Source organism: Strigops habroptila, chromosome 9, assembly GCF_004027225.2.
Source record: "Strigops habroptila isolate Jane chromosome 9, bStrHab1.2.pri, whole genome shotgun sequence".
In the NCBI taxonomy this organism is placed as follows: Eukaryota; Metazoa; Chordata; class Aves; order Psittaciformes; family Psittacidae; genus Strigops; species Strigops habroptila.
Genome location: NC_044285.2, coordinates 40638353 through 40710441, shown reverse-complemented (window position 1 = coordinate 40710441; position 72089 = coordinate 40638353). Strand labels below are relative to the sequence as shown.

The following is a 72089-nucleotide window of genomic DNA, read 5'->3' as shown; positions in this document are numbered from 1 at the left end:
TTCTGGCATGCAGCAGCAGTATAGAAGATGCTGTAGCTCCTGTTGGTGGCCTGGAAGATCTCTCTAGACCCTTGTGGAAGCAGGAATCAGGAAAAAAGAGAGCATCTATTCTGTTTAGGCACAGTCCCTGGAACCCCGTGGGATTGAGGCATCTGAACAAACCCATTGCTTTGAGGGGAGAAGCTGGATCCACTGTGCGTGGGGAAAATGAGGGCAGTGTACAATGGAAGGAATAAGTTATCTGTCTGTGTATAAGAAACACTCTTTCAGCACAGGAAAGACTCACCCTGGGGCAAGAGAAGAAATAACTCTAATCACCACCCACCTGCTCCTCTCAGGCATCCTTATTCATGCCTTGCTTCGGCATGGTGCTTCACCAGCTGCAGCAGGCTGAGATGAAGGACTGCAGCACACAGCTCCTCCATTTACGCACCTTTCATCCTCCCAGAAACCTCCCAAACAACCGAGCAGAGCGATATGGCAGGGTTACTGCTTCTCCATGGATGCAGAGTGCAGGTGTGCAATGCAGACTCACAGCTGCTGAGGCAACCTGTGCTTATCCCCAGCTGGGCAAACATCTGCTTAGATGCTTGAACATGATGATTCTGTTGGTCATTCATCCTGCATATCCTAGGATATTGTAGGGGAAAGGGAGGGAATACAAAGCCCTGAACTGTGAGCATCAAACCCGCAGCATTGGATTTTTATTCAGCATCTACATCCTCAGTTTGGCAGCCAAAAGTCCCTACTTTAAGGATAAAGCCTGCTTGCTGGTGGCTGCTTGTAATTCACAATGACTTTAAAGAAAGCTGTTCAGCATTGTGTGTTTTAAGGCTGGGAAATGGTTAATTTCTCATGTATTTCTCTGCATACTTCCCATGCTGCTCTACTTTATGTAGTGTCATTCATCACAGTGTGAGGGGATCACCTATGCCGGGCCAGGGATCACATTAACGCCATGGTTCGGCTCTGTCGGTGCTTTGCTATCCTCCTCACGCGCATCCTCTGGGATGCTCTGGGATGAGGCATCTCAGCCTGCCTCAAGAGCACCATTAAGGGAGAAAACAAGCTGACAGGTATCAGTTTTGAGCTGTTCTTATCTGATTTATTGTGAAAGTCACCCCTTTTGATTTAGGTGGCGCTGATAGCGAATAAGAAAACATGTGTTTCTAAAACAATGGCAATGAAAACATTTCTTGTCAGGGACTGTAGTTTATTGTCTGACTGCTTGAAAGGTAAAATATCCAGCAGGGAAGACACTGTATCATCATAAAGAAAATGTGGATTATACAGTACGACACTAACTTCCTAGGGCTCAGGGAACTTGTGCTCAGGGCTGCTTCTGAGCACAAGTTATATGGAGTTGTTTGTGCTCAGCGATGGTGCTGAACTCCCTTCATCACCCAGAGGTTTTCCAGACCTGGGTTCCTATATGTGAATATGTGGAGTCTCTGGCTGTGGTTCTTGCTCTTCGTTTCATATTAGCTCTTGGCCTGGGGCTTTTCTCCAGGGAAGAATCCCTGAGGTTTTATTCACCACTTCCTTACTTTCCTTCATTAGGTGGCCTTCATAAATGACATCTCCAATGAGACATCTCTTGAGGTACCCAAGCAGAATCAGCATTTTAGTTCATATTTACTGCTTGAGGCAGAGGTCAACTTTGGTTTCACTTCTCAGAAGGAGCTGCTGCTTGCAGCACATCCTGCATCTCTCTGCCCCTCTCATTTCACTGCCCGGGCTCCTTTCCTGATCCTGTTTGATAATGTTTTCTTTCTCCATTTGGCAAATCAGCTCACCTCGAAACCTTATCATATTTAAATGTTTAACTGCTCTCAGATCTTAATTAAGAGTAGTAGCAGCAGCAATAGCCGTAGCTGCAGGAATAGCAGCGATTTCTCCTATCTTAAATTTTAATGGCTTTTGTACAAGGCTTTGCAGGAAGGGTGATTAATGGCACCCAGAGAGGCTGAGGTAAATGTTTCTCCACGCTGGTTTTTGCCCTTTCTATTCATGACCCCCTTTCTTGACTTATGGAAAACTAAAAACTCCATTTAGAAATAATTCTGTGATTATATTTTTTTTTCCTGGGGTTCAGTAGGTGCTTAATACAGCACTTAATATGTGTTGAATAGGAGCTGATCTCTTAAAGACCCAGCTCTTGGTGGTCTCCATGCCAACTCGGCTTAGCTTTGAGCAGTAATTACTAATATTGTTGGTAGTCTCCAAGGATTCTGTGGTTTTTGGAGACTAAGCTCCCCTAGGCTAACCTTTAGGTTTTTTTCATCTCTTGTACTAGGCTGAAAGGAGTAGATGGACTTTTCATTTGATAGAAACATCAGTGCCTGAAGTTTTATTGGTTTAGGTTTGTGGAATGGCTCATTGAGGCACAAGATGTGAAACATCTCTTTACATTTGCAGTTGAGACAGTTGACAGTCTTTTGACCAAAAAAATAATAATAACAATAAAGAAAAACAGAACATTAAAACATGTAAAACCCCTCAGTTCAAGTGACAGCATCACGGTTATTCTCTGGTACAGAATATACTTGTTGTGGCTTGTAAATGTGTCCACCAGATAGGTAGTCAGCAAAGTGTAGACATTGTCACAGTGCAAGTAAGTGAATGTGATTCATAGAAAATCCTTCAAGATAAGCAGCAGATATCAAGGTGATTAAACTGTCAATAAAGCAAAACACAGAGCTGCGAAAGCAGGTGGATTTCAGTACATGCTCAGAAACTAACCCTATGCCACAAACCAGAGCAACTGTGTACATCGATAATATTTGTACTCCTGCAATACCTCTGAGTATTAGCATGAACCAGGATCCCACGCTGCACTGATCCCGAGCAAGAAATGCCTCTGCATTAAAGAGCTTATGATTTAAACATTAGTCAGGAGACAGGAGATGGACAGGAGCAGACAGGCAAAGGTATGTGTGCTACCAGTGAGGATGCTCAGCATGGGCTGGTCCAGCACAGCCACAACCTACCCTCTGTCATTTTCTTACCTTGTAAGCAACATGGCAAAGGCATTGGCATTTTGACAATGTGTATACCATGCGGAGATATTCCCAAATGTTAATTAAGCATCACAGAACCACAGCATCATCACTACGACCCTGGCTTTACAATGAGGAGCTCTGCGATGCTGGGCTGGGTAGCCCAAGGCTACTCGGCTGTGCAGCAGCAGAGTTTGGCGGTGAACCTCACCATCCTCATCATCACTCTGCTGCTCGTGTCTCCCCGCTGACTGCACAGAGAGATGATTGTGAGAGGTATTTACTTGTATTTCAAAGAATGTGAACAAAAGCAGCAGCAAAAGCAAAACTTTAGATGACAGTGAAGAAAAATGAGAATGCATTTCTGATTTTTTTTTTTTTTAGAATCACACTATTGTCATCCTGTGTTGGAAAGAGTTCAGATCTTTGCTCCTAGGGTTTGGGGTTGGGTTTTTTTTGAGCTATACAGAAGCATCTCTGCTTCCTCTTAGCTTGGCACAGTCTAAGATTAGCATGTGAGTGCCTCTGGCTTACAGAGCCTAGCTGTACACATGCCTTCTTTCTAGCTCATGAGAGCACTGGGTCCAGGTTTTGACAAGTTGTTTCACTTTATTCAGCTATTCATGCAGTGGTGGACCTCTGCAGAACCAGTACCCTGCCTCGGGGTATTTTCCTCCCTAATAACAGGAATGTGGTGTTAAAACTAAAATACTTTAAACAGATGTTTTTAGGCTGTATCTAGGACAGAGAGCAACCTTTGATGATTTTTATTTTGTCTTTCTGGAAACCTAAAGTGTTTCCTATGCCTTACGACCACAATTCATTTCTAAGTGATTTTCCCTTGACCAATTTCCATTTATCATTTAAATAATCTAGCAACAAAGAGGATGAGGTATTCTGCAAGAAAGTATATGACTCTGTAATAATTTTACCTTCATATCCCCTTTGGGGGGAATTGTTAGAAATGAAATGACCTTGCTGGCTATCAAGCATTACCATTGTAACACGGATGGATAATACGGCACCCCTGACACAGAGCCGAAGGCAGGTCGAGTTGAGTGTGCTGTACCCGAACCTGAAAATGACAGGAACTTGATTAAAATGAATGTGAGAAAGAAGACCAAGAGTGATGGGATCCCTCCACTAGCTTGTGGAAGAGTGGGAAATCTAGCTGTGATGTATCACCTTTACTGTAGTTCTCATTTGGACCATGATGAGGGAAATTTACCACCTTCACTGTCCTCCCAAGGGACATTGTTCTGTTCTCTGTGTGGTCATTAGGAGGAAACTGTGCCTAGTGGATTGAAGGTGCCTGCTGCTGGCATCCTGTACAGCAGTGCTTCCACACCTACAAAACTCAGGTTTCCTATTTGTCTGATGGTGAATATTGTACACCTCTTCTATAAGCTGCTGAGAGCTTTGGTTGGTGAACTTGAAGCACGCTCCATCATACAAAGCTACATGGAATAGTCAATATTATACATTAGCGTGACTATTTATTTTCCCTCCAGAGAGTCCTAGAGCAGTCGAGAGGATACTTCAGCACTTATTTGCTCAACTTTTGGGCTGAGAAACTTACATAACATCTTTGCTTTTTATATTCCCAAGAGCTCTCTTCACATTTCCTGGGTAGGCAGCCATCTGTGGCGTGTAGCACTGTAGAACAGTGTCTAACAGAGCTGTAAGTATAAAGTCAGGAAAAGACCACGTAGAACCTCAGACTTGAATTTGGCCAAAGCAAATCCACCTCGAAGGTTTTTGCTCTTCAGCAACATATGATATCAAAAGCGATATGGGAGCTTTAATGCCCCCCAAGAGGATGTGTTGCCCCATGGTAATCTTCCTTTACAGACTAACTTAGAGTGCCAAGGGTTCTTACCTGACCTCCAGTGATGAGGACTTTGGCTGTAGTCGTGGCTGGTGTGATTGAACAGTTATTCATATTCTTTAAAAGCAGTGTTCTATTTAAGATGAGAGTTTGCAGGGGGAATAGCTAGATACCATCTTCCTTTAAATAAGCAGCACTGAGCCTGGGCTTTCAGGAAGAAAAATAAACAGACATGATGACCAAGAATTAACTTCCTCAGATGCAGGAAAGCAGGGCCAGGGGCACAGCTCTTGGCAGGAGACATGCCAGCCCATGAATCCTGAGAGGAGATGAGTGGTTCCACTCATCACATTGTGCTCGTGCCATCAGGATGCGCTTGCTGCTGAGTATCCTGCTGACGGAGCAGAGAGGTTCTAAAGTCCTCTAACTTCATTTTCTGGTTCATCCTCGGGAATAGTTGTGCAAAGAGCATGATTTATCATGACTGTTATGGTGATCTACCTTGATTTAGTGGTGAAATTACAATGATGGATCATACTTAATTATGATCATTAAAAGACATCAAAAATGTAATCGGCTGTTCATCATACACCTTCATAAAGGGGAAAAAAAATACCTCAGGATTTTAAAGACTGGGACTCTAGGTGTTGATAAAATTAGAATATGTTTTATTCATGCTGTGACACAGCGTTCTTTCTTCACTGATCTCTTTGTCCAGGCGTTTCACTTCAGAGGCTTTGGGGAAGGATTTGAATGAGACTTTAATGATGTATAAACAACCATGGGTCCTGTTTTTCCCACCAGCCCCGTGGGGCGCAGGTCTTGCCCCACATTAAGGAAATCCACGGGGCTCCATCCGTGGGGAGAGCTCGTGCAACAACACAAGCTGCAGATCAGCACCTTGGCACAAGCTGTTTGGCTTCCGGAAGACGCAAATTTGCCCCCATTTGACCTTGATTAAAGTCTAGCACAGCTTAATGAGGCAACATAAAATGCAAGTCAAATGCTCAATAGGGAAAATCTTGTCAGACATAAGGAACAATTGGGATCAAGTCAGTCAGGGCTTCCTTGGGCTTTTAATGACCTGTTAGATTCAGCTTTACTGTAGGGTTTTATCAGGAAAGAAAAAAAGTGATAATGACTGAAGGGAGCATCATTAGTATCGGAGTGAAATGGCTAATGGCTCCAGATTGCTCACAGGTGTCAGAGAAGAAAAGTTTCTCCCTAGGCAGCCAGCTCTGTGATCACCATGAGCATTATTATTTGCACTGCAGGAGCGCTTATCAAGGTTAATGGAGACACAGCCCCCTTTTTGCCAGGGAGCCATTGGGATGTGCGTGGAGGAAAGAAAGTGGGAAGCTCAGCACTGGCACTGGCATCCCTGCCTTGGTGCACAATGCACTGCATGGAGCTTGGCCAGAGCGGGGCAGCAGACATATGGATGAAGGTAGGGACTGGGATGTTTGATAACTATTACTATTATAAAGTGTTACTATTATAATTCAGTGCCATAATAGGGAAGGTAAGGTCTTATTATGGTCTGCATCTATCTGAGGAGCAGACCCGCTTGTTGGACTCTTCTGCTCAGCACAGGGAGCCAAGCGCAGACATATCTGTCTGTGATGGTAATTAACGTTGGCACCATTTACCACGTTTCCTTTGGATCCTCAGAGTCCAGCTATGAACAAATCAAAGCAGGATACATTTTCTGAGAGGTTTGCTTTGATTCAGAAGAGAACTCAGGGAAATCCAGTGGCCTCTATTATACAGCACTCCAACTCAGATGATTGCTTATCCTATTTGGCTTTAAAACCTGTAACACATTATTATGCCCCAGTTAACAGATGGCAAACTGAGGACCAGGGAAGATGTGCCCAAGGTCATACAAGGTTGGGAGACTCACAGGGCATGGAAAACATCTGGTAATTGCATGTTGTAGTGAAGCAGTGACACAGGCTCTCTGACAATGGTCAGTAGGCGAAGCGGAGAAGGTCCTTGTGAGATCTGGGTAGCTTGTACAGGCATTGCTGCATTCATTGAACAGCAAATACAAGTGAAACACAGTGGGACATCACTGGCTTGCTTTTTATCCTCCTTCGGGATGAAGCTTTGTGGCTCCCCTTGTAGTTAGGGTGTGAGGAGGCTTGGTCCTGAGCTGGGCTAATTCCTGGGCTGCTCGTGAATGAGGGAGAAGCCAACTACTCTTCCTCTTCTAACCCAGCTGAGACAGGTCTAAGTCATGGCTTGGTGGCTGAGGTGGGGCATTCACAGGGAAGCTGGTGTAAAGCAAGGACCATTGTGGTGTGGTGGGGCTGATTCAGATGTATTCTTTGTGGAGTTGAGAGCGGTTGGACCCTGCTCTGCTCACAGCCATGCCATGCCCTGTGCAACAATCCAGCTCCCAAGCAGCTGCTATGGAGCAGGATTTCAACCTTTTTGTTTAGAAAAGCTCCTGTTCTTGCCAAAAGGGCAAACACTTACAAATGCGTTTCCTTCCCTCTTGTGGGCCCGGTATGCACGTAACACACTTTTCATCTTAAGAGCAAAAGTGTTTTTGCAAAGACAATTGAAAGAAATTAAGAATGGCACATCATGATAATTTATATCATGTGCATCTCAGAAAGTTCATCAATTCATATTACATTAGGGAATATGTAAACTAAATGTGCACTCATTTGGCATAGTCCTCAGAGCAATTATTCTTCAGTTGATTTAGTACACTTGATAAAAATAAAGGTTAAGGAGGATGTTAATTTGGGAATTATTTTTTTTTTTCCTGGTTTTTATAAAGTATCAGAATGCAGATTAATTCCAGACTTTATAATACCGCATCCAATTCGCTATCATATAAAAATAACTTGCATAAATCAGAAGAGCGGTCCTCGTGCTCCAGCACTCGCAGGGAATTCTGACATTGACTTCTATAGGAGCAGGCCCAATGTCAAAACCTAGATATAACATGAAGCCGTGCCAGACACGTTAGAGCTCTGCTAGGAACATCCTCATTGGAGCATGATAATTTGTGAGAGAGAGACACACATTGTGAGCACTCCTGGGGTTGGGGGCCCTGGGCAAAATGTTGGTGGCAGAACTAATTCTAGTCTGAGGAAATGAGAAAAGCCAGTGTTGTGAAATGTGTTGCTTCCAACTCTCAGCCCTTCAGACTACTGGAAAACCCTACATTTTTCAGTCCGATTTTGGAGGTGGGGGATGTTGGCAGGACATCCTCAGGAGACAGTGGAGAAAGATAAAACTACCGCAGCTCTTTTTCTTTCCCCCGAGTTCAAGAGAAAGGAGTGAAAAACCTGCCAGTGCTGCGCTAAAATTGCTAATGAAAGAGAGTGAGAGAGGCATTTGCTTCAATATGCTCAGCCAAAATGGGATTTTCAAAGGCGTCTGGATAAAGACATCAGACACAAAGAAATCAGTACCTAATAAAAGAACTTACCTGAGTCAATCCTGCTGATTGGCTTCAATAGCAGACATGTGGGTGTTGAAGCAGAATTCACTGCAGAAGTTAAAAAGAGAATGGAGAGGAAAAAGAAAAATGACATGCAAGTAGTAGGAAACGCTAATAACACAACTAGGAAAGGGTCCTTCCTCCGCAGGGTTAAGGGACTGCTGCACAGCAGCTGGGAGGAGTGGTAGCAGTCTTTTTCCCTTAGGAATAAATCAGGGCTATATCCCAATGTGGAGCTGGGGGAAGATGGAGTGAAGGACATGTCCCCAGAAGAGCTGTATTATACAAGTACTGAATAAGGAATTACATGGGAGTTATATACGGGAGATTTCACTGTGGCTTAGTTCAGAAAACTCTTATCCATGGCTTTCTGACCGAGGAATTGCATGTCTTTTTACTGTCCCTGTCACCAGTGCTGCTGGACAACCCTTGTGCCCCTAGAGCTGCCTCAATGCATTGCAGCCATGGGAAATGGCTTTCTCCTCAGCTTCATCCCTACGCACTGACCCCACACTCCTGGTGCATATGGGGTTTGCAGAGAGCCCATCCTCCCTGGCAATTCCCAATAGCCACCACTCAGCACTGGGAGCAGCCAGGAACCCATATGCAGGGAGCAAGAGCTGCTCGTGGCCCTTTCCCCATCCTCAGCATCACGGTTCCCAGGAAATCTACTCCCAAGGGTGTTCTTAGCGACTGTGTCTGCAGAGGGATGGGAAGATAGCTCTTCATGTTATCCTTTCTACAGCACCCTTCTGTTGTGTGCCCAAGTGGGTCCAGAGTCTTGCAGACAACACGTGCATAAGCAGGGAAGATTTTTTTCTCCTTTCACATAGAGTTTATTTGGATTTGTATGTGTAGGAGCCTGCTGGATTCACGAGACATGCCAAGTTTCAGACTTCCTTGGTCCAAATCCTGTTGAACCATGAGCGTCCAATTCTTCTCCCTCCCTCGCATCTGTAGGAGTGGGGGAAGCGCTGGAACACCCTGAGCATGCATTGCTGCAAGAAGATGCTTGGCTTGGCTCAGGAAACGGGCACTATAATTAGGCACAGATCCTCTGTCCTATACACAATGATTCTGAAGGTTTATCTCTATCATTTGCTCATCCTTGGGTGGTTTTCGGTACCACTCTCCAAGTGTAGGCCTAAGGGCTTCCAGTGCGGATGGCTGGTAGCTCCAGTCTGCAAAGGGGCTTTTCTCCATATTATCAGAAAGCACAGGCAGACCCATGGTGCCTTACTGTCACTGAGCTCATTTTTTTGGCCCAACAAATCAAACTACACATTTATACATTTTGTAATAAGAGGAGCATGCTGAGCTGGAGTTTCTGAGGTGCCAAATGTGATTTCACAGCCACTATTCAGATAGGATTGCCCTTTAACATCAGCCAAGAAGTTTTTCTACACCCAAATTATTCTGTCATACATGAAATGGCCCAAGTAATTTGGAGTGAGTTATATAATAAACTTTGCCTTGCTGTAATCCATTAACAATTTATGATCTTGAATTCCCTCATAATTCAGTTATTTCTTGCTAGATAAGTTGGATGAATAAGTTGTGGTCTGTCGACTGCATGCAAGTGATTAATTAGTTGCACATTTCTGGATGCTGGATTTTAAGTGTATTGGTCAGTTTAATTGCATCAGTAGGCCGCACGTTGTACTGCTGTGCTCAGGTTGGATGGATGCTTCTCCTTGAAAGAATCCTCCAAGACTAAGAATTCCTGAGCAAGCATTTAAAGCAGGCACCCTGGCTGTAACGCCAGGACACAGGCAACCACAAACTCAATCAATTCCATAAGTGCTATTGGTATCCCGGGAAGTGAAGTGCTTCGCTGCGCTAGTCCTTTTCCAAAAGATAATTTCAGCTCAAGAAAATATTCATGCAAGTATTACCTAATATTCACTTTGCCAAGCTCGCTCCTGCCAGTAAGTTCAGTTGTTGAAACACATGTAAAGTACAAGCTCAACTGAAGCAAATTTCTATGGAAATTATGTACAGCACATGCTTTCCTCCACTCCTCCCAGCTCTTGCAGCACTGGTATTAAAGGGATAGGCAACATCTCTCTTTGCACCATGTTTATTTCAGTTTTAGCTAACCTGACTGCTGTGTGTGTTCGGGCTCTGTCATTAATTTTAAGCTAGGTCAAATTCGTACGTATTAGATAATAAGCATTTTTAGTCGCCAAATGTGCGTGTTAATTAATTTTATTTCACTTGGTGTAATTGTCCTTATAGCTCTGTGCTCATTGAAAGGTGAGGTTGAGAATCCTCCTTTGTGCTAGGCTTCAGCTGGGTAGAAAACACAGAAGCTGCCTTACAACTTCTCTGTCACTGTAGATGAGTTGTGACTCGCAAGCAGCCCCCTTCCTCCCTGCCACTATTACTGAGTCAGGAGTCATTTCCAATCCTCAGTGTGAGCACACATCACTCTAAGGAGACAGAAATTACATCCAAAGGAGTAGAAATAGCCAGGAAGACCTAGTTTCATACATTTTCCTCTTGAAAGACATGAGCACATTGTACTGAATGGGAATGCTTACACTGAAGCAGGTGCTGGAGGTCTACCTGCTTATCTCCCCATCACCCAACTAGTTTGTCCAGGGTCTAAATGTTGGCCAAAGAGCCTGTCCTCACCGATGGGCACTGCTGCCGAGTGTTTCTTCCAGTGCACGGTCTAACCTACTAACTACTTCTAACCCACTGTTAGTAGGTTTCTAATGTGTGGCTGACAGCACATATAGGTGATAAATCCTAGTTTAGAAGCAGGTCATGGGTGATCAAGTAGACCTTGCTGTAGTTGGTAAGGATTCTGCAGCTATTTATGCATATCTTTTTGGTTATCTAGTTTTTATTAGCAGGGCTTGTGTGCCCCAGACTTGTCTTTCTCCTTCTGCAGTGTCAATCACTCAAGCCTTGAGACCACTGCTACAGCTGTTCTTCCTTAAAACACCTATTTGTTATTTATTAGGAATCTGTAAATGAATCCTGGATAGGCTGGGCCCTCAGCGCATCCTTCAGCGCTGTTAGCGCTGGACATCTTTGTGTCCTCATGTGTGTGTATTAGCCATTTTTGCTATAAGAGAAGGGCCCTTTAGGGTTTTTGGCCTGGAGCCGGTGTTTGAGATGCTGCGTTTATGCGGGAGGTGCAGCTCAGTTCTCATGGATGACAGCAGAAGATGACAATGCTCAGCACCTGCTCAGTTTGTGAATCTCCTCTGGTAGAAGGCTAACCACAGCTTCTGCCTCCTGTCCCCCCAGTTCTCACTCGCAGTTGACATCTTCCCTAAGTTGACTAGACATGTAGTACTGAATAACGCATTTTAGCTTTGAGTTAGCTACTTTGAGGCATGCCTAAAAAATGCATGAAGCATCAGCCCGGGTCTTGGCTTCTTTGGTGAACTTCTGCAGATGTGACTAGTGAGGAAGCGCTGGAGGAGGATGAAGTCCCAAAGGGAGCGTGTCCCTCCCAGGAGGTGATCCTTAGGGAATATAACAACTCAACCTGTCCTATAAATATGCTATTTCTCCCCATCTGCAGAGGGCAACTGGCTCTGCAGTGTGCCCTGGTGAGGCGCAGTTCCCTGACCAAAGGGAAAAGATAGCCTCAAAGCATCTCTGATGGCACTGCGCAGGGGAGCCTGCCTTTCTCCAGCCCTCTGGAGGGTTGGCTTGGGGTTTTCTTGCACCATTTTTGCAATGCTGATCTTCTGAGCTAATGTCTTGAATTGCTCTGCCTGGTAATGCAGTGCGGTCCTTTGAGACCCCTGGGCCTATTTAATTTCATGCATGTGTAAGATACCTTTTCCCTTTTGGCACCATGATACCAGCTGCAGTCACTTTAAACACTGCCAGTCAATCCTAGTTATCAGAATCGGTACAGGGGACAGGAGGAGGGAGAAGATAATGGATTTGCCTTGAGAGCTCATCTAGAAATCCAGCCCTACGCAGCAGACTGCCTATGTAATGTATTACTTTTTAATAATGTAAATATATTAACATTAGAGCAGTCTTCTCAATCTTCAGTACCTAAACATTACATCACTATCAGGCGCAAACGTAATTAGATATCATAAATATGAAAAATATGGGGACATTAACATAAAGAGCACCAATAAGTTGCTTTGCTTGTCATGTAATTGAAAGGCATTAAGGGTGCACTCTGCTGTGAGTGCACATGGTGAGCAGGGATCAAGCCTAATGTGAAGGGACAGCTCCGGTATGTGGAGCCTCACCCGAAATAACTTCACAGGGACACTGTCAAGGGGGTTTTAGGGCTGAAAGTTACTGTTTCTGTAAAGTTGATTAGTGCAAATGTTCTGTGCTATTTCCTAATCAGTGACATTCGCTCTCTTGGTTATTTAATGGTATTAGCAGCAGCAAAAGTGGAACCATTTGTTTCAGGCCAAGCAATCATAATCCTGCTCACTCTGGATTCTGGTATTTAAATACGCGTGGGATGCTGCTTCCATCCTACATTCCTGTTCTGTAAGATTTTTTGCTTTGCAAAGTTTTCCATTCTCTTGGTCTTCTGCTTAGCACCCTCCAGGTGAGCCTAGAATTGAAGAAATGTCAACCATTTTAAATGAGGTACAACGCCAAAATGACATATGAAGATTTTAAACTTCCCGAGCAAAAAGGAATTATTTAGCATGGCTCTGCTGGGAGTAGACTCACGCTGAGAAAAATGGGATGCTTTGAATGACTTTCTGGCAATGAAATCCGTGGAATAGCCCAAGAGGGAAATGTCAGATCCTTGTTGCTGGGGTAGATTAGATCCTCACTAGAAGATATCTAATCTTGCCTGGAAGACATGTCACTGATGCATTCCCAACCAGTCATACAAAGGGCCACTTAGGCTGGTCATGGGCTCTAAGTAAGCACCCAAGTTCGTATTATTGAGGTGCAGGGGGAAGGCTTGGCTCAGCAACAGGACTGTGAGCCCATCCTCACTATATGGAGAGGTGCTATGCTGTTTCTCTATGCAAGGTTTCTGAAGCATCCACCATCTCCCTACTTGCTACAACACACCAACACACAGTGGGGACGTGTCTGGTGTGAGGGCTCAGCGTGGGTTTGCACAGAACACCCACTGTGCTGGGCTGAGCAGGGCTTTCCCAATGGGGTTTTCCCTATAAAGAACACCCCTGAGCTCAAGCCTTGTCCTGGGCTGCTCATTGCCCACAAGCCCCCTCCAAAAGGGTGTCCGATGGGCTTGTAGGTGGTTTGACACGAGGGCTCCATTGGGTGCAGGGTGGCAGTGGAGCCCTACCGGGTTGAGTTGGCTGCTGGAAGCAGTCTGTCACTGTCATTTCTGTATGTTTTGTCTTCAAAACCTGCTGCTTCCTGGAATTCTTCTCATTCTACATTTTGATGTCAAATCCCCTTTCACCTTCTTCTGTTTCTCTTTCTGTACACCCCTTGTTCTCTAATTAGTTGAATTTCTGCCTCTGCTTTGCTTCTCCCTTAGTCCTTTCCCCAGCTCTGCTCTTAGATCTCTCTTTTTGTCTGCCCTCTCATGGCAGGATATTTATTTGCTTATTTTAATTTCTCCGGTGGGAAAGCCTTCCCTGCACCACGTTTTGCAGACATCAGAGGATCTTTGTGGCCCCTTCCCGTCCTCCCCATCCCTGTGCTGGCGTTCTTCCCTCACTCCCTCCTCCTCTGAGAGTTGTGCTGTTGCTCTGCTCTCACTGCCATGGTAACTTCAAAAAGACATGGCCATTTGATATAGCAGGCGAAGGAGAAGTCCGCAGGAGTGTTTGTGTGCGTGTGTATGTGTCAGGGGAGGGAACAGAACATCCTTTTCCTTTCTTTTTTCATTTTGAGCTTGAAAGTATTTGATGACGGCTGCTGGAGGGAGGCAGCCCAGCTCCCAGGTGCAGTGCGAGGCTATGGGACAGGAGCTATATGCCCCATCATGCTGCTCATCTCAGGGCAGGGGATGCTCGGTGTCTCCCCAAGCCCAGCTCCTGGTTCTGCAGCAATTGGGAGAGAGAAAAAACACCAGAGGCAGCAACATCTTAAAAGTCTAAAGCATAGGAAGGAATAGCTCAGCTCCTGAGGGGAAACATATGGGGCATTAGGAACACTTTCCCCAGCTTGCACATTTATACTTGAAAGTTAACAGTGAAAGAAAACAAACACAACAGCTTCAAACCAAACAAGCCGTAGGGGATCACGGGCTGCAGCAGCTGCTGGGGTGAATCCAGCCGCTATCGCAGCGGGGACCCAACGCAGAGCCTCGGCAGCACGTGAGCCACCCTGCATCCACCGGGATGAGCGATCCTGGAGCACCAGGGCTGGAAGTGGAAGCAGGGAGACCAGCCCAGCCCAGCCCAGGCTGGGCTTCCTCAGGGTCGTGGTCCTGTGTAAGCCCCATAATCCTGGTTTACAGACCCCACAGCCAAGCTCTGGGGCTGCAGAAGGGGTTGCAGAGGCTATTGCTGCAGCTTTCATCCCCTTCTCCACAGAAATGGGAGCACCATTAGCACACCTCTGCCCTGCCCTATGCAGTAGTGCCCTATGTACTGATGTACTCTTTGCCCAGGTGGATGAGGAGAGGAAGCTGGACTCTTTGCAGGTTTGGCAGCAACGGGTCCCTCCAGCCCTGGCAAATACAATTACTGCTTTGGACTCATTGTATATTTTCTCCACAGTCTCATTTTGAAAGCAATAATGATCCTTCCTCTCCCCTGGGTGCTGGGGAAGCAGCTCAGGCAATTAGTTGCAGAGAGGGGCTGTGGGAACCGCTCCTGCCTGGGAGCACAAGGGTGCCAGCAGCGAGGAGGAGGAGACCTCTGCTTCTGCCTCCCAGCATTTGTAACCAGAAAGGTAAGAAGAAATGATACCTGCAGAAATAACCCTGTATCGGGATGTTTGTCTGTCTTACCAAGCTGCTGGGCAGGGATCGGTTCCATGCACTGGGCATGCCCTGAGCTGCCTTCCCCCAAGTGGGATGTGGGACCATGGGAATTCTGTGGGCCACCAAAATCAGGGATATGCCCAGGGATGGGGCAATGCAGGCATGTTCTCATCCCAGCTCGGACAGCAGTGGCCTCATCATTGCTGGCATGCATGAGGTAGGTTTGAAAACAGATTTTCTGCTGCACGGAGCTGGGGAAGAACAAACCTGATGCTCCGCAGGGACCGAGCAGGGGATTCTCTGCAAAGATTTCCTCACATAAATACCCTCCTGTGGCTTTTAATATGGCTGGGGAGGAGGGAGGAACAATCTGGGCCAGCAAAGCTAAAACCTGAGTTTCTAATCTGTGAAAACCAAGCAGGAAAAGAATAGAGGAAGGAAAGAGCACACAGCGGTGACCCTGCCATGCATCTTGAAGGAGCAGAAATAGGTCCCTGAAATGATGCTCTGCCCTGCTCACCCCGTCCCTGTCCCACTCACTCAGCTGAGGCTTTATAGTGCACCTTGAAAGATTGCATGAGGGACGGAGTGGCTTCTGATAAAGCAAGATGCAGTTGAAGCCTGCTCCCTAATGCAGTGCTAACTCATTCAGGTCCGTAACAGCATCGTGGCAAAGCTATACTGATGCAGAATACTTGTCATTTGCATGGCATTATTAAGTTATTCATGGAAGGATTTGACCAGATGCACATGTTCCTGCTGCTTGGCTTGGTGGTGGTGGTTGCTTTACACCAAGAAGATGCAGTTTGAGACATGCTGGTTAAAAATGCACTCAATCTTCTTCAGCATGGGAGGGAAACAGGCTCACTAGGATGGGTAGGGGCAGGGTGGCCCCAATAATGGCCATGCCATGATGGTTTATCACTGCCTGAGTTCAGGTGATGTGGTGCAGGCAGGAAGGGGACCATGGAAGCTCCTCAGGCTTGGCTCTGTGTCCTTGAGCAGAGCTGCAGAGCATCCGTGTCCTCAGCTCCATGTTGAGACAGAAAGGGCAGCCTCAGGGGGGATTTGCAATGAAAAGAGAAATGAAAGGAGGAAAATGCCATTTGGGTTAATTCTGGTTTGGTTTTCACCTGAAAGCATTTAAAAAAACAGGAGGAAGCTTGTAAAGGAAGTTGTGTTCTGAGTTGAAAAGACCCGAAAGTGCTATTGACGGCTTTGACTTTTGTTTTTAGTTTTCATAAGCAAATAGCAGAAATGCACAGATATGTTTTGATGCTTCAGCTCCATTTATTTTTGTTGGAAAGGGTGTTTGGCTGTTTGGTTTTGTTTTCACCGGCTTTATATTGGAGAGAAAACATCCTGGATGCAAATGTGTGATCCAGGAGGGAATCTGTGAGCCTGCCACCAAACGCATCTTTTCAGTACAAAACATCTCCAGCACCAGAATCCTGGGTTAATTTGCCATTCTTCCAGGGCTACATACAAACTGTTCAGCTGATCAGAGATGTGCAAACACACCCACCATAGCATATACTAGTAAATAACAACATGCCAGAGGATGTTTTTTCTCCCCAGCTCCAGTGCCTGGTGTAAAAGCCAGCCTGTCTTCCCCAGAACCACCTTTAACTTTTATAACCTCTTGCTCTCACGCTGTTTTCTTGCTGCCCTCATCTTTCCTCTCTGGTCTGAAGCCTCCCCACAGCACTGAGCAAAGCTCATCATGCACACAGAAGCCTTTGGCTTCTCTCCAGCTGTGGAACAGTGAGGGGCTGGACCAGGTTTGGGCATGCAGATGCTATCAGCCCACCTAGGAGTGCAAGAGACTTGAAAGGATGGATGTGGTGTGCCCATTGGCATGGTTTGAGTGGTGGCACGGGGGAGTTAGTGCCTGTACTCCACCATGAGCAGCCCGGGAGGATCTGCTCCCACTGGGAAAGGACAGGCTGGATGCATTTCATTATGCCTCTCTTGTGGGTATGCATATGGATGAAAGGCACATGCTGGTGCCTATGTGTATGCATGTGCATGGCAGGAGATGGAGAGAGACTTATGCATTAAGCTGCCTGGAGGACTGACTCATGCCCTGGTCCTGGGCAAGCAGGAGGGCTGGTCCTTCTTGTTGTAAGGAGATGCATGTCCCTGAGTGCCGGGGACTGCTCCAAACCCTTGAGTGCAAGAGGAGTGAGGTGCCGGCCCTCTCTGCTCCCCATTTTCACCCATGACAGTGAGACGCTGGCGGTGCTGTTCTCACAGGGAAATCTCGCTGGCCGCTCGGATGAGCTGCTTGTTGCTGGAGCAACGCAGAGCAGCCTGAGCAGCCCTGAGTACCTGGTTCCTAAAGCACTGCTCCGTCATTACAGCCTCTCCCATTTACAAGACAGTGTGCAGGGAGACATACACGTAGCTCTTCCCTGCCTGCTCCCTATCCTGCCCATCACTCACTGCACCCGCCGTACCCAAACCATGCAGAACCCCAACTCTCCTCCTCAGGAAAACAAACCCCTGCGTCTCTTCTCATATACCTCAAAAAAAAAAAAACAACACAAAAACAAACCCAAACCAAAAAGGATGTTTTAAATTGAGCTCATCTTTTTCTAAACTTCCTTTCTCTTTGTCCTTGAAGCAAGTCTCTTGGTTTCTTCTGTCTGGTCCTTGCGAATGAATCTCCTAGCAGGGACACCTTGTCAGCTTTTTTCCTTGGGCTTGAATACAGTGTTTCAAATGAAACGCCTTTTTCAGTCTCTTCTACTTCATCTATAAGAAGATGGGTGGGGAAAAAAAATCTATTTTCTTTCTTCTTTTTAAAAGATTTTTCTTCCTTTTTTTTTTTCCCCCTCCAAGTGGCCTTATGGCTCCTTTTAAGAAATTATATAACAAATTGTGGAAATCTGGAATGGAGTTGGTAGTTTGATTTCTTTAAGACTCTCCCTTCTGCCACTAAGACAAAGAAAGGCAGAGTAACATTCAGTAGAGGGGGAAAAAAAAAATCAAACTTACCATTTGGCTTTTGAACAAGGTGCAAATTAGTGAGTATTTGTTAAAATTTGAGACAGCAATTGTCTAAGAAAAAATATTTTCAAAGAGGAAAAGGGCTTTTTTTTCTTCTTAAATAAAAAAGCCCCCGAACCTTCCTTTCTTTTAACTTCAAAAGGGAGCCAGATTGCAGAGGAAGAGAGAAAAACCTTAAATCTCCTCTGAAGGAAAGCGAGTGACTTAGTCAAAGTGATCTTATGTGTGAGGGAATCGTTTTCTGTTCACCTTTTTTTAAGATCATGATCAAGTGGCTTGTAAATTATTAACTGAGCTGGCGGGACCTCTGCTCTATCTTATGGAGATGTCAGATGGTCATGTACTTGGGAATGACTGGATTATGCTGACCTGACTGTTTCATAGAATCCCAGGCTGGTTTGGGTCGGAAGGGACCTTAAAGCTGATCCAGTTCCAACCCCTGCCACGGGCAGGGACACCTTCCACTAGAGCAGGTTGCTCCAAGCCCCTGTGTCCAACCTGGCCTTGAACACTGCCAGGGATGGGGCAGCCACAGCTTCTCTGGGCACCCTGTGCCAGCGCCTCAGCACCCTCACAGGGAAGAGCTTCTGCCTCAGAGCTCATCTCAGTCTCCTCTCTGGCAGGTTAAAGCCATTCCCCTTGGCCTGTCCCTACAGGCCCTTGTCCAAAGCCCCTCTCCAGGTTTCCTGGAGCCCCTTTAGGCACTGAAAGACCAGCAGGCACGAAGCAGGAGTTTTCTCTCTGCTTTGGGTAGGTGTTTTCGGCAGTACAAGAGTGCATGAAAATCCTTCCAGCTCCCTGTGATGGCATTTTGCACTGGCTTTTGCATTGATGCAAGAAGGGGCAATAAAACACATTTAAAGTTAGGCATGGATCTTGGTGGAATATAAGTGGTACCTGTCCTGCCTGGGGTCTCTTGCATTTGCAAGTACATAGCTATGATAAAGAGGGATTTTCAGATGTGAACCACATGTATTTCATGTTTATGCAAGTGATAATCCCTGGAAAAAAAAATCCTGCTAAGGGATGTTCCTGCGCTGCATCTATGAAAGCTAATGTCAGCCTTGTCCAGAGCAATATTAACCCTTGTATGAGTTTATATATGCAGCATCTGCTGAGTCTTTGGCTGGGCTTGTAGATTTGACATTGAACTCCTCATTTCAATCTAAACTTTAATAATGTGAGCATTGCCACAGCGCAACAGAGCACCGATTCCTCCCGTAGCCCGATCTGCCAGTGGCCCGCGCCAGATGCTTCAGAGGAGATTGCAGAGCATCATCATACAGCTAATTGGTGGGAACACGTCCTCCCGCTGCCAGCTGGTGTTCATCAGCTATGTGTCCTGCAGCACCAGGGGCTGATGAGAATAGCCATGTGTAGTGCTGCTTGCCTGCTTTCAATCAGAGGAGCACAAACACCAGTGAATGAAACCCCTCATATGTCGGGTATTGTGTTGTTGCTATCTGTTGATTGCCTGATACCAGGGGACAGAGAGCCAGAATCCTTGATGGAGGTTCAGCGCTTACAGTCACCGGAGAGCATCAGCACAGGACCCGACATATGAAGGGTTTTGTTCGCTGATGTTTGTGCTCTCCTAATTTCCCTTATGGTCCAGGGAAAGTCAGGCAACTCCTGCTGCAAGTGGGCAGCGAGATGCTCCTGCACATGTAAGTAGAAGAAAACAATAGTAAAATTAAACCCAAGAAAAGAACACAAAACTAGGCAGAATGTGATGACAGCTGGAGCCTGTGTAGGGGCAGAATCACAAACACTATGGCTCTGGCTGGACCTGCCTGTCTCTAGAAGATGAGCGCTTCCCCCTCTTTTGTAGAACAGCAAAAGCTATTCTTATAGCTGTCGAGTCCTTTTCTGAAAGTTAGTAAGGTTTTTTCTTTGCCTCAATAACCTACAGCAGAGAGTCCTACAGGCTAATTATATGTTTCATTTTAAATCCTTTAATTTTTTTTGTAGTTCAAATAGATAACTGTGTTTTTCTCCCACATCTTTGATTCAGACAGATGATTTGCTTCATTAATTGATATGTGGAGGAGGGGGTCTAGAAATGAGCTACATTTATGCTTCAAAAATAATCTTTTCCCAACTGCTTTTTTACTTCTGTGAATCCTCATATTTATTGCAAAATTATCCTGAAGTGAATGTCATCAACCTTTGTCCAGGAGTCTGTTGCTGGATTAATTAGTCTATAATGAATCTACTTCTCATCCTCTTTGATTTCCGTCTTTCAGGCTGGCCTGGTGACAGACTGCATCCAGGAATGTGCTTTCTACCCTGAGCTGTCGGTGTGAGGCGCAGGGCAGGGGCTGCTTGCTGAAACCAACAGCTTTGCAGAGCTGGGATTTCAGTCATCGAGGTAAAAAAACATTTGGAAGGTGCTTCTTTCCTGGAGGAGCTGTTGGAAACCGGTGAGCCCAGAATGGAGCCATCCCAGAGCCCAGCCTGGTCCTGGTCCAGCCGCTCTGTTGGGTGGCACAAACATCCCTGCACGAAACAGTGATGCATTCACCTCACAGAGGGGAAGATTTAGTGTAGCCTTGCAACTTGGTGATGATTATTTCAGCTCTTCCTGGCCAGATGGAGAAACTCGGGAAGGTCCCAGCTCTACAAAGCAGGTACCAAAGCAAATCACACTATCACACTGTCGCGCACCAGCCAGGGCCTCGTCTCTCTGGGGAGCTTTCCAGCACTGCTTGCTTGCCGCTTCCTCCTTGGCTCTTTTTTTTTCTGCTTTCAGCACACTTTGGTGAAAAACGGGTGTGAATCATTTTTTCGTGAGAAGCTTCCATTGCAAAAAGAGCTTTTTTTAGGAACGCAGCATCTTTTCAAGTGAAATGCCAGAAATCTCACAAGCTGAAGCTGAAATGTGCTGGTTGCAACATTAGGTGCAAACAGTTGGCAAAGCTTGAGTCCCAGTGGCTAAAATACCAGAGAAAATGGCAGACAGTTCCTTGGCTTTTAAATTCGGGCTGTCTTGCTTGTGTGACAGGAGGCAAGAGGGGAGGACTCGGCTCAGGCTTGGCTGGCTGAGTGATGGACACATTGCACGGGCAGCTTTTTATGGCACTTATCATGTGGATGTCCTGATTGCCTCCCAGTGCTAATGAAGATCTCCTGTAAAGGGAATGCAAGGTAGGAAAATATTATTCTCTCTAATTTCCAGATGAACCTGATCCGTGTGGATCCATTTGCCTGACATGGCTCAATCAATGCAGGTAGTGATGCCAGTGCACCAGGTTTGGCCCCACAATTGGTCTCGAAGATACCCCCAAAGCCACTAAGAACCACCCCCAGTAGCAACAATATTGTTGGCTGAGAAATGTAATAAAAACGCCATTCCCACAGTTGGCTTTTCCTTCAAATCTTCAAATCAAACCAATTGGTGGGTTTGGGAGAGAATTGTTTTCTTGGATCTTTGTCCCTGAGATTCTTTCTTATAGAAATGCCTCCAAAAAGGGTGCATAAGGTGTTAGCAGCAGCCTCAAGAAAACTGGGAAAGGAGATTTAAGAAAAACAGAACAGAAGTGAATAGAATATTTTGTGAGAGTAGAAATGTTTGATGCTGGCACTAACTTGGGGTAAGGTGGGGAGAAAGGAGGGTAGGCTGAGATGAGCTCTTAGGCAGAAGTTCTTCCCTGTGAGGGTGCTGAGGCGCTGGCACAGGGTGCCCAGAAAAGCTGTGGCTGCCCCATCCCTGGCAGTGTTCAAGGCCAGGTTGGACAAAGGGGCTTGGAGCAACCTGCTCTAGAGGAATTTCAGACCCTGCCACCATTTCTGCAGCATGTTGGGGACATACTTGTGCACCAGCCTCAAGTATGGGATGTCTCGCCAGTGCCAGACACTGCTTCCTCCCACTTTATCTCCTGTAAGTAGCTACAAGCTGATGATCAACACAAATGGTTTATAGGCAGATCTGTAGAGAGATGTGTTTTGTAGGTCAGTGCCACAATGAGGATGGCTGGGTTGCCAGCTACTGAGATGAAGGATGAAGCCTCTGCTCTGATCCCCTTTGACCAGAGCTGAGCAGCAAACTCAGCTTGCCCTCTGGGTGGAGAGGTGGCACATATGGATTTTGATAACTTTGCTCTGTTTAGAGGTCATTTTCCACTTTAAATATTCATGTTCTAAGGGACATTAAATAAATAATGCTGCACTTGTTAAGCTGAGTGGCTTGCAACTTTTGCATTTTGTGTCTTGTTTGCAATTGAGGAGTGATGTGGGCTGCTAAATACTACCTGCTCTGTAATTAGGGAAGGTTTTGTTGTTCAGACCCCATTATCTGCTAGCTGATTTTGCAAAGCAGGACTGAAATGGTTTGCAGACAGGTCTTCAAAACAAGTGTCGCTGATATCTACAGGCTGGTTTCTTGTTGGGGAAGGCAAGATGACTGCTGCAAATCAACGGGTTTATTTTGATCAAGCAGAGCCTGGATCACTGTATGTGGTGGTGGGGCATTCCCTTCAACATGGGGGCAGGCAGGGTGGCCCCAGTGCAGCCCCACTGCTCCTCCATTGCTCCTGACATGGGTGCCGGGTGCTCCACGTGGGCTTTTATTCTGCAGATTCCAGTGCATTGCCTGTGGAATCTGCATTAAATGACTATTTGGAAGAAATCCCTGTAGCATGAGATTGAAAACAAATGGCAGTGCCTCTTATTTTATTTTTCCCTCTATTTGGTTGGTACCAGAATATCCCACAGTGTCTTGGGACTTGCAGTTCAATTCAGACACTCGTATTTGCAAAAGATGGTTAATGAATATGAGGTTTCAAGGTAGGAGCCTTTCAGTGACATGAGATTTATGCAGAGACAGTTATTATACTTCCCCCCCCTCCCTGCCTGCTTCAGAAGGAATATGAATCACCAGCTGAAGGCCTCCTGTATTTGTAAATCAGCCGAAACATAACGGTGATGTTGGGAAGTTGTACTGACTTAACCGAGCTACTTTTCAATCTCAGAGCTTTACATAACCCCTTCTTAACGCACTGTTATTTCCTTTATAGATAGACTCATAAATTACTTCTGGTACACAAAATGTGTGGGAGGCTGCCTGTGTGCACAGCATGGGACCAAGACCTGCGCATTCAAATATCGGCAGACAGCTGGAACACAATCTGTGAAAAGGCACTCAGAGCCTCCAGGTCTATTAAATACAAACTTAGAACATCTACTGAGAATTTTATATCTTGCATTACACGGGTAATACCAAAAAGAATAGGTGCAATTCCCCTGGGACTTTCGTCAATAAATGTCACAGCAGAGCATCCCAAATATCTTTCTTCGGCGGTAAGGTGGCTCCCTGTGCACACAGGGGCTGTGGGGATGTAGCTGTGGTTATGCAGCAATGTATACTTGTGTATAACTATATATCTGAGCGAGGATGATCAGCCCGTGATAGCTCTACTTAATTTAGTATCCCATTTTCTGCTGAACTCCTCTAACCACATTGAGAGAAGCGGGAAACGTGTCGCTTTGGGTTCTGCAGTTATTTTGCCGCAGTCCTATAAAATTACAATGGATACAGAACCCAAATTGTCCTTTTCTGAAGCTATTTGCTTCTTAATGCTGGGAAAACTTCCATTATGGACAAAGTTGCTATATTTGCTTCCCACACCATGTCCAATTTACAGCCACAGTTTTTAGCAGTCAGGTGAGGCTGTAATATGCAGCCACTAGACTGATGGGCATAAAGGAGGCAGGGTCAAGATTACAGAGCCCCACAAAAGAGCCTCTGCTTCAACTACCATGTTGTCACTTTTTTTATCTGGATGAATTCTCCTAAATTCAGTGTCTGATTTTGAAATGTAGTCCAAGGGCCAACTCTTATCCCAAACCCTCCAGTGATGTGCGATAACTTTTACGCTGCTTTTACTTCACGTAGGTGCACAGATTATTAACATCTTTCAGTTTCCTTTTACCCATAGCCAATAACCAAAAACTGGAAAAATACTTTGTCTTTAATCTAAAGGCCACCTTTTGATTAAGCTGTTTTTGAACCCAAGCCAGGTAACGTTTCCAGCTGTGAATAAGGCCTAGGTATTCAGGCTAGTCATATGTCAGATTTGATTAGTAGCATAATCCATTGGGCATGGAAATGATTCACTAACATTTCAAAGCATCTCTGGATGCTAACAGGTTGTGGTTGTCTGCCATGCAGGAGCTGGATGGATACACCTGGTTTTTGGAAAGACAGAATCTGGTCATGAAAGAAATAATGCTTCCAGATTTTATCAGAGTCATAGAATAGTTTGGGTTGGAAGGGGCCTTTAAAGATCATCTAATCCTATCACCCTGCCATAAGCAGGGACATCTTCAATGAGATCAGGTTGCTCAGAGCCCCATCCAACCTGGCCTGAAATGTTTCCAGGCACGGGGCATGTACCACCTCTCTGGGGCAACCTGTGCCAGTGTCTCACCAGCCTCAGTATAACAAATTTCTTCCTTATCTCCAGTCTCAATCTACCCTCTTTTAGTTACGTTGTTTTCTTCAGTTCTTCTGTTTCTTCTAATTCTTTTAGTTCTGTTGCAGTGTTGTCCAGAAGCTCATATTAAGAGGAGGTGACTGCCCTGACGTGATCTGGGCTGCGCTTATTTGGGAGCTCAGGGAAGGCAGCGCAGGTAGGATGACCAGAGGCTGAGCAACAGTGGCTCCTTATGAGACCCCCTTGGTGTGGAAACACAGTCCCCAGCGTTATGGGAGAAGGGACAACTCCCCTCCACATCCAAGCCAGCAGTTAAGCTATATAGAGAGCACCCAATCCGCATCATTTCCCTGAGCACCCAAGGGGCAGCGCCAGGACCTACTGTGCCGGTGGGAGATCAGACCCAGGCAGCAGGAACGGGTGTGAAAGCCATGTACTGACACTGTCCTCAGAGATTTGAAATAGAAACAGCTGAGAAGCAATTCACATTCTCTGTACTACTCCCATTTTTCAGCCATTTCTGTGGTGTTTTTGTTTCTTTCAGGAATCAGGTGTGGTCAGGAGGGAAGAGGAGAGATGTAAAAACAAATAACGCTCTCTGCGTGGCTCTGTTCCAAAGCAAAAAGCCTCTTGTGGGTTAGGCGACTGCTGGGAGGAAAACCTGTTCTCTTGCTTGCTGCCTGTTCATGTATTTAAGTTGCACCTTTTGTTACCTCGGTGTATCCTTCAGTTGCATGAGGATAAAAGCTGTTGCTTACAACGCCTGCTAGATGCATGGAAAATGTGTTGGGATTTTGGAGTAAGAAATGGACAAAAGCCCAAATAACTATTGTTTATTGCACTGATAAAGAGTAATAAAATTTGTTTTGTTAGCAGCTCCTGCTAGAAATACTTGGTGAAGTTTTTCAAGGGCATAAGTCATCATGACACCTACAGTTCTCTTCTTAATTCTACTGGTAGCTTTGTTTTTATAGCTGTGGGTAGGAAAAAAATCAAATTAATGTATCTATCTGTTTTATAACAATCTATCCAGGGTGGTAAAAAACCCCCTTCTTACACTTTACCTTTCAGTTCTGCAATAATAAATTAACTATCATGGTTTAAGATGCAATTGTTGTTCTTTTACATCTCCAGACTAATGCATCGTGACACTTCGATTACATGAAATGGCTCCTTCTGCCCCATCTCTTGGAGGTGAAAGCCTGTGATCACATCAAGGGAAGGCTCAGGGGCTGCCTGAGCTGAATGTGGCCCATTTGTATGCCAGCAGCCATGCCCGGGGTCCCTGGCTGTCCTCTGGGAAGGACATGGGGTACCCATCCCCACGTTGGTATCACATCTCCCCATCAACATCTCCGAAGGGGCAACGTTTCTACTTGTGCTCCTGTCTTTAACAATTTAAAAGAAGAATAAGAAGAGGGAAATTGCAAAGCTGCTGGACCAAAACACGGTGTGTGCAGTCAGAAGTCAGTGCATCCATGTGCTACGGCCACGGATGCGCGTAAGAGAATGAGAGAACATGATCAACAGCTATTGCGAGTGTAATGAAAAGAGCCGTTCAAAACAAGTGTGGAAGCACACTGGGGAAAAAAACCTCTATTTATTTATATTGATATCCCTATTAAAATTGCTTCCCACAAATGATCTGTGACTGGCACTGCCTTGCCCGGTATCTGCAATAATCAAATCCCGGTAAGGCAATTTAGCAAGTTGTGGTGTTTTTTTTTTCTTTCCAAGAGAAAACAGTGGCTTGTTCTTTTATTCCAGCAGCCTGGCTCTGCATCCCCACCCTTCTGGTGTGCTCTGCCTTGCCTAGGATGCACTGGCAAGGCTGGACCATCGCTGAAGCCATCCTGAGCCACACATCTACCCGAGTTCAGGTCCCCGAGCAGAACTGCTGAGTTTGGACACTTCCACGCTACAGCAAGATTCTTCAGCCCATCTCCATTACTGCCATTAAATACATACTGTGATACACAATGTCTATGCAACACTCCCCGATGAGCCCATGCACCGAGCCTAATGACTCCTACTGTAGCTAAACACCGTACTCAGCTGTTCAGACACCACCACATGCTCGGCTCCTACTGCTGATGGAGCAGCCTGATGATTTTCTTAAGGTCTGAGATGATGGTAACGCCATGAGAGTCACAAAAAGAGATGTCTCCTCTCCCTCCCACTCTCCGCAAGGTTCATTTCTCAAAGTGGAGCTGCTGAAGATGGAAAGCCAGTTAGAGCAACGCTGCAGAGATGGTGTTACGGAGCTGGGATGCTGCGACAGAAATCGGATGAACACAGCAGGCTCCCGAAGCACCATGTTTCGATGGACTTTACTCTCCCACTTGTGAGACAAGATGCCAATGGGTCTGGTGGTGATGCCCTCTGCTCCTGCATGCTGGGAACACACCTGGCCACAAGCAGCCAGTGCTGTTGGGGGCTGGCACCCCACAGCACCCATCTGTGTCCAGGCTCGGCTCAGGACCGGGTGAGTAGCTGTTGGCCCTGGCCATTGGGTTTGTGTGTGCCTCCCCTCCTGCCCCATCCAAGCACTGCTGCCTCCTTTGTTGTTTAGCCCCTTAGGAATCTAACAGAGCCCATAATATTTAGTGGGTTTGCTAGTGATAACGTCACGTTAAGTGGCATAGCTGTGATAAATCACTCCCGCACGTCACTCAATTGTGTTTCTGAATTTTTATGTATTTTTGATAGGCCAATTTATCCCTGCTGCAGCTCCAGCCCGTGCAGTCAATGGCATTCCACTGGGGGTGAATTTTGTCTGCTATTTACAGTGTGTGCTTTTAAGCAGTGATTGGTGTGACAGTGTGATCTGTACAGCTGTCTCCCTGTATTTATTCTTTTGCCTATAAGGTTGATTTATACTAGCTCCGGAAAAAAAAATGCTCATAGCTTTTCACATGAATGACTTTAAATAACTGATTAATGATTATTATTAGCATGGAATGGGGTTTGCAAAGCTGATGGGCTTGGCTGAGCAATTGCACGTGAAGTTGCTGTGTGCCCCTCTCCAGCTCTAAACCTTCTCTGAGGTTTTCTTTATAATTGGACAGTGCCCTCTGGGCTCAATCTGATTTGTCGTGCCTGACATGAGGTTAGTGGCAGTGCCACCTGCGTGGGGGATGTCTGGTGTGTGCAGGGATGGCATCGCGTGGTACCCACCCCGAGTGAGGGATGCTCTGCACTAACCCGCTCCTTCCGTGCAGATGAACCCCCCACACAGATGACAGTGGTGACTTGTGGGCAGGGAGTGTTGAAGTGCTCTGCTTCAACTGCTATGGTCCTTGTCAGCTTTGTTTGCACGAATTTTATGAGCTTAAAATGGTGGCTCTCTGCGGTGGCATCCCTTCAGGTTTGTGTGACATGAACAGCCCCTGAAGCTCTGTTTATAAAGCCAGCTCTCTGGGTCTGTCTGTGCAACTGCAGTGAGTTGTCTCCTGCCTCTTTGGGTGCTGATCCATGCCTCGCTTGTGATTTATTCAGTGTCACCCCAGCAGTCTCCTGGGTTAGTGCAGCGCTGGGTTAACCTGCTCTGCTTGGCTTTGTGTTTCTGGACTGAAAATAGCAGATTCCTGGTGGCCAGAAACACACACAAGCAGCAAAGCTCTGCTCCCATGTGTCTTGGGTCATGGGGACAGGACACATCAGCAGCACAGGGATGGGTTCCTCAATGCTGTGCTCTGTCTTGGAGAGCATCCCCATCATCCCCTGCCCATCCTGCACTAACCTGCCCTGTCAATCAGCATCATTCAAGCACCAAACTCCTTCCCGACAGAGCAGCTACTATACAGTTAACATTTCCCAGGATGAGCCTTCTGAGATGTTTATTCCAGCAGTGTTATCCTGCTTGAGCTACCACCTGTGGTACCAAATAGGAGGAAGGATGGCTACGTCATGAATACGTCCATGCCCCAAAAGGAGGAATTTACAAGCCAGGAAACGCCATGTGTGTTTTCCTGGAGATTTAACTCCTGGATGTGTTTCTTTTGGTGCATTTGCAAAAGGGTAACTAGAAGCAGCGTGCAGAGCAGCTCCAGAGGGGTTCTATTTTCCCTAACGTTACACGATGCAGCCATCCAGCTAGGAGCACCCTTGCTATTTAGTTGTCAGATTTGCCCCTGTCAAAGTAATAGGAAGAGAATAATAGGGTTGCTTTTTATAAGATGGCACTGCTTCAGAAGTAGTGGAGGAGAAGATAAAGTCTGGAAATATGAAGTATTATTATTGTTATTATTATTAATCACAGCTCAAGTAAACTTGCCTGAGAATCACTCTTATTATTTGGTCTGCTTTCCTCTGGTTTCTGTTCCCTGAGCGCAGTTTGATTAAAAACTGTTGCATCTCCTTTTGCTCACAAGGGCTGATGTGCTGTGTTGCTGTCACCTCTCTGCAGCCAAAATAATGTGACACATCATGGAAGTGGTTGAATACTTGCTACTGGTTTTGATCGTCTTCAGAATATCATTTTCACTTTATATAGCTAGAGTATAGCTGGCCTCCTGCCGTTCCCATTCACATCTTATCCTTCAACAATGAGAAGAAAATCTGCCTGCAGTAAATGTTCAGTTTATGTTGGGGAATTTTTCCAACACAGAGAGAAAGGGAAATAAAGCAGCTTTATGAAATAATGGATATTTTTGCTGTTAACTTCATGAATAAGGGGGAGGAAGGAGGTCAGCTGAAGCTGAACTCATGCCGGAACTGCTTGCCTATTCACAGGGTTTAGGGGTTTTGAGATTTATATTTTAAAGAAAGACTTTCACATAGATTTTTACCCTCCTATATGTAAAAAGGGCAGATTTCTTGCAGGCGTAGCAGTGTGTCTGTGGTACATCGATAAAGGTGGGTTCCTTGGGGGCTGGTGGATGCAATGTCCCTGCAGTGAGCAGCTCAGTGGTGTGCAGGGTGAGGTGAATGGCAGGTGACAGGGTCAGCACGAAGCCAGGCAAAGGGGACCTCATTGCTATGGAGTTGTTCCTGTTTGTCACCAGTTCCAGTGCCCAGGGAAGCCTGCTGTTGAACTCTTGGCTGTTCCCGGCCCTGGGACCCTTTTCTGCTCACCTATGGCAGCGCTGACATGCCAGCTCAGCAGCGGCTCCGTTGGAATGGGGATGCAAAGCAGGTTGTGAGTACCATGGTTGTATGAAATACAGACATTTGCTAGCGTGACTGTGCAACCAAACAGCAGCTCAACTACATTTTATTATTAATTTCAAGCTCCAGCTGCTGCCTCGAAGCATTTTGTTTTGTCATTCTGAAAGTTGCTGCTCAGAACAAACAGAAGGGGAAGAAAAATGAAAGCAAGGCCCCTAAAACTCATTAGTAACATGAAGTCTAGCAAAGGCAGCTAACAGTGTCTAATAATCCATCAAGGTGGCTCATCTGTCAGCGATAAAAACGTCATCCCTAGAAGTTTACTAGAGCTTTATAAGGTCTAAGCTGAGTTTACTGCTTGTGGCAGCAGTGTTGTGATGGCAGTGTGCAGGAGGCATACCCAAGGAAAACAGAGCTCAGTGCCCACGCCATGCAAAAGCAACACTGGGAACACAGGCCAAACGTGTGTCAGCCCAAAAGATGGGGTTTCTGTCACTGACAAAGGCAGTCAGTGCCTGGATATGTTACTTTGGCCAGAGGAAATCAAAGTCCATCAGTATAGGGACTGTCAGCTGGCCTAAAAGGTGGTTCCTTGTGTCTGGTTTCACACAGCACAGTTCATATTCTCTTATTCCTGCAAAGCTTTGCCTGATGGTCTCTATAGCATCAGTGTCATACTGGACAGGATGAGGTATCTGTTGGGGATGTGGGGAGAGCAGGGACCAGCTTTCTGATGCGCTGGTCTCGGTCAAAGCGCTGGAGAGAAGCTCTAACCCTGCCTGTCCTCAGCCTGGCCAAAGCAGGGCATGGGAAATAGGGGTGAGCTGGGAGTGCACACACAGAGGGCACATGGGTCCCACTGGTGCAGGAGCTGCTGACGCTTGGTCCATCTTGGGTAAACACATACTCAGGGCTTCACAAGCAGTACATCATGACTATTTATCACTAGCAGATACTCTCTCTGTGCCTCTCAGTCACCTTCTCCACTCTCCCTTCCAGTGACTTTCCCTTTGCCCTCAACTAATCCATCGTCTAGGCCAGCCCCTTGGAAACAGCCCATGGTGAATTTGCTGCTTTAAACCGCTGACTTTCAGGCTTTGCTCCTGCAACAGCTCCTGGTCTGTGTTGATCCCTATTCCCTTTGGACACTGATGATATGTTCTGGTTTTGAAACAGCTTCATATAAAACTGGAAGGAAGTCTCAAATCCAGATCAAGCTTCGCACCCGCTGCCATTCCCTAATGCACCCAGCCTCTTACCTCCTGCAAGTTTTAAGCCATTCTTCTCACTCTGCTTCTTTGCAGGTCTAATGAGTTTACCGCTGCTATTCCCTCTGACAAGGGGATGGGAACAGTCACACAATTGCTGCAAAAGGCTTAGAAATACATGTAAGTGGTTTGGGTTTCTCTGTGAAATCTGAATTCAAATCCCTGCTCTCAGGAAAGAAATAAAAGGGAGAAACACCAACACTGAAGAGCAACAACTTTTAAAAAAAGCCCTGTTCAGAGGGAGGCTGAGGTTTCGCTGCCTTTTTCTCTAGACGGGGATGTTGTAGCATTGCCTACAGAGCCCTTCTTCTCTGCATTAGGCGGGCGAGGAGATTTCATTTCATACATCATTTACAATGGAGTGCATCAAGAGCAGAGTCTGTGCATATTAACACAGGGATGTGGGGAAAGAGTTGGGTTCTTTGAAAGTTTCAAAGCATTTCCACCGAGGCGGGGAGCCGGGGCTACTGATTCCTTCTCACTCCATCACAGAAGCTGTGTGAACCAAAAGCCCATGAAATGGAAAGAGAAGAACAAAGGCACTGAAAGACTTGTAATGTACCAGAATTAGTGGGAGCTGGACTAGCATGGGGATGGTGTAGCAGCTGGCTGTGTAAGTCTTGAACAACTCTTCTATCTCTTCTCATTCTCAATCTCTTCCTTTGCATTTACACCGGAGTGAGTGCAGGGTCCTCCTTGTACCTGGAAAGAACAATCAAGGAACACGAGGAGTTGCTGTCCTCCTCCTTCCTTCCCAGTCCATCTGGCCAGCAGTTGCCCATAATCATGCTTCGTTCATTGCCCTGAGCTTTACTTGTAGCCAGGTCTTCAGATCACTGCAGAGTGGCCACCCTGTGTATTGATTAAAAACCCTTTTAGATAATGATTTGGTTTAAGAATCAATGCTCTTTGGTTTTAAATATATTTGGGTTGCTTTTGATTTCCTCCTGGAATTTGCAGCCGTAAGATATACTTGAGAAAACTGGAAATTGTAACTCACTATGAGCTCTAAAACTAAATCTAGGGAAGCTAATGTCTCATCACAGGCCTCCGAGGCCTGGAGCTTTCTGGAAAACAACAGGCACCACAAAACTTGATATAGAAGTTATGGAACTGGCAGTGACATAGCAATGTCTTCTCCCTTCCCTTGTTACCATGTGATTTCCTCCTTTGTCACAAGCTGCACAGGCCACCCTGCAAGAGGGAACAGGAAAGTCCCTGATGCCTTTTGATGGCTTTGCCAACATCTTACCACTGCCCTTGTGGCTGGAGAGAGCCATTGGGCAGGGATGCATGGGTCCTCAGGCCTTTGTGCATGAAAAATCCTCTTTGCGTGCTATTCTTTTCTGTGCAAGACCACCTAAGGGGTCTTGAATTTTGGATAGCTGTGTCTGGCGGAAAGCCTTAGGAATAGTGCCAGTGTCAAGGGCATCTTCCAGGACAGTTGCACTGGGAACATAGTGATTATCGCATCTGCCTGATGCTGCTCTTCCACATACACAGTTGTAGTTGAGCGATTGGGAAGAGATTTAAATAGGCGTTCCCATGGCTCCTGAAATTTAATACAAGGTCTTACTTGGCTGACATTAATATAAAGCCTTTCTTGGCTGTTGTTCTAAAGTTCACCACATTCCATTCTGGTGGGTCACCTTAATGCTAGGGAGTGCAGAAACACAGCAAAAATGCCCACCACGTTTAGATCTGTCTAGCTGGATTCAGGCACTTTTGGGTTTGTTCAGTAATTGCTGTTGAACAGAGATGTTTCCCTGGATTTACAAAGTTTGTTTTCAATTAAACTGTTGACTGGTACTTGCTCAGGGTCTGTTCCAGAACCGGTGATGGATTTAAGTCGCTCAGGAGACATTCAGCTTGTTTCAGGTGACTTCCACAAGGTTACAGGAGCAAAACAAAAAGCATGCTGGGTTTTGTCAGCCACAAGTTTGGCCTTGTTAGAGTTAGGAAATGGAAACTTTTCCCATCTCCCCCATGACAGTGCTCAAAACTCCACAATCTATTTCTCTCACTCTTCACCTTTCCTCCTTTATATTGGCTGTGTTGCACCAAAAGCCCCATAGTTACATGCTCCTTGACACTTGCATTTCAAAATGCCTGATTGTGGAGTTCTGCCAATACGAGCAATTGATCTGGTGCCACAGACCGGCTTAATTATTCAAGGTCAGTCTCTCTCTGTCTCTTCTTGTCCAGGGAGCAGCAGCGATGGGGAATAGAACTTGAACAGTCTTTAAATTTTAATCATAAACTTTAGTAAGTCACAGATTTGTTTTGCTGTATGTGGGGGTTTTTTTATGCTTATTGTACTTCCAACTTCTCCAGCATCGCCACTCAGAGCTTGGCTTTATTGCTCAGTACAACAGTGTGCTTTTGTAAAGCACAGGATTTTACACTGCTATTTAAAATGCATAAGTTGTGTGATCTAAGCAGTTTCCAGTTCACTCTGGAGCTCCTGTAAAATGTATCCCTTAAGGCATTTCAGCTGAGCAACTAGGAAGGTGAGGGTATTAGAGGTTGTGAAATGGCTTGTCTGCTAATTCTTTCTATGTGCATCTCTTCAGATAAATCTCCTGTGACCTCCTACTACAAGTAGAACATTAGTTAAGTATCTGCTTGATAATGGAGTGTCCTGGACCTGTTCTTACATTATATTACAGACCCTTCGTGCTATGTGAAAACATCTTGGCCTTCAGGGAGGGTAGGAAGGTGTCCCTGAAAGCAGAGGAGGTGTGAGTAACTGCTGGCTGACGCAAGGACACTCGTCCAGCCCTTCTGTGGTCACAGCCACCGAGGCAGGCTGGAGGATTATTGGGCTGCACAGCCTTAGGTGTGCTCACACAAAGGGTAACAAGGAACAACATCCATTTATAGCAGCCTTGGGGTGCCCTGGTTTTTATCTGCCCCAATCTGCAGGGAAGAAAAGAAGCCTTTGAACCCTTGAGTCCATCCCTGAAGCAACTCTGACAGCCGACATAGTCTAAGGAATTATTATAATGTTAGTAATAAATCATAATAATAACTCATCAAAATAATTAATCCATGTTATATAATAATTCTATATTATATGGAGAAGCTGTGGCTGCCCCATCCCTGGCAGTGTTCAAGGCCAGGTTGGACACAGGGGCTTGGAGCAACCTGCTCTAGTGGAAGGTGTCCCTGCCCGTGGCAGGGGGTTGGAACGGGGTGAGCTTTGAGGTCCCTTCCAACACAAACTAGTCTGGGATTCTATGAATCCATGAAATTGGCGTGCCCGGACCTGTTAAGCTGTGCAGAGCTGCACATACTGAAGCAAAATCAACAGTCTCAAAAGCCCAATTCTCAGTCAGGAGAGATATAAATTGTGGGTGGAGCTGTCGCCCCATTGCATCGCCCGGGCTTGTCAATGCGCCAAAGCAGGAACAAGGCTGATTTCCACTGCAAACTTTGCAGAGCTTCTCTGCAACGCTTGGTCCTCTCCCCACCAAGAGGCAGGGGGTGGTATCACTCCCTGTGCAGACTGTAGGCAGAGCACTAAATGCTCTGAAAGCGATTTTACAGCGGGAAAGCAGAGCCTCTGCAAACAGCTAATGGGTGTATTTCAATTCCCTATTAATTGCATATTACCCGGCTGCTGCAAGGAAACGTCATGTTACGTTGATTAAATTTTTGAAGCCCTACAGTAAATATTTTAAACAAAAAAGGTTTTGATCTCTGTTGCTGCTGGGAAGGGTGGGGGGGGAAGCTGCCATTAGGATTGCTATAATTAGCAAGCTCCATTGCAGACAGTATTTCCCATAGGCTCTGCAACATGCTTCGTCTGTGTCTGCATGTATTGAGACAGAACACTGTTTTATGTATACATTATCTATAAATTATATATATTTCATATATACATCTTGTGTGTGAGGAAAGAAGGAGAAAAGCAGCAAGCCTGTATTGCTACCTCATGTCTCACAGATAGGAAAGATAAACGGCAGAAAAGAAAAGGAGATTGCACTGACTGATGTTTGGGGGGATAGGTGACCTGTCTGCTTGACCTGGCTGACCAGATAATGTGTCTGGTTACTTAAGCCCTTGCCTGTACTTGCTTCTGTTCCAAACTCCAAATCTCAGCCCATGTGCTTTTGGTCTCCCTTGCTCGATGGCGTCAGTCATGGACCATCCGTACGGGAGGATTTCACTGGGCAAGCCTCTGTAAATGTCACCCAGACGTGGGGCAGAGATGACCAGGCACTGACATCCTGAGCTTCATCTCCTGACCATCTGTGTGGTGTCGTCAATGAAGCCCAGCAGCAGAGGAAACAACAGTCCATATTTCTGACAGACTGAATCATCTTCATCTCCTGCTCAGCCCCCGCTCACCTTCTGCACAAGAGGCTGCAAAAAAACAAACCCCACAGCAAAACTGCAGCAGCAATATGTGACCAGCAGAAGTTTTGTTACCCTGTGCTCACTTCAGAGATGCTTGGGTACCAGTTTGGTCCCAGCCCTGCTCTCCCCAGCCTGTGGCAGCAGTGGGGTCCCCAGCACCACTTGCAGGACCCTGTACTGGCCGAGGGTAGGTCCCTCTTCCCCCAGCTCTTCTTTTCAACACGAATTAGAGAGACATCAGTTATATCCAGCCAAACAGCCGTGGAGAGCTGCCACAGGACAGGACAAGCTCAAATGACTCTAATATAGGGAAGACAGCTCCAACTAATAAACCCAGCACAGTGGAGTCATGGGCAAACCAGAGGGCTGTCGCTGGTGGGGCTCAAACAGCCCAAGCTTGGCCCTGGGGCTGAAAAACTGGCTCTAACACAAAGTAGTGCTGAGCTTTGGTAAACCCTTTAAGGGACAATATACCCTTCAGGGCACAAATTCATTACTACCTTCAAACCCGATATCTGTAATCCCCAAACCAGGAGAGCTCCCAGACGTGCTGCTTGGGAGGCAATGTTCAGACGTTCAAAGCCATCTCGGGTTGTGTCCAAGCCAGTCTTTAGCTTTTAGATTGCGTTAGCAAAGGCTTGGTCAGTTAATGCAGGCATGCAGATATACGGTGATTTATTTTCTTGCACAGCCCTGAGCGCAGTCATGGTGTTTTCTGTTCCCCTGTTGTTGTTCCAGAGTTCGTAGCTGCTACAGGCAAACCGATGGGCAAATTTCAGGAGCAGAATTTGTTATTGTCAAGTCCTAGGAGTTTGTTAAGCTCCAGTATTTGACTTGGCTCATTTCCTGCAGCATCTCTCTCTTGGAACTGCGTGATTGCAGGGGATGCAGCAGTTATTAACAGTAAACCAAGTTTCAAGCTCTTACGATTGTACATAAAGGCTCGGAAAGTGTGAACCTTCAAAGGCACAAAATACAGAGAGCAAACCCAGGAATTATGCAGAATTTCTTTCTTCAACACAGGGTTTTTAAAACCCATTTTTGAAATTCAAGGGACCTTATGTCTGATTTCTGCAACAAAACTTGGCAGCGCTATAACTAAATGAGCCACATTTACCTTGGAGTGGTTCCTGTGAATGAAAGGGTGGCAGTGGGGGTTTGGGGGAGCACACAGCTCCATTTGGCAAGTCTCAGTGCAGAGAAAAGAAATTAAATAAACAAAGCAGGAACAGAGTACTTTCAAAAAAAGAATCAAACAGCATGGACCATTAATGTTTTAAGAGATAGGAGCTGTATGCGAGCCAACCATCCCCAAGATATTTATTCCCTATCTTTAAAATAGGGAATTGCATTAGAACAGGTAGAATGTTTCAAAGCAGGGAAAATTTTTAAGGGCACTCACTATACTTTAAAGAAGACTTCAAAAACCATCTCCAATATTGAGCTGAATAAGTTGGAGAGATTTGTAGGTTATAGCAAGGGAGAGTGATGGGAATACATATGGAGCAAGCTGGTTACTGCAGTAAACAAACCTCCCCCAAACTCACAGCGAGTGCTTCAGCTCAGGAACAAATGGCTTCACATCTAGAAATAGGTTTTGAAGTAAGACAAGGCACTGGGTAAACACCAGCCAAAAGCTATAAACTATTGTTATAGAAGGTGAAAACCAACTAGCCTTGGCCATTGGGTTGGTGAGGAAGAGCGTAGTTAGACACTCCGTTCTTCACAGCCTGAGATGTAGCCTTGAGGAAGCTAACCCCTGACGGCTTTGAAATTAAAAATGATGAAAAAGGAGAAGTTTTCATTACAAAGGAGGACAGCATAGCACAGCTATAGAGGCAGAGCTTCAAACAGTGCTGCTTTACATCTGCAACAAAGCCAGCAACTGCACCGGAAAAAAGCGGCTCCACGTCGCTATTCATCGCACACCATCAAGGGCAGTGTGCAGCTCGCCTCTCCGTGCATCCTATCCGCTGGTGAGAATGAACTATTTTATCTCAAGGAAAGAGACATTATCATTAATTGACTTGCATAGTGCTTGTCGCTAATGGCTGGGTGCTGTAAAACAGAGATACTGTAATCACGGCCAGAGTTTGAACAGTAGCAAAGATTGCTGGGCTTTAATTCCGCCCTTCTGCAGGGCTGGCATTGCCCTTGCCATCACAGCCCCCAGGTTCTCTCCCAAGCAGTGTGACAGGGACCACCGGAGGTTTCTTTTCCCAATGCCAGTGTTCCCTGTCCCTTGAGCAACTACCCCAGTTCCTCGTTTTCCTGCTGCTTACCATGATCCCAGTGAGACAGAGGTAACTGTCTCCTGCACCCTTGCAATATTGCCCATCATCTCCTTAAATTAGGATTTTTTTATTATTATTAATTTTAAAAGCCACTTGGCTTTTCTTTTATAGGATTTATTATTAATTTCTGTAATAATTATTCTATAATATAGAATAATAGAAAATCACAGAATGGTTTGGGTTGGAAAGGACCTTAAAGCTCATCCAGTTCCAACTCTCTGCCACAAGCAGGGTCACCTTCCACTAGACCAGGTTGCTCCAGGCATGTTCTTGCTGTAATTTTTAAGCTGCTTTTTAAGAGGTTAGTTTCCCACCATCCTTGTAGCACTGTCCTGGCTCTGTCTTGGAGAGAAGAGGACAGCTTGGAGGTGGCTTGAAGCCCCTTGATAAATAAGTGGTAAGATTTAGCCAGCATAACCATCCACTTCAAAGCATTCTTCAAACCTTTGTTCGACAAACCCTGTAATAAACTAAAGGGTTTAGTGTGGGACATGAGCTTGAAGTGATGCAACAGCCCTGGCAGCTCGCCCAACAGCCAACAAGCTCCTCACTGCTGACCATATCTCCTGCATCCGTCCCACTCAGATTGGGTTGAACAATGCCCAGGTCAGTGTCAGGGCACTGCAGCTCATTGGAGCTCTTCCATACAAAGCCAGAGCACCAGCCAGATGCTGCTTCCCGGGAAAGCCTCCCCACTGCACAGGGAGGAGGTGACGCAGAGCCATGTGCCTCCCAGCTAAGCATTAGTGAAGCTTTTTAATCTCTCACTGTGGGATTTCTTTTTGCTTCAGCATCGTGCCATAAAGTATTTCAGACAAGGTGACATTTTCCATCTGCATAAAGTGCTTGCAAACATTGTGAATTTAACTTTTATTGGCCTGATTTAGGGGTATGGGACTGTGCATAGTCGTGGTCTCTCAACCTATAGTCCTGCACTTTAAGTGATGAATTAGTCAGTAAAATAAACAGGGTATTATCTAGCTGTACACACATCTGCATCTTCCAAAGAAAATTAAACCTTGTCTGAACGTACTAAAGCTAATGATGGTGAAATCAACTTGACTATAAATCACCCAAAATTCAAAACTAATCCAGAAGTTTCTGAGAGCTTGAACATTCTCCGGGAGCAGAAATCCTGGAGAATGCTTTCTACTCCAATGTGTGTATTTGATGGCAGCGTATGACCGTGCTGAACCACTGCACAGCACTGTCTGTGCCACTTTGTCTGTCTAGGTGCTGATCACTCCCATGAGGTTTGAGCAGTGGATCAGTAGATTCATCAGGGCAAGATCCTGATGTTACCGCGGTTCCCATTCTCTTCCCCACATACCAAGGGGAAGAGTGATCCATCAGTTACCATCTGTAGCGATCGACAAATGTTGATGTCTTAATGGCAACCACCATACCTGCAGCTCGGGCATGATGGAATACTGATAAAGCCATTAGTACCCAGGCTGGTGATGTGATTTTATATTTCATTTAACCCAGAACACAACATACTGCAATGTATATATTTGCAACTGCTCCCTTGATGGTCTCTCTGGAGTATTATAAAGATTTATCATGTAGTGTTTGGTCAATACTAAATACCATGAAATGTCAGTAGAGCAGTTCTTGGGATTGCTTGAGCAGTAAATAACAGAATTCTATAATACCCAGAAAGAAATGAGCAGGTGAGCAAGTAACCTTAAAGAAACAAAACGAAACTAACCTAAACCCTAACCTTTAGGAAAAAAAACACAACAAAGCAGCAAGGACTGCATTATGAAGTTCTCTTGACTTTTGATGAGTTGTACAAATACCTGCCATTTAAGCACTTTGAAAAGGGTAGCCATTTAGCTTTGGAAATGCTGTCCCATGGATTTCTGGGGCCAGATGCCACATCAGGTTTCCTTTCTTTTACCTAACTCAGGCTGCCTCGTCACCCTGTGCTGGCAGGAACATTCTCTGCATCCTCCTCACCAGACACCTGGTTGAGAAACAGCAGCTTGCTTCATGGAAGGAAGGATGGACACCCCTTCCCAGTGCTGACACCGTCCCTCCTAATCACTCCCCAGCTAATGGTGGGCATTGCTTGGAGAAAACCCTCCAGGTTTTCTATTACAGGTCAGTAGCTGGCTACTGCTTAAACATATGTTCCTCTTTCCCTGTCTCTGACTTGCAGAATAGCTGCTAACTAACCAAAAGACAACACGGTGAGCCAAGGCTATTAGCGAATAATAATGCCATTTGCAGGCAGCAAAGGCTGAAAGGCTTCCAGAGCAGTTAGCAGTCTGCAGGCATCTCCCAGAAATGCATGAGCAGAGCTCCTGTGCATCAGCCAAAGAGCAATTACTCCTGGAAAGCATGTCTGCCTCACGCTTTAGAATCTCTCCCAGTGTCTTGAGTTTAAAAAGAAAAGAATGTGCTGAAAGAAAGCAGAGAAACTGGAGTAATTTTCCATGCACACCTCATGGCACCCTCCAGCTCCAGGCTGGGTACCCAATGGCAGCAACAGAGCTGGGGTGAAATCAAGCCTAGAGCCTGGCCTTGAGGAAGAGCCCATGGGTAAGCCCCCTCCCAGCCTTCCCAAGAGGAGAGATACAGGCAGCATGCAAAGCTCCTCAAAAAGCTGCACTTTTAGGACGAACTTCAGCCAAGCAGCCTCGTATGTTGGCTTTCTCTTTCTGCTTTTGGCTTTCCGATATTTCTTTTCCCCAAACATCTCATTTGCAGCAGAAGATTATATTCCTAACGGGGTCATTTGGAGTGCAGTATTGTACACAGTTCTGCTCTTTAAAGAACTAGCATGATTCCTAACAGCTCTCCAGGCAGGAAATCTGGTGGGAACTCTGCTTTCCTGCTTACTGATCTAACGCTGGATCCAGCCATCCCACTGAGCCCATCAGTGCAGCGTCTTTGGTAGCAAATAATGACACGGGGAGCCACCAAAGGACTGTTTTATGGTCCAAACTTGTTAACTTCAGAGAATAGTTCTTTTACAACATCATTATATTTTTTGGCAAATCACAGAGATGCTTCTGCGATTTGCCACATCTTTGTTTAACCACTCTGGTGCTATTTTTTCCCCCTTTAACTTGCGTATTTCAGTTCCTACTTGAGTCTCATTGTCAGCATGAGTGTGTGTGCGCTTTTTTCTGTATGCTGTTGTACATTTTTGTGGTTCACTTCTTTTAATTATGCATTTTAAGTACATTGTTTTATGACATCACTTGTTAATTGTTCAATTATCACTCTGCTCCTCCACTGCTCTACAGTGTGCAGTAGCCTTGAAGTGCTGTAGGAGTGTGCCACAAACAGGAGGGAAAAAGAAGTAAATGGCCTAAAGACCCAAAGATGCATTGTAGACAGTTCTGCACTATTTAATTACATGTTGTTTGGTAAATAATTGGTAAGAAATTAGCTTCTTTCTGAGTATTGTGAGAGCTTCTGCAATTTGCCACCAGGCCCCTGCCATGTGAAGCCTCCTGCTCCTGGATGGCTGCAGGGTCAAGCTCCTGGTGCTGCCGTTAGCCCTGGAGAGGGTGAAGCTGTGATTTGCATGGGTCATGGCTGATAGGGCTATGGGGTTACTGGCTGATGTGCCGCTCTTAAGGTTAACAGCATCTCAAGGCACCACAGACATCAGAATGGGGACTGCGCGAGGCAGTCAGCGGGTGCCTAAAGGATGCAGGTTAACAGGAGGTGCACTTAGCCATCACCTCTTAACTCCCTCAGCTCACCTGCTGCTAAAAGTCCATGCTCCTGCTCTTTAATTTACTCCCATACTTGCTGCATTGTGCCTTCCACCTCACCTTTGCTTTAGGATGCCAGCCCCCTGTTACCCTTAGCATCTTCAAAAAGATGAGAGAGCCAGTGGGCTGCATCTCCCTGTCATCAGCCCTATCTGAATTTCAGTAGGAGTAATTAAAAACAGACCAAACCCCAAGTGGTGCAGCTGCACAATTAGTTCTAGGTGTTCTGCTGAGCGCTGTTTCTGTGACTCCGCAGCAGACAGGTACACACATTTTGATGGATGGATGAAAGCAGTGGTGCTGTCTATAGATGCAGATCTATTGAGTGGCTCTCCTTCAGCTTGGAAAGATGAAAGTTCTTGTCCTCTCTGACAGAGGAAGGACTGATACTGGGCTTGTGTTTTCTGAGCAGTTGGTTGGTGCAGACAAAGGCAACACTGCCCAGGAAATTGGTGTTACAGCAGTGGGGTTTTGAGTAACTCCCACTCAGATTTGGGAGTCTAAGAAAAGTGATTAAGAAGTGCCCAATTCCTCACATGCCCAGCTCATGTGTGACACTTATTGCCCATGTTGCTGTGCACACATTGCCTTTTTTGTCATACAATGCCCAAAGACAGCCTGGAAGCTGGTTTATGACACTGAACTGTTCATTACATAGCTCAAAGCACACCAGGTGCTCCACGGCACATCCAGGTACAAACCAGTTTCATTTGCACATCATGGAATCCCAGAATGGTTAGAGTTGGAAAGGACCATACCTTATAATAACTCGGAAGGGATGTGTGAGTTGATGGCTCGTGTTTCTGTTAGGAATGTGACCCATTTATAATAAAACCCTGAAGGAGAACTGAAGATGCTGAGATTCCCCATATATCACTGCAGCATTTCACTTGTTTTACAGTAATTTGATGCTGCCTGAACACAGTAGTCGACCTTTTTTTACTCATGCTTGCAGGGTAGAACAGCAGGGATGATAAACCTTATGCTTTAGTTCAGAAATAGCACACATCAGTGAGAGAGACCAGGGTTGCACCACGGGAGAGAGTGGGTTGTGGCAGCTCAGAGCAATGCTGATTATTGAGGTTTATTAGACATACGCGAAAACCATATTGCCTGCCAGAGAAATTGCACGTTGGCCTAAAAGCCTGCTAGAGGTTTGTTTGCTTTTTAAACCTGGGTTCATACCTAGTTTTATGTCCCTTCTCTACTGGAAAGCATGTTCATTTGAGAGCCCCGAATGACGCGGAGTCCTGAGAAGCTGAAATAGAGACTTTCACAAGCACCGTGATGGTCCTGCTCCCCCTGGAGCTGGCAGTGGCTGGAATCTGCATCAGCTGAACACACATTCAGGTTGATGTTCTTTCCTAAAGGCAGAACTGGCATCTCACAACACCCCAAGTAAAAAGAAACCTGTGAAATAGCTGCTTGAGTTGGAAAGGGAATCGTGATGTACACATAGAGGGGACGTCTCACTCTGGTCCCTTGAGCATTGTATTTGTGCTCTAAATTGGGGAACAAAAATGAAGAGTAGAAGTGACCTTGCATTACTGTGCCTGATCTGTGGAGGATCAGCTTTGTTCTTGGAGCAACATAGTCATGGGGAAGGATAAATCTCAGCACAAAGAGACTGGGAAAAAATAATAAAGCAAATCTAGCACAGGATGAAAGCAGCACTCAGGGTCATCTAGGTGCTGGATAACATCTGCTTTTGTGTATATAGAAGGAAACCTAGCATGAGTAACAACTCTGAAGCAGCTACACTGGATGTTTATCACACAGCTACGACTGGGGCAAATGAGAACATTTCCACTTTTTCAGCAGGCAGCGCACAACGTGTGTGACTCTCACAGTGACCACAGACCTCAAGAACAGTGGGCGAGTGCCTTCCTTGTAGAAAACCATATAATCTCTTTCCAAACCCATGAAGCTCAACCTCAGAGATCACAGTGAGTTTGCCTGATTAAAGACCAGAATAAATTTCGGGGCCAGGTTGTCTGGCTGTTGTAGCAGCAAATGGGAAGAAGGGCCTCGGGCTGTTTTCCTTGACATGGAAAACTTACATGACATATCATTTGATGTGTTGATTCTATTTTTTTAAGCATTGCCTAGCACAGAAATCAAGCTGGCTGCAGCTCAGCAGCCATCAGCTCTGACCCCACACAGTCCAACACTTCTGCCTTCCAGGGAAGGAGCTGTGCCCGGCCCCCATGTCTCTCCTGGCAAGGATTATGCTCCCTCACGGGCATGAACATCTTTTCTCAGGTGTCTTCCCCACCTCCAGCACAAGCTAATCATAACCCCTGCACTCCTCCATCAACTATTTACATGATCACAGCCAGCCTTTGGCATGATTTCTTGCTAACGCTGTAACAGTAATGGCAGTCTCATAATGACTCTGCTGCCACCAGCTAAAACTGTGCTGCAAATCATCTCACCTGGCTCAGAGTCTGCAGCTTGCCTACATGGGGGTCAGCTGCATGAATGGACCTACAAGACACGTGGCCCCAGATGAACCCAAGCAATTTGTGGCATGTTCCAGAGGAATCATCACATCTCTTTTGCTTGTCCCAGAAAAGGGCAGATTCCAGTGGAACATCACTGGCTCCGGGGCTTATCTCTATGGGTGACAACTCAGAAGGAAAAGCTTTCATCCTGAGGAACTTTGCTGAGCTCTTCTTACATCTCGTATGTATTAAAGGAGGAAAGAGTTGCTTGGGAGGCTTGAATTGGCATGTGGCTGGTGGGATCTCTCTTATTTGTGCTAGTGTGTGAGGAGGACAAAAACGAGCCTGATTCTCAAGTCCTGGAAAAAGCACCCAGCTTAGAAGTAGGAAAAGAAGATAAAACTGTACTTTCTGCTTTGTTGCTGATTTTAAAAACAGTTTTAAAAGCAAAATCGATCCCAAATCTTCAAGGTTGAACCTTTGGTTCTGTCAGATTTTCTTTTCAACACTAGCATGTCAGAGCTTGTGGACAGACTTTTGAAGATGACACGTAAAGGGTAGTGCTGAAGCGCAGAGACAGCTGAGACTCTTCCAGTTGGAAGAATTCTCCAACCTGCACTTCCTGACAGAGGCAAAGGGAGATGGCAGATGGTAGGTGGCATCTTGTTTATCAAAACAAAAACTGTGGGATCTCTTGAGGTGCAGGAAAAACTACAGCTGAAGTGAGAAATTGTTTGTGTGCACTTTCCTCTGAACTAAAAAACTCCTTCTGCTTGGTGTAACTTGTAGACAAAATGAATTTAACCAAGGAGAATTAATAGGGAGGACATTGGCCCTGTGCTGGGAGATAAGGTCACCAGCGCTGCCAGAAAGCTTTGACCTCAAGGAAACCATCACTAAGGGTTGGAAGGGCATCCACGCCAGCAGGTAACATCAACCCCACTGAGAATCTCAGATCCAGTCATCTCAGACTACACTTTTTGATGTGCTTTCGTTGTGTTCAGGTCTGTGGCATGCAGAAAATGATTGGTATGTGCTCCTATTCTCTCTTTAGTATCTAAAATATTTAGAGACTGTTTGACCTTTTTTTTCCACAGATGAATATTTCTGGGTTCTACAAGAAATGCATTTTTTTCACCATTTCTACCTGCCTAACACTATCCCTGTTTTGGACAGAAAGGGCATTTAATCCAATGTATTCCCTGTATACTCCAAACTTCCAAATAACCAGGGTAGCCACAGCAGAAAGATGAGGTGCTCAAGATGCAGCACAACTGTAGCATCCTCATGGAAGCTACCCAAAAAGTGGGGGCAAATGCCTCCCACGGGGAATAGAGAGAATTAGCAGAGGCTTCTCTTACAGTCGTGAAGCTTGTGACTACTTCTCCCAGTGGAAAATACTGGGAGGGTTAGGTAGGTAGCAAATTATTCTATGTACTAAAGCAGATGTGTACCCAAACAGATGTGGTCATTCTGCCACTGGGCCAAAGCCAGAGCAGCTTTAGGGATGAGAATGGAGACAAATTGGAATCAAAAAAGGTATGGGAGGAAAACTGGAACCCTAATGTTGCTCTTTCTTTCCAACTGATCTGTACACATGTCACACAGTTGGATGTATGAATAGTAAATTATTCTATTCGTTTCTTACTCTTGATGAACAGTAAATTAGTCTAATAACATTTACTGTTCAATTCATTGATTGTCAGAGGGAGATTAGAAGCAAATAGCTTTTAAGTCTTTCCAGCTGCAAACATTAGAGTTGTCTAAAGTTATGATTTTTGACTGTAATTAGCTGCAGCTCTCCAGCATCCCCCCACCAGTTCCATCTCTGCCAGCCAGTCCTGCTTCGGTGGCAGCAGGGATCCCAAAGTGCTTCAGCAAGGTGAGCTGTTGCAGCTCCCTTGGCAGAGCAGGTAACAGGAATAACCAGCGATCTAAACAAAACATATCTACCTGAATGTCTTAATAGTGCTGCACAGCAAGAATGCTGGAGAGTGGATTGTATAGCTGAGAGCTGTGAGTATGGGGGTATAGGGGGTGTGTGCATGCGAAGTCAGGCTTTGCCACAGCATGAAAAGCCTTTCTATTCTGTGTCTGGAGGGTCTGAAGTGCTCTTACACAGGATGACTTCAATGAAGTTGCTGTACCGACACCAGTGGAATACAAGTCTGTGCACGAAGAGAACAAGACCCATAAAACAGCAACCAAGTCAAGTGAATTTGAGACGGATGCCTGCCTAGTACCTGGTGTGCCTCTTGTTTGTCATCCTCTTGCCTGTGGCTTCGGCTCTGCGCTGGGATTCAGTCCTAGCAGTAGGAAAGCCCTACTGGCTGTTTAATTCAGACACAGAATCACCTGTAGCCAAAAGAAACCATCAACAGCAGAATCATTTCAAATGCTAGGAGAGCTTGAAGTTGTTTATTACCTTTATCTACACCCTCACCCCTGCCTCCTTTTCTTTCACAGAACTAAAGAAGCAAATAAAAGTAGCTGTCTCTTGATATGCTAGTCAGGTTTTATTCCTGTTTGAGACATGATGTGCTCACTGCAAGCTGCAGGTGGGTTGAAACACAAATGCTTTGGGGAAATCAAGCCTCCTGCCAGCACCAGAGCCCTGCAGCCACCTCCAGTGCATTCCTACTACCACAGCCAGGGCCCACGCACCCTTCAGGTGATGCTGCTTGGAAGCAGACATGGGACACCCCATGGCTTTGGCCATGGAGCATCGGGACCTGTGGGCAGGGATCAATACAATGCCACTCACCATAATGCAGGGAAATTCTTTTCCATCACAAACTGGAAATATGTTACACTCTCTCTGTGCAAATAGTTGATTTTTGGTGGGATATTCTACTGGGAAACCTGGAAAGGTATTTCGCTGACTTGAAACATGTTGGGTTTGGTCTACATTTAGTTTTCCATTCACCTGGGCTGTTGGTGTTTTCTGTGAGCAGTTCTCCACTTCCAGGTGTATGTTGTTGTCCTTGATGGGGCTGAGACATCGCCTTTGGAGCATGATGGAAGGGTGCAGAAGCTGTGCGGAAGAATGTGACCATAATTCCTGCAGAGGCCAGTGAAATCTCAGCTGCAGACAAAGATTAATGTCAAAGCAAGATCTTATTAAAGGAAACTGAATTGAATATTTGCTCATTTCATTTTTTGCTTTATCTCCTTCCCACCTAACGACCCACAGTAACTGACAAAATACCCAAACTTGGAGGAAACCAGAGTTGTGATTGTTTGGAGCGGGTTGATTTTAAAAGCTTTAGTATTCCTGCCTTTCTTACGCTAAGGTTTTCAAACAGAAATATACACACACCTTAACAACAGAAGGCTATAATGATTGCATTGTCACCAGATAAAACTGTACTAAAAATAAATAAATGCTGCAGTTTAACATGATTCAGTAGGCAGGGTCCTTATTATTTTTCCACCATTCAAAAGAAGATTCAATTTCAGTACAATACACTCTATCTCTGTGGCATCCCTTAACTGGCTAGCACTTTCCAAGTTTCTATCTGCTCATGAATGCAGAGGGTTAAGGATAACCACAGTTACCCTTAACAGGATAACTTAAGAGCACAGGAGCGAGTGCTGTGGTCGCTGATGCATGTTGTAAGTGGTAGGACCCAATGAAGAATCTTGGTTTAAGTGTAATAAAAGTGAGGTCCAGATTTGTTAATGAGGAGCATTGTCTGCTGCAGACACTAATTTCACTACAAGATGCAGTCTTCAAACTTTTCACTCTAATTAGAATGCATTTCCATATTCTTTATCCATTCCTTCTCTTACTGAAATCTTCTCAAATGACCTTTTTTTTCCTTCACTTATGACTCATCCAAAGATTTTTATTTTCCCCAAAACAATCATTCAGATGCAACCACATTTTTCCAGTAAACATGTTAAAAAATAAATGACCTTGCCAGCTCATGCTCACACAGTGGGAGAAGGGCATTAGCTGTGCAGAGGCAGCTACTAATAATACACAGGAAAATTAACTATGGGAGAAGACTGTCTTCTTCTAATTCCTTGAGCATTTAATTTCCAAATGCCCTGCAGTGGAATGTGTCTCGAGCAGGAGCTTAATGGCTACCAGTGGAGTTGCGGCACTGGGAAAACAAGTCCCAACAGAACAAGGGGCATTTTGTGCAGAAAGGAAAATGGGTTATCATCTGCTAAGGAGGCGTTTCTTTTTCCTTTCCTTCAGTCCTCCATGTCTGTGTCCACTTCCAATTTTTGTAATAAAGTAAATTATTAACTCAAGTTGATGGATTGGTTGGTGTTGGTAATAGGCTTTCAAAATGATTAGTGATATATACTCATTACCCAAATTAAAAAGCCGTATTAAAAATGAGAGGAAATGTAGCAGCATTATCAAAGTAATAATTTCTATTTAGTGCATATCTTCCCTGAACTTTGGCAAATGTTGAATTATGCAAGACAAACACTAATCTGAAAGCATTCTAATTAATGATGGTATTTCTTTGCTATCAAATTAAACCCAACACATTCACAGTGCATCTGACTTCAATGTTATTGCAAGTTCTTCACAGTTTGAGGAAGATTGGTGACATGTTTGAAAATATTATAGCTACACCCAAGTTACCAGGCTTGAGCCATATTCTTCCCTTGCAGAGTCATTATCAATGGGAAAGACTTGTATAAGTCGAAGTTCACCCAAATATTTGTTTTGTTATTCAGTACTTCAACCATCTCTAGGTGAAAAAAAAACCTAGCAGAGATATCTTGACATCAATTAATCACAGTGCTTTGTTATCCAGGGTTTGCTATAGTTTTCACCAACTAACAGAATCAAACAGTTGCTTTCACTTTAAAGATGCTTCATAGATGAAAACACATTTACAAAACCTCTCAGAATAAAACAATCATCAGGCAGCTAATTAAGCACATTGGAAGAACTAAGCTTTGGAGTTAAAGACCTGTCCAGGCTGTAACATCATTTTCACTTTGTTATTATGAGCAGAAAGCTAATAAAAATACAATGGGGGGGGGGGGGGGGGAGAGAAGAAAATCACATTAGTGATTTGCCAGAGTGAATGGAGATGTCAAAAATGCTCATCTAGAGAAGCTGTCAGGAGTTTAAATAGATTTTTCACTGACTTGCCGTTCTTAATTATAGCTCAGCACCCTGCACAGGTTAAAAATGCCGGGTTCCTTCGAAACAAACTATGAGCTCCTTACCATCTCGTCACATTCCCCTTCTCTTCCTTTCAAATGGATCAATCAGATGCCAACACATAACATTTTTCATTTACATCTTTTCTTAAGCTTCCTGATCCACTGCAATTATATTTTTACCCAAACCTATCCTGAAGGGGATAGAAGAGATTTCATGGAAGAAGCCTAATTGGCAATTGAGCTTGCTCTTTCGGGGACTTCTTTTATGAGAAAAGATAGTGGGTTTTTTGCTGCAGAAACTCAGCACTTAAATTAGAGGGTATGCTGGCTACTTAGTTAAATAATGTAGAATAATCAGGTCAGGAGGGAATAGCACATACCTTCATGTTTTGTATTAATTTTTCAGATAATGAAATTCTACATACTACCCTCATTCAAGAGTGCATCAAAAAAGAACTGCAAACAGGAGGATTGACAAGTTGCTAATCCAATCCTCTGACTGTCACAGGGTGCCATGTAAAAGGGATCCTTTGTTCTTTAAGAGCTGATTGAGTTCCATTAGTCTCCATATTCAGAGCCCTGGGCACAATATTAATGCTAATACTGCTGTTACGGAGATGGAAAGCCGTTAAGAATGAACAATAATCAGCTCACAATATCATTGGACATATTCATGCCGCTTGTAGTGTGGGGAGATCCGATAGCTCTAAACCTTTCTAAAGAGAGAGGGAAAATCCAATTAACATCTTCTGTGTAAACCTCCTCGGCTACTTTCACTGTAGATGACCTTGGGCAGCTGTGCTGCAATTTTGCCAAAACTTCAATTATGTCTTTAATTCAGCAGTGTTGCTGGGTTTTGCCCAAACAGAAGGCCTGGCTCGGCAGCCTGCCCCTCATGCTGGGTGATAGTTGCTCACACAAGTTGCCTCAGCAGCCATTGGCATGCTCTGCACCGGGCTGTGACACAGGCAACCAGCCTTCGGGCTTTACAAGTCCATGGGGATGTTCAAGCCAAGCAGCAAGGAAACTCCCTTCCCTGCCCTTCCATCATGACTTGGGCAGCATCCCTGATGTGGCTGTTCCAGGGCAGAGGGCTGGTGAGACCTGGTGAGTGGCTAATTGCTTCCTGATGATGAAAGATGAAGGAAGCCCCTGCACAGGGCTCTACTCTGGCCCAAGGGGGATGACTCAAGACCCAAGCCTTGCAGCCCAATTCCCTGGACTATGTTTAAAGGAAAAGCTGCTCCTATAGAACAAAGGTTCCTCGCTATCAGTTTGAACGGGACCTAGAAAAGCTCTAATTATGAGCAAAATTTAGCCTGATGGAAAATAAGAAAAGAAAGGAGTACTTTTCTTTAGGGAATTTACCTGCATTAACTGGCCAAGGCAGGGTGAGGAAATAACTGCTTTGAAAGAACTCAAAAAGAATTCATTTTTGAAGTTATTTATTGCCCTGTACGCTTGATATTCTTCAGTAAGCGAGAAAGTAAAGGTAAGTTTTTGCAGCCTGCACTCCATAGACCTTTTTCTTTTGGCAAGCAGCCTGCAATTAAACTAGCAGCCATTGCTTGGCAGTAAGCACTCATCCTGGTGGCCACATAGCCTAAGGCTTCTATTAGGCAACATCACCTAGAGCAAGGCCTGGCCCTAATCATGAGTAGGACTCTTAAAGGAGTGGAGATCTTGATGGGAAGCAGCACATTCATTTCCATCCAGCATGGACAACTTCTGGACACAAAGCTTTCCTTTCTTGTGACTGTACGATTCACGGGAGAAGCGGTAAAAGACTTGTTCCTGAGTGTTCTAATGCCACTGAGATGCTCAACGTGAATTGTAAGTTGTGTTCAACCTGAAACTTTGCTACAGCTGCTGTCAACACCACAAGTGAAAGATCCCAAAATACAAAGCATTTGAACTCTTTCTTTTCATTTCCCTTTCAATATACCGGGACGATACCACCTTATCTCAAACACACACTTGCATATTTGCACTCTATAATGGAGAAATAGCACTACATACAGGTCCCAAAAAGTAAACACCAAACCCTGCAAATTTTGCGTATAATTAGGAAGATTCTTCTGGATTTATTATTTTTTCCCCAGAGCTGTTACTGCTTGATTTGGCTGTCATCTGTGTCATTTCTATGGAAAGAATTTCTCTGTGTTAGAAAGGAGAATCAGAAGAGCAAGCTAATAACTTGTTACAGCAGTGAGATTAAGGAAGAAAATAATGAAGCAGAGCTGCTGACAGCAGTATGGTGGTTGTACCTCCTCCTTAAATGAATCAGGTCAGGGTGACCCTTTGCAGTAGAGGGTCTCTCAGGAAGGACCAGCACCTGATGGACACACACATCCTCTGAGTATCTGTATCTTTTGCTGGCCAGACAAAACACTCTGAGCTGAACACTGTGGCTTTCAACTGAAAAGAAAACAGCTTCCCCTTAAATATCCCCCTGCCCAAGACAACAAAACCAATTCAGTCTCAAATTTATCCTTTTGATTTAATTTCTTAGTGTATTAATTTTGGCCATTCAATCTCATTGATCTGTTGAGTCCATCTCAGCTGTGACCTTGATTTGATTGCTTAATTGGCTTAGCAAAGCCTGGATGCATTAGCTCTGTAACATGCTTGCTTGATTTCTGTACGTGCTTGCTTATTGTCTTTTGTAAGATCTATAAAAAGTAAACAGAACTGATTTTACATAAAATGGCAGTCAATCTTAGTAATTCCAAGGCAAAGATAATCTCAGGTGTATGCGTGCCACTTCTAGCATAAACAGAACAGTTTAATCTTGCCTTGTTGAAATCTGGAAATGTTTGAACACTGACATATGCCCTTCAGTGAAACTTTCTAGTTTGACAGATCCCTGTCCAGAAACAGCTTGGCTAAGGCATGAGGTCTCATTGTCTTCGGATGACTGCTGTGGGGGTTGTTTCCACTGGTAGAAGCAGAGTAAGGCACAGCTGATGGCAAGATCTGCAGATCCAGTAAAGCCTTCATATGTTTCATTCGGGATCCTATCATCGTTATACCTGATTGAACCAAATCTCTGCTGCTGCTGTGATTTTAAGCAGATGCAAGGAGGTACAATGCAATGCACTGGCATTCCTGGGTTTGCTTCATTTGCATTCAAACAATCAAGATTTTTAATTAAAATGCATAAATGAATCAGCCGCCAAAAGCCCCATCTCCAGTGTTATTTATTTTTTATGTTAAACCTTCAGTTTGATGGATAAGCACCGTCATTGGTCATTTCTGCTAAAATGATCCCATCAGCAGTGAAGTATTTGACAAATCTGATGTTAAATTTTTCATCCCTAGCTTTCAGCACTTGTGGTCCATTAAAATAAATAGTATGTCTCACACTTCGGATCTATTCTTCGAAGGTCTCTGGGACCAGCACTCTGTTCAAGAGGAAGAGGTATAGGTCAAAAGGATGGTTTGAGATCCAAACTGTGCTCTCCTTATGGCTTGCTTTATACATAGCCCAGCACATCCACAGCAGTAAGAGTATCCTTTACTTCTTCAGTGTCTTCCTTCTATGACAACTATCACTCCTTTCCATATAGTGACAAGGAGTTTAGTAGTGAGCTGATGGAACACAAAGTAATGTGGACTTTCTCCTAAGTGAAACCCATTTTCCTTATGCCTCTTTTTTTTCACCCTGTGACAGTGGTATCTGCAGTCATCAGAAAAGTTCCCACCTCTTCCAGAAAGCACTGCTTTCCAGCTGGGCGCTGAGATTTAACTCCAAGGAAAGTAATTTGTCCCAAGAACTGCATCATATAGAGAATAAAGCAGAAAACATACTCTGCTGCTATCCTGTCTCGGAGGATTACTGTAAAACTAATACCAATGCAGCATTCCTTCAAAAACTGAACTCTTGCTCACATGCTAAGAAGCTGTAAGAGTAACAGCATCATCTGGTGGCTTCTGCCACAAAGAATGGATTCATTGATTTCTTTTTTTGTTCTACTTTCATTTAAATTCCTCATCTCTCAGGTGAAGCTGGGTCCTGAAGGAATGTGGGAGAGGAAAAACAGGCAGAAAATGATAAAAATGAGAGACGATAGCAATGAAATCCTCAGCTACACCGAAACATTAAACTGCATCTCGGTAGCTCAGATCTTTTTAAAAGGATTTTTTAAAGAACATTTTAAAACACCATCCTCATTGAAGTCAAGCTTCATTTAAGGCAATGACAGATGTGCTTGCGATTTTTGAAGCATACGTGAAGAACGGGAATGATGCTGCTAAAGGCCTTGAACTTTAGATAAGGAGTGGTGTAAACCTCAACAAAATCTTAAGACAATTCCTTTCCACCATTTCAAATCCGTCCAACTGCTCCTGCACCTTCCATTTGGAATTCTTATTATTGATCCTCTTAACTTTTGGAGAGGTGGCATGTAAAAATGAGATGAACATACATTAGTTTGCAAAAGAGTTTCAGCTGTGAACAAGTGCTATTATGATTATGACTGTAAAACAAGCTAATCCACCAGAGCTTACATGTACAGCTAGTGTAGCACTGGAGGCTGAATCAGCCTGCCTTAGATATTAAACCTCCTGACCTAAATGGGCTGAAGTATTCCCAGAACTGTCCAAGGTCCCCAGTAAGAAGTTTCCTGCAGTCCAGATGAAGCTGAAGGGCAACACGAGCCTGTAGAACCCAAAGTGTTCAGGATTAGTTGTTGCAAAAGCTTATTAACAAGGCAATAAAGTGAAAATTATTCCTTCTGGCTTTATTGGTGCACAATGTCTGTTTTACATTCATACAGTTTCTGTCCTATCCTTGGCAGTTGTCTTCTTTGTTGTATTCTTACAAAGAGAGAAATATCAAAACATTAATTTAAGCTGTCACAATGCAAAGGGCTGACAGTCATAGAAAGAATTATCATTATGGCAGAGAATGGAGACAAGTTAGCGAAGGAAAATTAAAGTGACTAGCTAAACAGAACCAAACTTCTTGAAAAATTGAGGATATTGCCATGACAATTCGAATTGCTCCAACTTCTTTTTGTGTTTTCCAGCACTTTCCTACACAGTCTATTATCAATCTGATGGGGAAAGAAAGAAAAAGCAATCACTTCGTATACATGCTAGTTTTAGTGAAATATGTATTTCAAAAGAGAAGATTCATCCTGTACAAGTTTGTGCAATAAGATAAATGGCAACTAACAACAATCTTTGTAATTTTCCATAATTGTAGAAGTCAGACTGACCAAGATTACAGCCTGTCTAATCCTTCTTGCTAATGCATACAAGGTAGAAATGCTTGTCCTCTTCAGGGCTTTTCTGGAAAACAAAAATGATTCCTTTCTAGCAAATGATCAGATTCCTGAAGGTGGTGGCTTAGGGTCTCAAAGTGCTTTGTATATTCCTAAGAATCAGTTGAATGATTTTACAAATAAAATACAGAAGAGAGTGGTTAAAAGAAGAAAACAACCACTTCACTCCTGCGTTATGCTTTTCCTCTTGGAACCTGTTACTGTGGCTCTGAAGAAAGTGAATGCATGAGAATCTCAGGGTGCACATCCACGCCCTGTAAGCTAGACCAGCAGCTTTCTCTGGTAAAGTAAACCAACAGATTCTTTGTCATAAGAGAAGTTTTCAGCAGGAAGCACAATATTTAAGTCTTGTGCCCTGTCCTTTCATCGTACGCTACCCAGGTAAGAGGAGGATGCTAAGAATTTAATGAAAAGAGCTGGTGAAATTCCGCATCCATCTTCCACACAAATGTGCGCTGCCTTCTAGCTAGAGCATCTGCAGTGCAAATTAAGTCACTTAGCATTGCAGTGGCTAACTGATTAGACTACTAACGAAGCATGAGCCCACAAGATTGCTTTATATAGTCAAAATTTCTAATTAATTCTCATACACATAAGCAATCATTGAGTTAGTTCAGCTAGCACATCAAAACCAGATGAAAACACCAAAGGCTGAGCAAATCAGTCTTCCCAAGGTAGATGAATGAGAGGCTTACATGACTAATGCCAAAAGGACAGAGGCACGGAACTCCCTGTGGATGTGAAGACATAAGATCCTTTCCACTTGTTCATCATCCTTATATGCCTTTAAGCGCTGTAATCCTGGAATTAGAAAAGCAGACTGTTTAGAAACACCACAGTAGGTAGCCTTAAGGTTGTGTATATATTCTGTAGCAGTAGGCACTCAATTCAATAAACATCAAGACCAACCTGCCAGCATTGCCAGCCAGAGCTGTCTGGCCATGGCCTGGTGTGTCCTCGCAGGGTCAGACCCTCTGCACAATGAAGTCACTCCTAAAACATCTGCACAGATCATAAGATGTAATAAAAGAACAGGGAAAGGCTGCAAATCCCTATTATTCACCAAATAAATCAGATGTACATTATGACTTGGGAAAGCAGACAAAAAAACACTTAGAAATGTAATAAATGCGAATTGTTGCAGTCCCACCAAAAGTAGCTTCAGCCCCCTAATTGTATCAATTATTTTTTACGACTGTGATCTTAAAGATGTTAGGTTTTGCTAAGATGTATTTGCAAATCACTTTGATTACTATCTGTGAAAAGCGTGAATGTGTTTAAGAGCTTCTGCATACTCGCTTGCGCCCTCTGACCCCTCTTTGCAGTGTCCTGAATCAGCTAGCAGAACATTAGGCACTTTAGACACTCCTACTTGAAGCATTCAGACAGTCCTGGAATTACTGGGGCTTCTCAAACGGAGAATCTTTGTACAATCTGCCCTTTTACTGATCTCAGGGCTCTTGCAACTGACTTTGCTTCTCACATTTTTTTGTCTCTCTCTTTCTTTCATTTTTTAATCAGATATGCTTTACCGTGAAGAAGAATTTGACCATTTACTATTGTATTCAAAGAAATAAGCCTACTAGACCAAGCATTCAAGGTAATTTCATTTTTGCAATAGGAGGTATAATTAAAGAATCATATTTTCAATGTAAGACACTATCTAACACTAGTCCCTGGTATGAACCCTGGTCAACTATATACAATCTTCTTTAATATGGCCTTTGATAGCATTTGTTGAGCACTCTAGTGCAAAGCCTCAAAAAGGACATTGTATGAAATTAGTTTCCAAAAGAACTGGAATAGTAACAGAAGTCTCTCTGAATTAATGACAATCTCAAAATCTCAACTGCTTTGAAAGACCACATTCATCCACAATGAAAATGTTTGCATAGCATTTAAAACACACAAACAGGATTAACAAAGGACTTTCCAAGGACGAGATAGAATTGATTTGATTTCAAGACTGAAAGGAGAGTTCAGCACCTTAACTTTGTTTTTTAAAGAGGTTTCAAGAGAGAAACTATAACTAGATGAGGGAAAAAACCAACCCTTTCTTCCTCTCCCCAGTTTGAACAAAGCAAAGTTTATTTAGTAATCAACTATCACCATTATAAATATAAATCTAACTGCTTATTGGTGTAGCATGATTGCCATGAGGTCTGAGACAGCATTGCCCACAATCACTCCTTCCAGCCACTGTTGTAAGGCAGCCTGAGTCTGTAAGAGCCTCCTGCACTCCAGAGCTCTCTGGTGCTTGTACCAAGATCAATAACAGCAACTCAACTGGCCCAAAGAGCAGGATCTGTGAGCAGGTACTTTTGGGTCTTTCTAGTTACGCAGCTCTACAGCCTGTGAAGGGAAGCACCTAGTTGAGCACTGGAACGATTCTGTGCCAAAGGCAGGGGAGGCACTTCCAGGGCAGAAGCCATTTCTCCTGTTCAGACCCCTACTTTATGATGGGATGAATTGACTCCTCTCTGTTGACTGCAGAAGAAGATTAAGCCACAAACTTGGACTAGATAATCAAGCTTCGGAAGGCTGAAATTAGATTAGGAAAACCCTACTCAAGACATTTTTGGGCCTAGGCTTCTACGTACATAGATGTGTACATCTATGGACACATAGACAGTTCCCAGTGCATATTGGTTTCCTCTAGGAAAAGTTTGGCCTTTTTAATACACACAGCATTGTGGGTGCAGAAAGAAATGAGAGAAAATCTTCTGCAGCACAGAAAACCAAAGGCTGCCAAAAGAAAATAACAACTACTTTGACTGCATGTCCTTGAGGATGCCGGTCCCACCCTGAGAGCATATTTCTCCCTGAGGCTTTTCACCAGCTTCTCATTTCTCCTTCATGTTCCCTTTTGGGCCAAGCAGAGCTGTAGCACTGGATCTGAACTTATTATCACTGTTCAAAGAGAGATTGCAGTGCTGCACAGAGCGGGTGAAGGACAAAGGCGGACTGGAATAAAGGTTAGCCTCAGGAAGATGAAACAGCATCATCTACAAATTGTCATGTCTGAAAGGTTTAGGCTTCAGAAAGCTCATCCTCACACAGAAGGAACAATTTCTTACTCGTGCTGGTCTCTGCCTTCATTTCTGCAGCAAGTCAGGCCTGGCCTGGTGACCGCACTGCTGAATGTGAGATGAGGTCTTCCTGCCTTCTCTGTCCTTCCCTCACTTCTCCACTTGCACATCTGCACACACATCTCAGCACCGGCACCAGAGGGGACCCTGTTGCTTAAAGTCAATTTGGAATGAGATGAACAGGGGTTGTTTTGGGAGCAAAGAGCAAACCTCTGCTAAGCCTTAATACCTGTTCTTTGTAGACTTCTTGATTGCTCCACAGGTGTACACACTCACACATATGTACTTCTGCAGTAAAAAACAGTGCAGCAAAAATTATTAAACACATGAGAAATGAGGCTTCCATCTAAAAGGTGATTAAAGAGACAAGCATTGTTTAGTTTGCAAAACACAAGAGTAAAAGATGATATAACAGAAGCGGGGAGAAGGGGCTATTTATTCTGTTTTCTCTCCAGAACAAACATGCACGGAAAGGTGAAGGAAAAATTCTGAAAGCATTTGTGCAGTGAATAATCAACCCTGTAACTCATTGCTGCAGGATATTAGGCTAATTTTTCAGGAGTTTTAGATGCTACAAATAATAAGTATCAGCTACTGAGGTGAAGGAAAAGCACAATCTCCTCAAACTGTAAGAACGGTCAGTCCCAGTCCTTGTACTTAGATGAGAGATGGAATTTTTGTCTCCAGAGGGATGGCATTATTTATTTATCAAGTGTATGATATGGGAGTGCTCTCTTCCTTCAAGCAGGAGGTTCTGTAGAAGGCAATTAAAAGGGTCAGTAAATGCAGCTGTATGAAGTCAGTATTGCCAATAGATTTCTCCCAGAATGCATAAACTTAGCAATGGTCAAGTGGCTCAGGTTTAGTTATTTTGTTCTCAGCTGGCTGTTTTCTCCCAAAGAACTTCAACTCCAGCTAGGTAACAGTCAAGGCTGTGAATGAAAATGAAATTAAATATATTCATGTCCTTGGCAAGTTCTTTGCTAATCTTGTTTGTTTCTATGCACTTGTAAATGCTAAGTAAACATTTTTCACTGTGGATATAGCCTATTTTGAAACTGTTGTACTCCAACACTGTTGTACCTCCAATATTACTTCAAGTTAGCAGCGAGCACAGTGCCCTCTGCATCAAGCAGTGCTGACAGTAGCCTCAGAGAGCTGGGATCGTGGTGGTGATGTGACATAGCATCCCTGTGCCACGCTGCTGGCACTGCTGGGGGCTGCGGTCCCGCAGCCTGCGCCTCCTCAGTTTGTGCTGCCGGCTCTGGAATGCGCTGGGAAGCAGGGAAGGTGCTGCTGCGGCCAGAATTAGTACCTGCTTAAAATGAACATGTCTACAGAGAAGGAACTGTCTCTTAAAAAGAAATCTAAATGCTACTTTTGGCTTACAAATACTTTTCTTGCAACTGTCAGGCCATCTGCTTGGAGAGGGGGGTCTGGTACAGTCATGAAAAGGATCTTAAAATACACTCCCCCTCATAAACATCTTTTGTTTGGAAAATCCACATGCATCACATAATGCAGTAAATGGCAGCACAGGCTGAACCGAAACATTTCTAAATGCCGAGGATGCAACCTTGGCTACAGGTCCCGCCTCCCCTCTATTAATAAGCGCACTTTAAATGCACACTTCGACACATTCTCTTGCAGCCTCGGATTGGCAGCACCCACCTGCTGGGAAACATGCTCAGAGAACTTCCTTGGGTACATCCAAAATACCAAACGGGCTTGTGGGCAGAAGAGAAACAGGCTTCTGCAAAGCAGCTCTCGTAGAGATTACATCATTCTCCCAGCCAATTTTCTGCCTACACTGCACCATTTTGGAGGGGGGGGGAATACATCCGTGTGTATACAATCAAAAAGGCCAAATTAAGGGTGTGCAAGCACATCTAATTCCAGCATTTCCTAACTTTGGGGAGTTTCGGCTTTCAGACCTGCTCAGTGAATGAATATATACAATACATATGCACATAAACATTTCTTTGGCTTGCATGCTTAGAATATAAAGCCGCGTGCATGAGAACAGCGGTATGCTTCCCTTACTGTTTGTTCTGTTTGCTTTCACCGTTCCTTGGTCATTTTTTTGTTTACCCACTTTTTGTTATTCTCATGTAAGTTCAAGTATACAAAATGCTAATTTTCTTTTACATAAAAATGTAATAAAACTTTCTGGCTTTCTTTCTAAACAGATTTCAGCAGGAATGTTGATGGGATGCCGTATAACAAGTAAAGAAGAAATACTGTTTAATTATCTTCCATATAAAATCCAATAAAACGTTCTGGCTTTTCTTATTTTTCTGTACTGGGGATTAACATCAGTGTCTTTGTGATGAGAAATCTGCATTCATGGCTCCTCTATTTAGATTTAAATAGGAATTATAGTTCTTGGCAGAAAGGGATCTGTCAAATATCACAGCATTTGTGGCAGGTGGTCACTGCATTGCTCAGTACAGACACTGCCTGCTTAACCATAGCCTGCAGTAAACATCAAAAGTCAATTATTCTCTTTGTAAATACTTTCTTTCTATTTTTGGAGGGTAACAAACATCTTTTCAGTGCTTGGCTGAGACCTTCCTCCATGGATCTAAATCCTACTGAACCTGCATTTGGGTGGTTAAAAATGTGTTTAGCAATCCAGGGATACCAGCAGAGCAACCAGTGTATATTCGGCTTCATAACACAATCCTCTGCTTTGGAAACCTTTAATGACTTGGCTGGGTTGAAGTGGACAGAGCTAAAACTTGTCATGGTTGTTATCATTGCAGCTGCCAATTAGTACGACAATCATGTATTATTATTTTGCCAAAACCCCTTTCATCAGTTAAACTGCATTTTGAATAGAAATATGGGGAAAAAAAGGTTGATTTCCTTGGATTTAGCATTTTGGAGGTGTGAAAGGAGGAGCAAGATGAATGTGTGCACAGTGGCCTTGCAGAGGTAACCGGAACGCACATTGAGTAACAAACGTGGAACAAGAGCAGATCTCTGAGGGTCAAATGGTTTGAAGAAGTGTCTTGTTACAAGGGTAAACCTCCTAAAATGAAATGACAGTATCTAGCACCAGTTATACTACATGGCAGAATCAGTCCCAAAAACACTATTGTGGGGAAAACCTCTAAAGATGCTGCAACACATTTTAGATCCTCGTTTGAACCTTCTCTGAACTCCTTGGGCCATTAACTAACCAGATCATCTCATTTAAACAACGTTATAAAAACAATCAGGTACTTCTGCCTACATAAATCAAAGTTGAATACATTTACCTTAAAGAACCGGGATTTTCTTGGGTATTTACTCCTGACATTCAGGAAACAGAAGGAGTACGAAATTTGTTAAGGAGAAGCAGAACTCTCTGAGATGGGGCTGTGGGTAATTTTCCCTCTAAGCCTGTTTGGTGGTAAGTTAATTGACTCCCACATTACCGCAACTGTGATGTACTAAAGCGCTGGGTGCTCGTCCCCTTCATTATTTGACTGGGAAAGGCCATCTGTTCTACCCCATCCATCCACATGCACAGCATCTATTGTTGTCAACAGGATTCACACACACGTGGATCAAGGCAAGCATGTGCCCCTAACTGTTTTGATCCCTAGAACATGGATTTTTCATTTTCTTTGTTTCTTTGTGCTCACCCAGTAATAATACTTGTCATTTGAGAATTCATATTGATCTTGTCATTGCCTTAAAATTGGATGACAATTACTATCTTTGTCAAAATTCGATCTGATGAAATGGCTCCAATTAGGAAGGGAAAAGAAGGAATCCATCACAGCAGGGAGCACTGCATTTGGCTTTAAAGCAGGGAAGCTTCTCTTAAAGGCATACTATTGGAAGAAGCAAACAGGAAAAAGCATAACAGAGACCAGGACACAAGTCACAAAATCCACAGAAATTAGATATATATATGAAGTGAATGCAGTTCATATTCTTCTGCAAATGTGAGTTGGAGCTCCTCTGAAAATAAATGCCAGGAACTGTTGTTTTCATCTCCTGATCTGGTCAGACACACAGTGGCAGTTGACGCCAGCCCTTCATGCATTTTCAGATCCAGTTCTGATCATCAGTATAATTATAATACATTATTTGCTGAAGTTCATGAAACTATAACAGCATAATTTACATCATGGATCCAGATACTGATCTCACCTTGAAACTAAATGCAAAGAGGCAGTAAATGACTTAAAAACAAAAGAGCAAGTGTACTTCCATTGCTACTAATACTGGCACTAATGCAAACAACTCATCCCTGCTAATTGCAAATAAATTGTGCTAATTGCAGAGTTTTTGGTTTATAAATCAGCCCTAAAAGTTAGTGTGCACATTTGTGTGTGTGAAAAGGTGGGGGAATCTTCTTCCCGAAGATGTTTGTTTCATATTGAGGGAATGTTTTATTCAATTAAAAAAACTGCTTTGCCTCCAAACAGGAAACAAGGGGACAGTCTGTAATTCTGGCAAGGCCTTACCTTGAGCTGGGACATCTATGTTAGTGCTTGGCTCTGTCTGAAGGACTGAATCCTCCACCCACCCAGTAGAAGGATCTCAGCTGAAGGCCAGTCTTGGAATCTCAGACTGGTTTGTGCTGGAAGGGACCTTAAAGCTCATCCAGTTCCAACCCCTGCCATGGGCAGGGACACCTTCCACTAGAGCAGGTTGCTCCAAGCCCCTGTGTCCAGCCTGGCCTTGAACACTGCCAGGGATGGGGCAGCCACAGCTTCTCTGGGCACCCTGTGCCAGCGCCTCAGCACCCTCACAGGGAACAACTTCTGCCCAAGAGCTCATCTCAATCTCCCCTCTGGCAGGTTAAAGCCATTCCCCTTGGCCTGTCCCTACAGGCCCTTGTCCAAAGCCCCTCTCCAGGTTTCTTGTAGCTCCTTTTAGGCACTGGAGCTGCTCTAAGGTCTCCCTTTAAGGAGCTCTCTCAGCCTGGCTCCAGAGCAGAGCTGCTCCAGCCCTCGCAGCAGCTCCGTGGCCTCCTCTGGACTTGCTCCAACAGCTCCATGTCCTCACGTTGGGGTTTCTCTGAATTGGGCCAGTAAATGCTCTTTCCTCACAAAGAAAAGTGTGGCAGGAACTGGGCTTTTGGGCTTGTACAAGTCTGTGAACTGCTGAACATGAGACTGCACAATTTACCTCCCTGAAATACCACATTTTCTTCACATGGAAGAGCTCCACAAGAGACCGAGGGAACCCAACCAAGCACACCACGCTTTTAGCAGGTGGTTACTTGCTGAGCTAAAAATGTAGGATTCGTGTGATGAAGAGATGAGTCACCACACCTCGTACAGCAGCAGGCTCCTTGGTACAAGAAGGTGGGTGAGCTGGTGCTAACAGGTCTTCCTCTAGCAAGCTGGGTAGACATAATTTCCTTTAACCAAAATCTTTCTGTTTCCATTAGCTAAACCTACTTACAGATTCTGACCTACATTTGCAAGAGTTCCAGAATGCAACAGAACTGGGGAATTTGGTATTTGCTAAAATATGTAATCCAACCCATTTGAAAACATTATCTGCTAACTGAGCAAACACAGCAATCAGAAAAATATACAAACCCCATACAATTGTCCTGGACTTGTTTGCAACACACTGCTATTAATGAGCATCTGGGATGAGTATGGTATCTGGTACTATGGATCTCATGATCTGTACAATAATGGCTGATTTTAATTGACTTTTGCTTCATATAGCAAATCCCGATTGGAGAAGTTCCAGGATGCTGCTAGTGAAGAACTGTGGGCGGGTGCATGTTTTGAAGTGATGGTAAACATTGTGACATATACTGTGTGTACCACATATTCTCATATGCACATTTTGACTTTTGTTGCCTTGGCTTTCACACAGCATTTCTAACAGAGACGTTCCTATTTGCCAGTTTGAGTGGAAATCTGTTAATATGTGAATACTGTTCGCCAGCATGTACCACCATCACTGGACTTCCAGTACTTATGCCATGAAACACCCAGCCCTGTGTGCTCAGAGGGACTCTTTGTTCCCGTGTGAGCAGCACTGGTGGGACTGGGCAAATGAGGAGTGATGAGAGCTGCTATGAGAAACCGTAACACTGAGAACTTGTAACTCAGTTCAGTATGATCCACTAGTTTCCAGCGTAAGTAACATCCTCAAGAAGGTTTTGCTCTTTTACTGCCACAAACTCTTCCTTTCAAGAGATGCTGGTAACTAATGCCAAGTTGGGTCAAGCCATTTTACCACTTAGAGTACTACGGGTATTAAAATACCTTTAAAGGTCTGGGACTAAGAGCCAGATTACCTGTAAATGTATTTTAATGATTAGCCAGCCCTTCTGCTTGAACTGAAAGTTGTCCTGAATCCACAACAGCTCTTTGGGAACCTAGACTCAGCCAAGATTTGAACAGGTTTTTTAATCTGAGGCATTAAAAAGTCCCCTGCTACATATCCCATTCTGCTGGCTGCAATATCGTGTGGCCAATATTAGACTAACAATTTGGGTTTAGGCTCTTTCTAGGACAAACATTTGCATCACGTACAGCAAAGCTACAAGACATTTATAGGCGCTGAAGCTATGTGTTTCCTCTCCCTAGCAATAGAGTGCCCAGGGCACAGGGAAGCTCCTGCCCATGCCACTGCCCATGGTCCTCACAGAGCCTCCACTACCATTACAGCAGTTCCTCCACTTTCTCACTGACATAGTTTTTTTAAAGGCAAGGCAAAAAAGAGGATACATTTTTCCTCCCTGCAGCACAACCACTTCTCACAGAGACCACCTGGTTTCAGATAGCTGTTAGACAAGATTCATGCAGGACAGATTTGTGTCTGTGCGAGGAAGCCAGTGCAAAGTAGCTGCTCAAATCTGCTGCGCTGAACACACAATGAAATAAATGCTGGTGAATGGGTGTTTCTGTGAGGTAATACTCCCATCACATCCAATTCTAACGTTATCCAGCAAACTGCCTTGCCAGGAGCCTTCTTTGTATTGCAGGAAGCCATCTGTGATGGTAACTAAAATGAGAACAGAGCAGGATTTGCTGTGGAACGCTTGTCAGAAGTACTTCCCTCAAGTGCACTCTCTGTGGTTCCCACATTGCCAGAAGCAGCATCTCCCCGAAGGTGAGGAAGATGTTATCTGCACAAGCCCCAGAACTACCCCAAAATGGACATTGTGCCTTTCACCTACAGACTTTCATGGGGGGGGTCTATACAATCTCCATGGCTGGAACCATAATTTGTCCTTGGCTGGGACCATTAATTGCTATGGAGATGGTGGGTGGGACAACAGATCATTCTGAACACGTTATCTAAAGCCTCAGTTTCAGTCTTTTTAACATATCTCTTGGCAGAAAGTGCTGATTGTTTTCATTGATCTCGGCTGCTTCTGGTTTAATTTTTCTTTCTGTATCTCCAAGTCTCTATCTTGGGTCTCTTTTTTTGCCAAACTATTCATTTGTTGCAGGATAATCAGGGGGTTTTGTTTCAGATAGCTTCCTATTTCGTCCATCTTTCCGTTCTATTGTCCATGTATTTTGCTCTGCAAATTTTGCCTTATTGTGCAGTGGCAAGTGGCTATCTGCTAATGCCAATATTACTCCTTGAGAATTCTTTTTCCTTGCGTCATCCAGAGTTTAAGTGGAAAGCCTTCAGCACACTGCAAATATCACTCCTGAGAATATCCATCTTTTGAGGTAGCTGATTTTAATTAAAGAATACTCTCTCTCCCCCCCTCCTCTCTCTGGATTGTACTTTAATTTCAGTCTCTATCACAACAGTAGATACTTCTTAGATAAAATGTATTTTTGTCTCTTTTCATCCATGATTATCTGTAGTTCTTAAACACTGGGGGTCAGACACTGGTCCCTAGTTGATGTAGATCGGAAATAATTCTATTCAAAAGAATTAATTCAGAACAAAATTGGCATTAAGTTCAAAATAAGGCAAAATGTTCATAATATTTTGCTCTTATTATCTATGTGAGAGTGAAGCTCTCAGAAATATCAGTAATCACAATTGGGGTAATAAACAATAATCTCTGAAACGTATAACACCTTTACCTGAGCATTTTAGACATAAATGCATTAAACTGCTGTCATAGGATGAAATGTCATTATCTTAATTTTACACAAGGGGAATAAAAAGGTGGCAGGAAGTTAGGAAAGCAGCTGAAAGTCATAACAAGAACTGAACCATCTCCTGATCTCCTGCTTCTAATCCCCTAAGCACAGAGAGAATCTGTTCCCAAGGGATATGAAATTGAGGTCTTGAGAGGTAATAGTTACGAAAGAATCAACACTATTCCAACACAAGTGCAGTTTGAGTTTCTGCCTCCACATTCTTGCCAAATGATGATTGAAATAATATTGGTATCATATCTGAAATGTTTTGTGCATGATTAATTTGCACAGTGAAACCCTTTCCAGATTTCTCACAGAAGGGGATGAAGTATAGGTCTGGGCAGAGAAAGTCTAGCTACAGATTTAAAGCTTTACTGCTGCAAAGGAAGCTGGAGGGAAGCCCTGCCACTTTTGAAGCCAAAGGCAAAGCTTCTCATTATGGTAGAACAAGGATCCAGGCCAGGGTCCCTAGAGCTGTGAGGACCCCCTGCAACCCATCAGTGGTTCTTCATATGTAACAGTAATGTATGGGTGTGCATATACATACGCGTGTCTACATGTGACAGAAGTACAGACGTATATAAACCCACAGAGAAACTATGGGATGAGTTCAAGCTGGCAAGATGGGCTTGTTCTATTTTCTGTGTACTGAGTGATACGAAGCAAGTTGTTGAGTCATTGTACCAGCCATTATAGATTGGTTTTCCCCCTTTTCTTTTGCTTGCTTTTTGTTTGTTTGTTTCAATGCCCACTCCACAATATAGATAGGTATCTCTGCTTGGCCACGCACTTCTGATTTGAACAGAATCAAAGAAAAAATAATGCACGTAGGATAAGTGTAGGAATAAAATGTGCCTTGGCAAAGTGTTTGAAACTGCCTTTCTGCCAGTAAGCCATTAATTTGCACTTCTTTGTTTTCTCTAAGCTCAGAATAATTCCCATCTGCCTTGACTCACTATCTAGCGCAGAAAGGAAGAGGTCCCTTTTCTGAGAATGGATGAAATAGAAAAGGTTTTGTATTAATGAAGAATGGGGCTTGGAATTGTGGGCTTTCTAACACTGGGACCAAAAATAACTTGAGGTCCTGCTATTTTAATTAACTTCATTATGATGAGTCTGCCTCTTCTTTCCGTGTATGTTTTTTCCAGCTTTTGTCTTCCTGGCCTGCCTGTAATATACGTATTCCCCTTCCTTTTTTCCTCTCACTGAAGCTGAAGATGCAATCACATCTATGAACCATCTGGGTTTTAATTTACTATTTTCCTCCATTGCATCGCTGGGCTTTCTCGTTTTTCTGTCAGGCCAACAGTTTGGCTCCTGTTTATTTAAGTTATGTTAACATGCTGTTCCTCTTCTGGGCACTCACTCAGTCTATTGTATTTGCTGAAATTAAACACCAGGGATTGACTTAATTTTATTTTCTTCATCAGCCCAGGGAATATCCTCTACCTTTACAACCACTCTTCCTCCTTTTGTTGTTCCAGGGAACGTTTTATGACTCTTGCTAAATATAGGCTAATATCTTATTTTTCTGTCCTCTCCAGATCATTCCCTTGATGAATGGTCAGAGCCTGCCTGGGAATGTTCCTGTGAGGAATCTACTCACATGAGGTCAGACACCTCCCAAAGGAAGCAGAGGAATCCCTGCAGAGCTCCCCAAGGGACAGAAGCCCACGATGAGCACAGTGAAGTGCTTGGCCACCCCCTGTTGTTCATTTCTGTTCCACATTTTTGAGCTGGGGAAACACCTTCCAGGAGTTGGTTCACCCATGAAACGAGCAGATACATGCAATGAAGCCTCTTGCATTGCCACAGCCAGCTACCATCATAGCCCAGCAAGGCTGTGCTGGGGAGGTAGACTTGTAGTCCTGAGCTCTAGCAAGAAGCTGTAGATTCCCAAGATGGCTAGGAAGTTCCAGGTAATCACAGAATGGAGCATAATGTGGACTTATATTTGTTACCTTACTTTCCTATAGTGCCTCCCCAGGGTCTTCTGAGGCATTCCATTCTTTAATAACCGGAAAGTGCTCAGAGATTTTTCTAATGAAAATGATATAGGAGAACACACAGTGTTATTATTAAAACCTCTCCCTTTTTCTCTAGGAACGGCTAAAATACATTTACAGTTTATATCCTTTTTGGTGAGCATTAAACTTTCTAATTTAAAATAATAAAGCTCTGGTTTGCTTGCTCGCTTTCCCTTCTGTTTCAGAAATATAAGTCAGTTTTTAAACTCCTCTTATTTTGCTGAGTGATTTTTGGATTTCAATAAAAGTAACACTGTGGTTACAACACTTTGTGAGATAAGCAAAGAGTTTTTTTTTACAGCACAATTATGGAAAATTCAAAGAATCTTATAAATATCCTGCTATTTGCATATATGAGATAAGCATATTTTAGTAATGGCTATGACAGGCTAGCGAGGAAAATGTGTGGGACAGCTATAGAGCAAATACATCCAAACATAGACACAGGGAGGGGGGGGGGTGTGTGCACTTTAGCAGAGAAGCCCATGCTCCGTGGACACAGCATCCCTGGGAACGCATGGGGCTCCCCAAGGAGACAGACCACCTAAAGCTCAGTTTCTCCACCTGCAGACGTAAGATCAGCATTATTTTTCCAATGATACAAGGCATTTTGGTAGGTCCAGATGGTGTGCACTAGATATGAGTTAATACGCTGGGGTTTGGGTGTTGTTTCCACTTCCCAGGTTACAAAGGCTTGGTTTTGCTGGGACCTCAGGGTATAGATGTGTTGTATCTTGGCTGCCCATCCCATAGGCTTTGCCTGTCTGTGGCCATCACACCTTATAGCAGCAAGGGTTTAGAGCCTCCCTGAAGCAACCTGAATAACCTGATGGTTGCTCAAGGCTGCCCAAAGACTAACATATCCCTAAATGTTCCTGGAAAACCCTGTCTTCACCACAGGCCCAAGTCTCCGCTCAGAATAGAATGCGCATGCAGCCATACCTGCCTGAAGTTTCCAAGAGGCTGAATGAGCTGAACTGGTCTGGGCTCGCTCTTATTCTTTTATGTGTCTTTGTATTTTTAAGTTGGAAATTGCTCTTCTGGTTGTGCTTCAGAGCTGTTAGGAAGCTCAGAAAATTAGTGTGGCAATTTCCTCTGTCCTTTGTCGAAGAGGAGGAGTCTGCACACAAAAAAACTGCACTGGCATCTCAGCTGCATAAATGGCCTAAATTGCTGTCAAACAAAAAGGCGATTTAACTAAAAGAAACACCAAACAACCAACTCCCCTCCACACACACTTTGCTGTCCCCACTAAAACTGCAGGTTTCCATTCTGTGGATCTCCCAGCCATCTGCTTAGCCCTTGAAAGAGTCCTTGAGAAAGCCGAAAAATGAAAACCACTTACTTTCTGAAAACCAATCTTGGCTTCCCGGTGCCTTTGCTTTCAGGGGAGTTCCACTCAAGGCTTGATTTCTCTAAGTGCAGATCCTCAGTATGTCCTGAACAATTAGATGTCTTTGAGGATGTTGAAAGCTAGACATGAAAAAACAAATCAATCGGAGCCTTGTTTGACAACTGACACTATAATGCAAAAAAACCACCACTAAATAACATCATAATTAAAGAAACACCCCAAAAAGCCCCCAAAACACAAAGTCCAAACTTAACAGAAAATGCACCGAACAAACCCTTGCCTCTAGGTTTTAAGCCAGACATTTTTCTTACCAAGTTTTCATTAGTCTGCCTAGAAAAAAGAATTGCAGAGGTACACATCAATCTTTTCCTTCTGCTGAGGCAGGTGACCTTTATCAGAAGCCAAAGGCCCCTGGATCCTCCAAAGGATGTTTGGGGGTTACTAATGGATTTCTTCTGGCCCCTGGGGGCTGCAGATGCTCCTTGCTCACCAGAGAATTGGGAGGAGATAGGGTGAGAGCAGCCCGTGGGGCTATGGGGAGCCCCTAAACACAGCCCCTGGGCAGAAAGCGTGTGCTGGCATGAGGCATCCAAAGGCAGCGAGCAGGACTGAGAGCTGCCCAAGCTGCAGGCAATGATGTTGTAGTCTTAACCAAGCTCTCACACAAGCCTGACCCTTCTGTAATGGAGACAGGAAGGATTACAAGCAATCGCTGCCTCCCAAGCAGTTGATATTCACAGGAGAAATAGAAGAGCAAGGGAAGGGGCAGTTTTGCCTCGTCAGCTAATGATCCTTGACTCTCTTACTTTGTGTTTGTGGTAGCAACCACAGCGAGGTCACACATGAAACTGTGGAAGTGTGAGGTGTCTTTATTAAATGTATCAATGGAGTTTATTAAATGGAACACAGGGTACTGGGTAGTGTAAGCTACTGCTGGACGGGCTCGGGGTCATGCAGTCCTCCCGCCTTCATGTCACCAGCTCTTGGATTAATACCATGAGCTCACAGCATGGGCCTGATTAGAAGGCTGGGTCCCAGATGGTTTTACCTCTGCCCTCTGTTAAGTCTTTGTTTGCAACGTGAGCAACAAGCTTTTCAGCTCATCACCACGGCTCCACGTTCAGAGCGCTCAGGTCTTTAACCACCTCCGGCAGATGCCGTGTTCAAAACCCCCGTCCGGCAGGATCAGGGCACAGAGGTGGAATCATTATCTCCCATTGTCCCACAGATTGTTTGGGCTCTGGAAATTCTGCCTTTTTGAACATTTTTGCTTTTCTTTTTAATCTTCCCCCCACACTTCTCATTTTCAACCTGCACCAGGAGGGCAAAGAGAAAAGGCTGCTGAAAGACATTTTTAGCTTGCTTTCTCTCAAGGGATTCTAGTTCATGGCAAAGAAACTAGTCTCTTTGACAGGAAAAAGTAGTGAGTTTAGACCCTCCATCGTAACAAGGCAGTTTTCCTGTTTGGAGCCCCTGGATTGTTTGTACAGGCTGGGGAGGGCTAAAGATAGACAAAGCAAAGAGAAGCTCTGATTGCGCTGAAAGGTGAGGGAGTATTCCGTCTAATTCATGGAATGCAGATGGGAGGAAAGGATTTGGCATGATGGCGATCACTGTGTGATTAGAGGTGACAGGAACAATAGTGCATGGCTGTGTCTACAGTACTTGTTAGCAGCACGATGGCCTCTCAGGAAAGAGGGATGTCTCTCATTAAATACAATACTTTCAAAATGAAGTGGGTGGGACTCTGTAAAATAGAGGGAAGAGCAAAGGAAAAAAACCATGAGGACTTTGGAACTGATGGGTGACACCGTTCTTCTAACAACCACAGCAAAGCATGACTAGCTGTTGAAAAGTGGGACTAATGCAGATTTAAGCCATCCCAGTTCTGGATAATCAGGGAACTTGGACATCTCAGGGACGCAGGCCATGCTGCTGTCCAGTATCGAGGCCTACACACTGGTTTTATCACACTGCCACCCATACCGACCGCACAAAGTGCTTTGCTCAGGCAGAGGAGATGCAAACCGGCCAGGGGGAGGATGCAACCACCTTGGGCAGCATCCCTGAGAGCTCTGCTCTTTCCAGTCCTATTCTCCCTACTGCAAAACACAGGGATCACCATGCTGCATGCAGACCTTGCCCTGAAAGAGAAGGCAGAACAGAAAGAACCCAGCACTGTTAACCATGTTCCCAGCTTCGGTAACATTGATGCCCAACACAGCAGCTGGAAGAGCTATTCTTACACATGACAGCAAATCCATGTTTCCAGGCTGATCCAAGTCTAGTGACTGGTTAACAGTCACTCTTTTATGTGATCTTAAAAAATAAAGACCATTTTTCCTATAGCTTAGCCTTTTTCTGCTCTCCAAAGCTTGGGCTGTGATTGATGAAACTGCCTCACGTTGTCAGAACTTACTTGAACTAATATACAATGGAAATGCCTTTATCTGTGCTAGTGCCAGATCCATCCCACTTACAGCCCAAGTTGTGCTTCTTTCCAGGAAAAATCCATGATATACACCTGACCCCCTACTTGCCATTCTTCATGTCGGTTATTTACCATCTTCTACCTTTTATCTATTCTATGAACATTCTGCCCTAATTGCTCAGCTATTTGTTGATGATCCTACTGCAGTTGTTTGTCAAATCCTTTTATTCATTAATCTGTGAGACCGTTCAGTTGCTATTCATCTGCCACAGAAGTTTTTCACCACCAATGGCTGTCAGTCACTTCCCCCTTCATGTCAGGGTCTTAAAAGGAATATAATCATGGCTGACCATAGTCGTTTGTGGAGCCAATTAGATGGGAACACCACAACCTAAGTTTTGCTGTTCACCTGTACTAACATCCTTAAAGCTTCCTTTAGAAGCCAAGTTCGTCATATCCTGAGGTTTGTGGGTATTTTGCTGTGTGCAGTTTCATACCGAGCTGGGCAAAACCCTTGTTCAGCAAAATGGAATCCTTCACCCTTGTTTGCTCCCACCGCGGGGCAACACACCTTACAATGCAGCTGGGATTTCTGCCTCTTGTACTGAGCGAGGTGAGACCTGCTCCACTACTTCTTGCTCTTCTTTACATGGACTGGAGCAAAACTCGTGCAGGCCTTATCCTATGGGAGCTTGAACCACCTGTAAAGCAGATTTCTGGCTTATGTGGATGTATTTTGACAGAGACAATTAAACCTGCACAGGCCACTGCACATCAGGAGGCTGCAGAATCTGACACATGTTCAGCACACTCCACCACTAATATATGGAAGTGCTGTGTCCCATGTCCTTTTCCATGTCTAACTCCTAAT

At 44.4% G+C, this 72089-nt stretch overlaps 1 long non-coding RNA gene across 1 annotated transcript; it reads right to left on the bottom strand.

The window, feature by feature from the left end:
* Positions 1-21097: 21097 nt before the first annotated feature.
* Positions 21098-55037, bottom strand: LOC115613196. The gene is made up of 4 exons (XR_003993303.1): positions 54932-55037; positions 46736-46894; positions 46053-46164; positions 21098-21293 (listed from the first exon to the last, which is right to left on the bottom strand). It is a non-coding gene; the product is annotated as an uncharacterized LOC115613196 (long non-coding RNA).
* Between the last annotated feature and the right edge of the window lie 17052 nt (positions 55038-72089).